Raw genomic sequence first — 72089 nt, forward strand, 5'->3', positions numbered from 1 at the left:
TATAAAAGACCAAACTTGGAGCCAAGAAGATTATAGGTTTAAGCCCTAATTCTGACACATTCGAGCTGTGAGGACTTAGACAAGTAATCTAACTTCCCAGTGCCCCCTGTGCAATTCCTTTTGATGATGAGTTACAGGAGAATTCATGACCCCCATCAATAACGAGAGTTTCATGGATTATGACTAAGAAAAAAAAAGAAAGTAGAATAGCATAGTTCATTACTCTCTAGAAATGCATTGGAGTGTTAGACTTGGCATAGAAAGCTTGTTTCTGCATTGGATGATCCTTGTATTACTTACTGCATATGTGACCTTGGGTGAGCTAATTCACCACTCTGGTTTTTTAGTTTCCATCTATAAAATGAGGAACTTGAATTAGATGATCTCCTAAGTCCCTTGTGGAACTAGATCAGTATCCTACTATCACTGTCCTGATGGTTCTTACTACAGTTGGTCCTTACCATAAGTTGGTCTTATATAGCCTACTGCTGGAATTAAGAAATCTGACCCATTCTACTCTAAATTTGGGGTGCTAGGGAAGCTATATCATGGTTAGTCTATATGAGTGGGAGAAGATTCAGTCAGTGAATCAATTAACAAACATTTTAAGGGTCTACCGTGTACCAGCAGCTGTTCCTTCAGTCACATATTTCTCAGGAGTAATACTTATTTGTCATACCTGGTGGAGAGTCAGGTTGGGCATTGAGAGGGAAAGTGGGCCTGGGAAGATGTTCAATCCCCAAACCTCTCTATCTCTGGTTTATTAGTACTATCTTGTTAGGAATTTAATACGATTTTAGGAAGGATATTGTTGTTAGTCCATTCAAAGGCAGAAGACCCAGAGGGTAAAGGTACATAAAACCATATCATACATTTGAAGGAACTAGGAGTGTTTATCCTAGATGAATGGCAACATTTAACAACAGGCCAAGAGTAAAGAAGTTGTGCAGTCATTTTAGTCATGTCTGACTCTTCATGACCCCAGTTAGGGTTTTCTTGGCAAAGATACTGGAGTCATTTGCCATTTGCTTCTCCAGCTCATTTTACAGATGAGGAAACAAGCAGAGTTAAATGACTTGCCCAGGGTCACACAGGTAGTGAGTGTCTGAGGATGGATTTGAACTGAGGAAGGTGAGTATTTCTGATTCCAAGCCCAGTGCTCAATCTACTACAGCACCTAGCTGTCCTGGAGTCAGGAAGATGAGGTCAAATATGGCTTCAGATACTCATATGCTGAGTGATCTTGGACAAGTCATTTAACTTCTGTCAGTCTCCTCAGTTTCCTTATCTGCAAAATGGGGGTAATAATAGCACCTAACTCCCAGGTTTTTGTGAGGATCAAATGAGATGATAATCGTAAAGCAATTAGAACAATGTCTGGGAGATAGTAAGTGCTAGAGAAATGTTAGTTGTTTATCATCACATCATCATTTTCATCATTGTTAAGGAGAAGAAGCATTAGATATGCTCTACCTTGTCCAAATAAATGGGTAGAAGGTAGGCAGAAAGAAAGCAGATTCTAAGTCAAGATAAAGCAAAACCTCATAAACAATTAGAATTACGCAGACATGGGATGAACTGCTTCTAGGGGAAGTGAATATGCTTTTGTTAGAGGTTTTCAAGTAGAGTCTGAATAATCACTTAGAGATATTGTAGAAAGGGAATGTTGTAGGTATATGCTTTAGGCAGAAGATGTGTTAAATGATTTTGCAGGGCCCTTTAATAACTAGCATTCTATGATTTTATTATTATTTATCCTCTACCCTCCAACAACATTATAAAGGAGTTGGTATTAGAGACCCCAATTATATGAGATAATGATTTAAAAGGTAGCTGGAACCTAGATTTTGATGGGCTTCAAGTGCCCTATAGGCAATAGGAAGCTACTGGAGATTTGGAAGCAGTAATCATGTGGTCAGTTTTGTGCTTTGCAAAGATTATTCTGGTAGCTGATGGTATATATGAGACTTTAAGCAAGTTGTTTTGTGTATCTGGTACTTAGTTCCATGTGTGTAAAATGAGGAACACTCATCATTTGATGCACTCCAAGTTCCCTTGGGGCATTTAGGTCAATGATGCTATAGCAATGTGCCCTACTCTAATCGCCCAGTAGGAACAAGAAAAGTTTGGAACCCAGGAGACCAATTAGAAGGGAATTATAATAGTCCAGGAGAGATGTGATGGAGAGATGGCCATGTAAGTGGAAAGATACATGTGATAAAGTCTCAAAGCACCTAATAAATGAAATTGGAATAATAGAAATAATGATGAAGTATGATAGGTACTATAGGCAGAATTTTACAGTGTAAATAACATTGAAGTTAGAGTCACAAGACCTTAGGTTGAATCATGGCTCTGCCTGTGTGTAGCCCTCAGCAAGCCATTTAACCTCCCTGGGTCTCAGTCCTAAAATAAAACATTCAGACTACGTGAACTATAATGTCCCTTCTAGCTCAAAATCTGTGATCTTGTGTGGTAGAAGCTGCAATACTTAATTAAATAGATATGGAAGATGAGGAAATAGCAAAAGTCAAGTTGAGACTGAAGATGTGAAGCTGGGCATATAGAGAAGTTAAAGTTGAGTAGGGGATAATGAGAAGCAAAACAACCTCAGTTTTAGAGAGTGGAAGAAGAGTTAAAAGGAAAGAAAGAAAGGGCAAGAAATGACAATCATGGTCTGAGAGGAAGAAAGGTGGGGTGGTAGAGTAGAAACAGACCTTTGCAATTATATAATTATATGTCACCAGCATTGATTATATTCCTCTTACCACCAGAGAGAGAGAGAGAGAGAGAGAGAGAGAGAGAGAGAGAGAGAGAGAGAGAGAGATAGATTGCTGAGGAGTAAAGAGTAAAAAGTATGAAAAGGAATATTAAAAGGAAATGCACGGGGGCAGCTAGGTGGCATAGTGGATAAAACACTGGCCCCGAATTCAGGAGGATCTGAGTTCAAATCAAACCTCAGACACTTGACACTAGCTGTGTGACCTTGGGCAAGTCACTTAACCCTCATTACCCCACAAACAAAAAAACAAAACAAACAGAAAAAAGGAAATGCACAATTAACAATTATAAATGAAAATATGAATGAGATGAACTCACCCATAAAAAAGAAAAGTATATCCATGTGGTTTAGAAAGCAGAATCCAACAGTATGTTGTTTACAAGAAAAAGCACTTGAAACATAAATATTCACACAGAGTTATTATGGGAGTCTAGGGAAGAGTTTATTAATGCTTCATTTGAATTCAAAAAGGGGGAGACAGTAATCATGATCTCAGATAAGTAACAGTAAAATGAGATTAAAAGAGTAGAGATAGAAAGCAAATCACACTATGCTAAAAGGTACAATAGACAATGAAAAAATTAATATTTTTGACATAGCATCTAAATATTTAAATGAAAAAATTAATCAAATTGCACGGAGAAATCAATGGCAAAATTAAAATATTTTGGACTCTCAATGTACCCTATTCAGACCTAAATAAACCTTTAAAGATTTATATAAGAAATTAAGGATCTAAATAGAATTTTAGAAAATTAAATATGATTAGTGCTAATTACTAAAAAGGAATTCAAATAATTTTATATAATAACTATAAAAATTGACAGTTTGATAGGGTATAAAAATGTCATATACAAATACAGAAAACCAGAAATAATAAAACAAATCCTTCACTTAACACAACAGAATAAAAATTAAAATAAATAAAGCACATTTGAAGAAAGGATTCAAATTTAAGTGGAGACTAAATAATCTAATCCTAAATATTTGGTGGCTCAAAGAACAAATAATATTTTAACAAAATTAAATGTTAAAAAATGAATTGATAAAATGAGGAACTGCTTAAAAACTGTTTAATAAACAGTTTGATAAACTGTTAGGGGATCTGATTTTTAATAAAAGAAAAAACAACAAAATGCCAATATCAAAATTAAAAAATACAATGAATGAAAAGGAAATTAATGAATGAATAAGTTAACAAAGAAGTGGAAAACATTTATTAAGTATTTCCTAGGTGTCAGACATTGCTTAGAGCTAGGTATATAAATACAAAAACAAAAACATAAACAAAAAAAACCCCTTTTTTTAAGGAGCTTAAATTATAATAAGGAAAGACAACACATAAAGAATGGCAACCAGAGAAAAGTATCTTGGACTGGAAAGTCACAGCACTTTATGGACAGAACAGGACAACTGACAAATATGTCCTTTATAAGAATGACAGTCTAAGAATGGAGTGTACTACTTCCAAAAAGGAGCAAGGAACCTAGTGAGACTGAGTCAAGTTTATAATGGAGAACTCTCAACAACTAGGATCTAGTAGGTAAGATCTGGAGAGTTGGGTCATAAGTGGCATAGGAAAAGTTTCATATGGATAACATATGAAACAAGAAATAGAGAAATTAAATAAATCAAACTCCAGAAAAATGTTTAAACTAACACCAAAAGGAAAAAAAAAACCTAGGATGAGATATATTTATAAGTGATTTGTACAAAACATTCACGGTTACAATTGATTTCAATATTGTATAAACTGATTGCAAAAATTAAGAACGGAGAAGATTCTACTAAATCCATTCTATGACACAAACACAATTTATATACCTAAACTGGGATGAAACAAAACAATGAAAACCACAGGCCAATAACCCTAATTAATATTGAAGCAAAAATATAGAATAAAATATTACTAAATGGGCTACTACAACATAATTAAAAGATTATATACAATGATCGAGATTAATTAATACCAGAGATAATACTAATGGTAAGATTATCATGTAGTCAAGTCTTTCCCCTGGTTTTAGTTTCTAATTTCTTCCATGTGAACAATTCAGAAAGTTTAAGACCTCCAAGAAGAAATATCCAGAGCTCCCATCCAATGTACACCTGGAACCTTGGGAACTCCAAACACTTTTGTGTTTTTAACACTGGTTTCCTATATATTTTTTTTAGAAAATGGACATGTTAAGTACCAGGAAAAGAAAAAAAAAATCTTCCCCAAAAGGTTTTGGTAAAATCATTAAATTTGCATTAAAAAAAGAGACAAAAGCAACATATAGTTTTATTGCTTTTTTCTATGATATAAGAGAAGGTTTCATATCAGAAAAGCTAATGATTTCAGGTCTAATTTATTCATTGGCATTGTCGTTAGTTGTCTGTTTATGGTCTTAAGGATGTTCAACTATATACCCATGACCCAGCGAAGTCTTAAAGTAGGAAAATCACTTGGTAACCTCATCAGCTCACATGAGTTTAATTAACCTCTATTCAAGATGTTTCCAGCTCCATATGACCAGTCTCTCTCCTGAGCTCCAGTTTACCAAATGTTTATTGGACTCTCAGCTGGATATCCTATAGACATCAATTCAATACATATAAAACTAAGCCTCATTGTCCACCCCAAATTTACTCTTCTTCTGAATTTCCCTGTTTCTTTTGAGGGTATTACCATCCTTCATTTGCCTATGTTCTCATAGTCAAACAACTGTTAATTAAACTGTTAACTAAAAATACACTAAACAAAATTCCTTTATTTTAAACTATTGACCATGTAAGCTTTATTGATATACTTTTAAGTCAAAGTGTCACTGTTTTAAGGAATCTGGATTTTTTTTTCTTTTGAAAATTTTATGAAAGCAGGGGAAAATATGAAAAGATATGACCACCTTTATAGTAAAACAGAGGTAATTATGTTGAATGTGTTTTTGTGCTCTCCATAGTTGGTCATGTGCACAGCATGCAAGATGGGCGCATTCCTAAAGACCTGCTCTATGTCGAGTTAGCCTCAGGCCAAAGACCTGCAGAACGCCCCCAGCTTCGCTACAGAGATGTATGCAAGCAAGATTTGAGGGTTCTGGGAATAGACATCAGCAGCTGGGAGGAGATGGCCAAGGACCATGCCTGACGGAGTTCAGTACTCAGGGAGCAGCTTGCACACACCTTAGATGGGCCTTCAAGCTCGGGAGGACGAAAAACGAATGAGACGCAAGAACTGATGGGCAACAGAGAGTGCAGTTTTCAGATGTCCTCATTGCAGCAGGAGCTTCAGCTCCTGTATTGGACTACACAGCCACACTGTGGCCTGTGGCTCTTCAAGGTGCTGATCCATAGTCATCTGTGACTACATAGTTACATGTACAATATCAAACACTTAATTCTCCCTTCATTCTCCATCTTTATCCCCTCACCTCCATCCCCATGATATAAGTAGCAAAAGAAAACCACAAACAAGATAACTCCTCATAATTCACTAATTACTCATGCTTCATTGAACTTTGTCACGAGTTTCTTTTTTTTTTTACATCTTTAGCAATTCCTTAATCCTTGTGAATGCTAATTTATATATCTGTGTATTTGATTCTATTTCCTCTGTCTTCCTCCAGTCCCTTGTTCCAACAATATTTTCTTTCATACAACTTTAATCTCTCCCTTTTCATTGTTCATAAACATATCTGAAATTCAATATTGCCTCCTCTTCTGCCAAAACTCTTTCCTTCACTCTCGTGCCCGATGAATCTACTTTCTCTCTCTCCTCCCCTTCGTAGTAAACTTCTATGAAAAGTTATTTATATTTGATGCCACAACTTCCTTGCAATTTAACTTCTGTCCTCACATTACAAAACTCTTCTGTCAATGAAGAATGATGATAACAATGACGATGGTGGCGGTGGTGATGATGATGATGCAGCAAGGGAATGAATGATGGGAAACAGTATGTTGCATCATGCTGTCTTTTAAAACCCATCATAAACCTGTCCCTTCCTACTTTTCCAGGCTTTTTAAAGCTTATTGTCCTCCATCCTGTTTCTAGGACAAGACACTGCATTCCTAGGTCTCACAAGTCTCAGCTAAAACCTGACCTTTTACAAGCTTTTTGCATTTCCTTTCAACGTTAGTGCCTTTTTTTGGATATTATTATATCCAAATGAGGTCATATATATGTTGTCTGTAAATAGTTGTTTGCATGTAGTAGCTTCACATTAGATGGATCCTTGAAGACAGGGAATATTTTTTTAAATTTTGCCTTTCTTTGAATCACTAATCCTTAGCATGGTGCCTGGCTTTTTGACTTGACTCAAATTCAAGGCAATTAAAATGTAGTATCTGGGCAGCTAGGTGGCACAGTGGATAAAGCACTCACCTTGGATTCAGGAGGACCTGAATTCAAATCCGGCCTCTGACACTTGACATTTACTAGCTGTGTGACCCTGGGCAAGTCACTTAACCCTCACTGCCCCACCAAAAAAAAAAAAAAAAAAACCAAAAAGGAAAAAAATGTAGTATCTATTGAATACATAGGAAGATATGATCTGATGGCTAGGATTATATATCAGAAGCTTATTATCTGTCATGGACTGAAAAACAACAAATCACCAAGATACAACTGTCGACTTCAAAATATTTATCTTGAGGAACTCAATCAACTGTGCAGAAATTGGACCATTAGCACAGATGGACCTGTTGCCCCAAATCATACAGACATAACATTAAGTAATAAAATCTTAATAAAATATTTAATAGATGTTGCTATATCAAATATTCATAATATCCAAGCTATGTGGAATGAAAAATATTCGAAATAGAGTGCCCTAGAAGAGAACTTTTTCTGTGGGAACAGGATTCCTTCTACTAATGGAGTTATGCAGAAGATGCTTTCAGTGAGTCTACAGAGGTTGTGCTTATCTCCAAATATTTTTATTTAATTTTTAAAGTGTTTATTTTAGCCACTTGTGTAGTATCCCATAGCATATTAAATATAAAATAGATAACAGAAGGTTAGTGATTTGTCCGAGGACTCTTTCTGTCTGAACCCTATGAAAAACTGAAAATGAGATAATTATAAAATAATAACTACTAGCACTTTTTAGCATTTGCAAAACATTTCAGAAATATTATCTTTTTTGATCCTCACAACAATCTTATGAGGTAAGCACTTAGAAGTATTATCATCCTGTTTTACAGATGAGGAAACTGAGTCTCAGAGAGGTTAAGTAATTTACTCATGGTCATGTAGCTGTCAATGCTGGACTAGGATTCAAACCTTAGCTCTCTTGACTCCAAATTCAGCACCTCACTACATCATGCTGCCTTAATGTAACAGAACAGTTGTGTGAACCATCCTGTAATTTCCCATTTCACCTAGTCCTCTGGGTTAAGGAAACAAGTTTCAGATAGTCAGACTTTTGGCAGATGGTGCTGCCTAGGGCCGGTGTTTTAAAAGAATTAACAGTGCTAGAGAGAAGAACCTTCTTGGTGAAAAATCCATCGCCCACGTCTGATTTTAGAATTTTTTATGGTTGAAGGGTACCTGAAGGGTCATTTAATTGAGCCCCTCTCATTTTATCAATAATGAAACCAAGGCAAAAAAATTGATATTTTTGTCTTTGTATTTCTGAAACAAAGTACCTTACACATGAGGCATTTAATAAATGTTTGTGCAAAGGTAAAGTGATTTGCCTAAGATCAAACAGTCTGTAAATACGAGGATTAGCATTTGAACACAGGCCTTCTGACTCCAAGTTTATTGCTCTTACCAATATATCAAATGGTTCAGAGAAGTAAGCCATTAAGTCAGACTGAGTGAAGACAGCATTTGGAAAATCAAATCTAGAGGGTAAGGTAGAAAATTGAGTTCTTAAAAGAAATTTCAAAATCACGGAGTCAGTATGAAGACTGACATAAGTTCCTCTTTGTAGAGCAACCTTCAACAAGAGTGTTGTCCCATGGACCTCCCTAGCTCAATCAGAATTCTTCTTAGGCTCCTGGAAAAAATTGTGAAAATGCACAGAATTAAGAAACAGAGTGTCCTGGGAGAGGAAAAACAAGGAGGTCAGTGTCCTTGGACACTGGACACTAAAGAGAAATAAAAGACAAAACGAATAGAAAAGTTGGAAGGGGCTAGGTCAAAAGAAAAAGCATTTTGTATTTGATTCTGGAGGCAATAGGGAGCCACAGAAATTTATTGCATATGGAAAAGACGTCAAATTTGTGAGCTTCAGAAAGTTCAAATTGACAGCTGAGCAGAAGATAGACTGAAGTGAAGATTATTAATAGCTTGATGTCAGTTTGAAAGGAGATATTTAATATAGTGACGCAAAGTTCTATCCTTCGACTTATGCTTTTAAAAGGTCTTTATCAATGACTTGGAATAAGATAAGGAGAGAATAACAAACACATTAGATGAGAGAATCTGATTGGTTAAGGTTCTGGCTTGTGAGTTGGGGAGATGGTCTCTAAGAATCAATTCTTACTAAACTCAAAATCAGTATAAAATTTCAACCTCTTTGAGGTCAGAGCTTGAAGAGAGCTTTCTTATTTGCTTAACCCTTTAAGTCTTGCCTCAAATGCCTTCTCCTCCAGGAAGCCTTTCCTAAAGCTAGGTGGGAAGTCTGAGTGAGCTGATTGCCATAAGATAAATTTCCTGTATTAAAAAACACATCAAGTTTAGAAGTATGTGATTTCATTCCAGAGGACAAATAATAAAGATAGATAGTACCCACTTCAAGATTGGTTGGTTTTTATCCTTCATTATCAAAGAGGACCAAAATGACATCACTATGTTGGGGTCAAGGTACAGTGTATCTAAATGTGGCTAATCAAACCAATATGAGGTTGGAAGGCTCTACCACAGGTTGGGTACAGATAGCCCATATTAACAATTGGAGGGGATATATCTCCACGTTTTCACATCTCACATTTTTTTTTTGGCAGGGCAATGAGGGTTTAGTGACTTGCCCAGGGTCACAAAGCTAGTAAGTGCCAAGTGTCTGAGGTCAGATTTGAACTCAGTTCCTCCTGCATCTAGGGCTTGTGCTTTATCCACTGTGCCACCTAGCTGCCCCTCACATTTCTTTTGAACTAATGCAATTTGCTATGCTCATGAAGTACAGCACCTTCTTTGACGTGGGCATGCCATGCTGGGCAGTCCTGTGCCAATGTCTCCCCTCTCTCATAATTGACTCCAAAGTTCTTCAGAGAAACCTTGAAAGTGTCCTTGTATTGCTTCTTCTAACCTCCATGTGAGTGCTTGCCTTATGTGAATTTTCCATATAATAATCTTTTAGGCAAACATATGTTTCTGATTTGAACAATATGACCAAACCATCAGAGTTGCACTCTCTGCAGCGGAGTTTGAATGCTTGGGACTTCAGCTTGAGAAAAGACCTCAGTGTCAGGTACTTTATCTTGTCAAAGATGAATTTCAGAATCTTCCTAAAACAATTCAAATGGAATCAATTCAGTTTCCTGGCCTGGTTCTGATATACTGTCCAAGGTCCACAGGCCTACAAAAAGGTCAGCACAATGGCTTCTGTAGACCTTAAGTTTGGTAGGTTGGTAGGTTATCTCCCACACTTTCCTTTGGAACCTCCTAAACATTGAGCTAACTGACAATGCACAAGTCAACTTCATCATTTTTGTGTTCATATCTGTATAGTATACTACCAACGTAAGTGAACTTATCCACAGCATTCAAAATTTCCCCACTTGCTGTAACCGATGGTTCCATGTATGAATGGTGTGGTGGTGGCTGGTGAATAACCTCTGTCTTCTTGGTGGTATTAGTTACACCAAAATTAGCACAAGCAGCAGAGCTGCATTGATCAATTCAAGGTACAGAATTATTTATATACACATGTACACATATATGTATGTATATATATGAATATATATGTATATACATAGACATTTATGTATATGTGTGAATTTCCACATTAGACATGCATATATATACATATATATGGACATGTCCAATGTGAAAATACATTGTATTTTATTATATATGTTTTTACAAGGGTTTTGTATTTCTTTTTTCAGTAGGGAAGGAGTTAAGAAGGGGAGTCAATAAAAGGTTTTCCCCTTCCCTGAAAAAGAAGATAAAATAAAGAGGATCATTTAAAATGGGATATGTTCGGGGAAGCATGACTATACAACAATTTGTTTTGGGAAAAAAATCTCAGGGGTTTAATGAAAACACCTCATGGGTCAGTGGTATCACATAGCACACACACATACACATACAAACACACACATACACACATACAGCAAAAGCAGCCTTAGGCTATAATAAGAGATACAGAGTATCCATGGAGGTCATGGTCCTGTTGAACTCTGCCTTAATCACACTACATTTGGAGCACTATGTTCAATACATCTTAGGAAAGCCTGTAAATTATAACCAGGATGATAAGAAACTGGAGCCACAACAGTCGTCAATATTGGAAACACTGTCAGGTGGTGAGGGACTAGACTTAATCTGCTTGGCCATAGACAGCAGGAACAATGGATGGTCTGATGTATCATAGAACTTCCACAATTAGTTGTCGAAAAGTAGCAGGGTAGAGCAGTGAATGGAATTCAAATCCAGCCTCAAACACTTACTCACTGTGTGACCCTGGGCAAGTCACTTAACCCTGTTTGCCTCAGTTTTCTCACCTATAAAATGAACTTGAGAAGGAAATGGCAAACTAGTATCTTGGCCAAGAAAATCCCAAATGGGGTTACAAAGAGTTGGACATGACTGAACCAATAAATAACAACAACAAAATATTTCACCACCTCATGAGGGACTGGGTTTCCCACTCACTGATTTTCTTCAAGCAGAGGTTGGACCAGGGATCTTGCTATGGAGACTTCTTAGTCAGAAATAGGTTTGACTGGGGGCAACTAGGTGGCACAGTGGATAAAGCACTGGCCCTGGATTCAGGAGTACCTGAGTTCAAATCCGGCCTCAGACACTTGAAACTTACTAGCTGTGTGACCCTGGGCAAGTCACTTAACCCCCATTGCCCACCCCCCCACTCCCAAATATAAAAAAGAATAGGTTTGACTGGTTGGTGTTTGAGGTTTTCTTTATGAATAACCTCTCAGAGAACTCCGATGCTTCTAAAATCCCAAAGATAATAGTTCCTCATAAATTAGAAAATGACATCTCTCCCACAAGTTCCCTCATTTTTTTAACTCCTTGAGCTCATACTAGCACATTAGCAAAAGGCATGCTCTTAGTAGGACTACCTGAATGGTCCATAAGGAAGCATTGGGTGCATTCTTTCACTATCTATCAAGAGAAAATATTTTCTGCTGAGGACATTAGTAGTTTTGTTCTGAATATCTGAAAAATGGTCCTCTTGGAGGCTTCTTTTTTCAGCCTGTATCCTTCTTGGTTGCATGGGCAACTGATCCGAAATAGAAAACTTTCCCTCTCCTTTCTCAATTAAAGCAAATGGCAACCATCCACAGTCCACCTCCCCAGTCAGGTTAAGGGCAGTCTTACGCACAACACAAGGTCCCTTCCTTCCCATCCTCTTCTTCCATTTGCATGTTACAAACTACCCCTGGGCATTAAGACAACATGACATAAGAATATATTTTCTAAATTTGCATAAAATGAGAACTTCACAGATGGGCAACACATGCTTCCCATAAGTCCAGTGTGAAAATGGCTCTATATCACTTGTCGCTATACACATTCTTTCCACATTTCTGGCACATGTACATCTTAAACAAACAGGAATTGCGACAAGCAAAACAGATGGGCAACCAAAAAAAAAAGTTTCCAAGGCACGCATCCCAAAATTCTTCCTTGAACATGGTACTACACCACTTGTCACAATAAAATCTGAAAGAACTTTGGGTATTAAACAGAAAGTCTCTGCTGGAGAGCAGAGCACAAGATATGCATTTCCATAACTCAGCAAGACATGTGGAAACACCTTTGCCTCCCCCAATGGTTGGGTGACAGGCTCCAATCCTTCCTCTGGCATCTCAGCTGCTCTGCTGAGTTCGTGGGGAGGTTGACTGAAATAGTAAAGTAAAGAGATCTGAGTTTTCAAGGTGGAAAGAATAAGAGAGATCATTCTGAGCACTGTTTCTTTCTACTCTTGCACATATACAGAGAAATGTCATAACTAGCAAGTAGCAGTGGTCGAAAACATATTTTATCCTCCACACATTGTCAAGCCTAGTTGTTGATTTTATTCTCAAACCCTACTTCTGTGGGTTATATCCACCAGATAAGGCATCCTCCTATTGATCTGCATTCTGTAGTGATCCTAGCAAAGGTCTCAGTGGCTGAGTCTTCGAAGAAGAATATGAATTATGAGTTTCATCCTGAAGCACAAGGGGATCCACAAGAGATATAATCAGGTATATGAAATAGAAGGGCAGAGTTGTCAGTCAAGAAACATTTATTAAGCACTTAGTATGTGCCAGTCACTGTGCTAAATGCTGGGGTTGTAAATAAGGACCAAAAAGTCCCTGCTTTCAAGAAGTTCATATTCTAATACGGGAGATAGCATGTAAGTATCAGTACGATGGAAGGTGATCTCAAAGCAAAGAGACTAGCAGCTGTGCAGAGGGAAAAAGGCTTCTTATAAAAGGTAGGATTTGCACTGTCTTGAAGAAAGCTGGGAACACTAAAATGCAATAGAAGTATCAATGAAATGAGGATTGGGCAAAAAGGGGATTAAGAAATCTGAGTTTTAGTCTAGATGACTAATTGTTAAATCAAGACCACTTCTCAGGGCTAATAAGATAATCACTGAGCTTTCTTTTGAACTGCAACTTGCTATGATTCAACACATATACTTGTGGGTGATTTATGTGGCCCCACACCACTCATGCAATGTTGTCCCGGTAAAATAAAACCATTATTACCTTTATCTTGACTCTTCCCTTTGGGCCTTCTCTCCCACTGTTCTCATGCATCCTTCTCTCCAGAATTCTACAAAGGAGGGTGGGTGGAGGGAAGGATATAGAAAAATTTTCAATTAAATTTGGTTTAGGAAACATTTATAAAGCATGAAGCTAATATGTGCAAAAGACTTACTAGCTGTGGGATGCTGGAAAAATCATTTAACCACTATGTGCCACAGGCAGTTCTCCAATACTTACCTACAAAGTCATAGATGGGTTGCAATCTGTATTGATGAAGAGTTCCCCATGCTGAGAAAACATGGTCCTATATACTCAAGATCATAGATTCAGAGTTGGACAGGATCTTAGAAGACATCTGGTCTAAATAACTCTCTTCCCCCATTTTGCAGATGAGGAACCTGAGACCAGACAGGTGGCCTGAGTTACCCAATGTCACACAGATACTAAGTAGGAGAGTTGGTATTTGAATCCTAGTTCCCTGACTCCAAATCTAACATGCTTTCCACTGTACCTCTAAGGAATTGTTCTAGGCAGTGAGGATCCCACTGTATGAAATGAAACATATCCTTTATAGGATAATGAAAGTTCTTCAAGTACAGGTAATGTTTCATATGTAATTGTCTATCCCAACTGCATAGTGACTTATGTATAGTAGGCATTTAAATGCTTCCCAAGTTGAATTGCTGCTCTTAACAGATAAGCAAATACCACTCATTATGATGTCAAGAAAGCGTCACTGGAGAAATGAGGGAAGGATTCATTGGGGAGCTAGGAAGAATTTGGAAAGAAGAATAGTTGGAAATATATTTCATGCATGGGGGATGATGGTAGATGCAAACAGAAGTAAGAGAAGAGATGGCAAGTATTAAAAATAGCTTCTGGGCCTTCCTTCTCTCTTTTGCTTCGGCCAGGATGGCAGCAGCATGGGTAAGTGCCGTGGTCTTCATACAGCTAGAAAGCTTCGCAGCCACAGAAGAGACCAAAAGTGGCATGACAAACAATACAAGAAAGGTCATTTGGGCACAGCCTTGAAGGCCAACCCATTTGGAGGAGCATCTCACACAAAAGGGATTGTCTTGGAGAAAGTTGGTGTTAAAGCCAAGCAGCCCAATTCTGCCATCAGGAAGTGTGTGAGAGTCCAGCTGATTAAGAATGGAAAAAAATCACCGCCTTTGTTCCCAGTGATGGTTGCTTGAACTTTATTGAGGAAAATTATGAAGTTTTGGTTGCTGGATTTGGTCGAAAAGGTCATGCTGTTGGTGATATTCCTGGAGTCCGCTTCAAGGTTGTGAAAGTTGCAAATGTTTCTCTTCTGGCCTTGTACAAAGGCAAGAAGGAAAGACCAAGATCATAAAAATTATATGATGTCTTTGTCAGAGTAAACAGTTTTCATGTAAAAAAAATAGCTTCTGGTTTAGTTTGGTTATAACATAATATTTGTGAAGGGTCAGAAAATGTGACATGAGGCTGGAAAAGTGAGTGGGAGTCAAATTCTGAACAAAGCCTTGAAAATCGTGCAGAGGATTTTGCAGTTTGTCTTGAAGGCAACAGGGAGCCACTGAACATTTTTTGAAGAGACAAATGACCACCGATAACTTTGATTCTATGGTATAAAGAAATATATCCATCTGTTAAGGGTACAGAGGCCAGGTATAAAGTATGGAGCTTGAGGAGAGAGGTTTAAAAGAGTTACTGTGAAGTAGGTTAAAAAAAAACAGGAAAAATAATTGTTGTGTAGCAGTGAGGGCACAGGTGATAAGAGTATCAGAGTGTTAGTCAGAAAGGAGATAGAAAGGATGTCAGAAGTCATTTAGTACCACTCCCTGATTTTACAGATTTACTGATTTACAGATTTTACTGAGATCTATGGAGGTTATTTAGTTTGCCAAAAGTCATAGAGTAAGGGGCAGAGCTGGAATCTGAAACCGGGTCATCTGCCTTCAGAACTAAGTAACATGAATTTGTAAAAGACTCTTTTGACATGATTTTGTCCAGTAATAATTCACAGCATTGAGGAAGGAGCAGAAAAGTTCAGTAGAATGGGGGTGGCCCAGGGTGGAGGATTGGTGGTTGTTTGTCCTTCATTCTCAGAGGTCTAATGACATCAGAAGGATGATGTCTTGAATTTCAAGTGAATTGGATTTCAGTAAGGCAGAGCTGTGCAAAGTCATCAGCCTCATTCTTTTCCCCAGAGTCATCCTAGTCCAGTGGCGAGACAAAGGTCAGGATGACTTGTGATGGCCCCCAGATTCATTGGAGACCCTGGCCTTTTTAAACTAAGATTGTGATTGGTTATAGAGACAATTGATTTGAAATTGTAAGATATTAACTACAGAGCCAAGGAAAGAAAGCAGGATCAAAAAAATCTTAATAGGCTATAAATATATTGAGGGATGGAGGGAGCAGAGGTTATGTTGAGAATAAAAATAATTTTAGGAGACAGAGGCAGATATGAAAATACAGGAGATTTGTGATAACGTGGAATAAGGATTTACAGAATATGCTATGTCATGCCACATTATGTCAGGTTATATTGTATTAGGTAACAGCAATAGCAATTGGATGTAAGAGGAACACAGAATATTCTGGAATGTTTTATAAGATAGTTTATAGGCTGAGAGAATCATAGATTCAGAAATCAAAGAAACCTAAGAAAACATTTTGTACAATCCCATCGTTTTACAAATAAGGAAACTGAGTTCCAGAGAAGTTTAATTACTTTCCCAAGATCATTCAAGTAGTAAGTAAGAGAACCTGTACTCAAACCCAGGACCTCTGACTTCACACACCCCACCTTTTTTCCTGTATCAGGAGGAGTGCTAATCAACAAACATTTATTAAATGTCTTGCTATACTTTAGGGTACTGTGCTGAGCACAAAAACACAGAATATAATCCCAGTCCTCACAAAGTGTATATGCTAATTAGGGAGAAAACATGTAAATAAATAAACACATATGAAAAACACAAAGAGCAAAGGCTCATCAAGTGGAGAAATAGGGAAACCTGCTACTTGTCATCTTCTGTGGATCCAAGTTACTTTGTATAGATGGAACCATGATTAGATTGGAAATTATGGATAAGAAGTAAGTAGTCAGGGGCAGCTAGGTGGTGCAGTGGATAAAACACTGGCCCTGGATTCGGGAGGACCTGAGTTCATATCTGACCTCAGACACTTGACACTTACTAGCGGTGTGACTCTGGGCAAGTCACTTAAACCTCATTGCCCTGGCAAAAAAAAAAAAAGTAGTCCAAGCCTAATCAAAATCACTGGAATGTATCTAATATTTACAAGGATTTGACAGAGAGATTTTAGCAAACATCTAGCGCACACCTTTTATTTGGCATAAGAAGGCACATGCAGCCAGAATAGAAATGTAATCTACTCAAGGTCAGTAAAGCCAAGATTAAGTACTCAGGTCTTCTTCTTTACAGGGCCATGTCTTCTCTCTGTCTCTGGGATTAAACACAGGAAAATGCTGACCCAGTTTGATATATGAAGACTTCCTAATATATTTCATACCAGCCATGATGGAATTAACTTCAGGGCTGATATTTGGGGTAGGGGGAGTTGATAGACAGGGTGGGACAATGGCTAGAGTGGCAGACCCAGAGTCAGGAAGACCTGAGTTCAAATCTGGCCTCAGACACTTACTTGCTGTGTAATCCTGGACAAGTCACTTAATCCTGTTTGCCTCAGTTTCCTCAATCATAAAATCAGCTGGAGAAGAAAATGGCAAACCACTCCAGCATCTTTGCCAAGAAAACCCTACCTAGGGTCATGAAGAGTTGTACATGATTGAAAAATTAGGCAGACACCTCTTTAATCATATTTCAGGGTCATACAGAGCCTGTTCTTTTACCGTTGCTTCAAATTCCCTCAATAGAAAATAATATTTTTGCGGAATAACTTCCCCAGGGTGACACAACTTTTTATATAAGGCTATACACACACACACACACACACACACACACACACACACACACACACCCCTACATACATACACACATATTTCCCATGAAGGAGGTAGATAACAGTAATTTAATCACATCTGCATTAATAAAAGAGTGCAAGAGATCGGTATGAGAGTCTTTCTTGAAAGCTGGTTTTGATAGGAAGAAGAATACTTAAACACAAGATGGGGGTAGGAGAGGGGAAACTAATAAAGGTGAAATGGGCACCAAAAGGGGAGGAAGGGGTGCCAAAGACAACAGTTGCCCACATTACCTATCTACTTTCTGTATAAGACCAGCTACCCAAAAAGCTATCATGAACTCAGTAACTTCTGTAATATAGTATCTAACAAAATAAGAATCACCAAAGATTTCCTGGACAAGTGAATGCTACGTGATTTTGTCTCCTTTCATACAAGGGGAAGAAGCAAAGGCAGAAAGCAAGGGATATATCCCATTTGGAAATTAGGGGTGGGGTATGGAAGAAGCTAACTATTTCTATGGGGAGAGCCTTGTGCTGAATTGCATGCTAATGAAGCAGGAAATAAATGGTCAGGAGAGATTAATAATAGTATCATTCAGAGCAAGGGAACTCTGAAATTCAAGTGTATGAGGCGAGGCTAGAAAATATTTTGTGAGCCTTAGACTAAGAAGCTTGGGTGAATAGGCAAGATCTCAGGAGGACTGGGATGAAGATAGTGTGTCTGCTTTAACATTTCCCCAAAATGCTATCTTTATGACAACAGTTTGTGTTCTTCATCTCTACCTTAACTTAACGTGCTGGTGTGATCATAAGTTGGGACCACACAGCTGTGTACCAGCATGTTTAAACAGAAAAATAAAATAACATTTTATGGGGGCAGCTAGGTGGTGCAGTGGATAAAGCATTGGCCCTGGATTCAGGAGGACCTGAGTTCAAATCAGGCCTCAGACACGACACTTACTAGCTATGTGACCCTGGGCAAGTCACTTAACCCCCATAGCCCTGCCCAAGATAAATAAATAAATAAATAAAATTTTACTATATAGGTCAAGAATGTTTATCCACACTCTTAAAGAAATCACATCAATGGTCATTTTTATAATAGAGAAAAAAATCCTTATAGTGTCACGTGAAGAAAGCTTTTAGTCTTATTGTCCTCCTCATGTGCAAAGAAAATTCTAAAGGCCCATCAGGCACCATTTCAATGGCTACAGCAGTGCCCCACTTTAAGTAGTCAAAAGACAAAGAAATATGCTGTCAAGATGAGCAGGCAGAAAAAGGTGCAGACCATAGAAAGTTTCTTTGGTGACAATGAAGCTCAGAATACACCCGCAGAAGAGGATAGCAATGTTAGGGCTCCTATATCCAAAGCTTCCAAGAAAAAATAGGAATTGGTCTCAGGCCATAGAAGTGCTCAAAAAGAAGAGAAAGTAAGAGAGGTAGAGGAAAAAAATGGAAAGAGAAATGAGAGTGATGTAGGAAAGTCATGAAAAAAGTCAATAGCTTGAAAAGCCAAATGGAAAAACTCTCTGAAGAAAATAATTGCCTAAGAATTAGGATTGAACGAATGAAAGCTAGTGACTTTATGAGGAAACAAGACACAATAAAGCAAATACAAATGAATAAAAGAATAAAGGGCAATGTGAAATATTTTCTTCAAAAAACAGCTGACCTGGAAAATAGATCTAGGAGAGTTAAATTGAAAATTATTGGACTACCTGAAAACCATGATCAAAAAAAAAGAGCTTAAACATCATTTTCTCAGAGATTGTCAGGGAAAATTGCCCTGATACTCTAGAAATAGAGGGTAAAACAGAAATTGAAAGAATCCACAGATCACTTCCTGAAAGAGATCCCCAAATGAAAACTTCCAGGAAGTTTATAGTAAAATTCCAGAGCTCCCAAGTCAAGGAGAAAATATTGCAAGCAGCCAGAAAGGAAGAATTCAGGTACAGTGGAGCCACAGATCTGATAGCAAAAAACCTAGCAGCTTCTACTTTAAAGGATCAAAGGGAATGGAATAAGATAATCAAGAGGGCAAAGGAATTGGGATTGCAACCAAGAAACACCTACCCAGTAAAGCTTTGTATAATCTTTCAGGGGGAAAAAAAGGACTTCAATGAAAAAGAGAAGTTTCAGGCATTCATGAATAAAAGATCTTAACTGAATGAATAGAAAATTTGACTTTCAAATACAAGACCCTAGAGAAGCATAAAAAGGTTAACAGGAAAAAGAAATCATGAGGTGTGTTAAAAGGTTAAATTGTTTACATTCCTACATGGAAAGGTCTAACTCATAAGAACTTTCTTAGTATTAGGGCAAATGATAGGAATAAATTTAGACAGGGGGAACATGTGGGAATTGATTATGAAGGGAAGATACCTGTAAAGCATTTATTTTTTGTTTATTGTTTTTTTTGTGGGGCAGTCAGGCTTGGGTGGCATACCCGGCATTGCACAGTGGGTGAGTGTCTTGTGTCTGAGGCCAGATTTGGGTTTAGGTCATCCAGGACAGGTACAGTGTTCACTGTGTCACCTAGCTGCCCCATGTTGACATCTTTAGGGTAAAATTGAGGGGGAGAGGATTGCACTGGAGGAGGGGGAAGAGGACAGGTAGAACGGGGTGAAATTTCACTTGAAAGAAGCAGGAAAGGGCTTATGGAGTGGGGGGAGAGAGAGGGAGGAATGGGGCAGTGAATGAGCCCTACACTCATCAGAATTGACTCAAAGACCTTAATCTCATCAGAGTTGACTCAAGGAGGGAATAACATACACACTCAATTGGGTGGAGTAATCTATCTATCTCTGCAGGAAAGTAGAAGGGGAAAGGGATAAGAAGGGAGGGCTGAAAGAAGGGAGGGCAGAGTGGAGGAGGGGAAATCAGAAGCAAAACAATTTTGAGGAGGGATAAAATAAAAGAAGATCGAAAATAGAGTAAATATCATGAGGAGGGAATATGATGGAGGGAAACAGTTAATGGTTACTGAAAAAAAAATTGAAGCAGAGGCAAGAGTAATATAAGATGATCATGATGATGATGATGATTGATTGATGGATTGATTATTGGATGGAGATGAGGATTAATTGAGGATGAAAACTGATTGATGATGATGATGACAAAACATATGCTATTTACTTTGCTGGGCTATTGTGAAGAAAATTATTTGTCAGGTATAACATACTATATAAATGTTATCATTACTGTTTTGGCTATAATCAAACTCATGGGTTTATTGTAAGGAAATTTCTCTTTAAAGTGCCATATAAATGTAGTTTACTATAAAAAATGATGAGCAGGATGCTATCAGAAAATCCTGGAAGTACCTGCATGAGCTGATACAAAGTGAAATGTACTATATACAAAATAACAGCAATATTGTGAGATGTTCTCCTGTGAATGACTTGGTTATTTTCAGCAATGCAATGATTCAAGACAACTCCAAAGGTCTTATGAAAAATGCAATTCATCTACAAAGAGAGAACTGATGCTTTCTGTATACAGATTGAAGAATGATATTTTTTTGTTAGTTCCTTTATCTGAAGTTTTGTTTTTGTCTGTTTTCTTTCAAAACCTGGCTAATGTGGAATTGTTTTGTGTGACTGCTCAGGTACACCCTATATTGATTTGCTTGAGTTCTTGGTGAGGGGGGAAGGAGGAAGAGAATTTGGAATACAAAGTTTTTTTAAAAAATTGATGTCAAAATTTGTATTTTATGGGGCAGCTAGATGGCACAGTGCATAGAGCACTGGCCCTGGAGTCAGGAGTACCTGAGTTCAAATCCAGCCTCAGACACTTAACACTTACTAGCTGTGTGACCCTGGGCAAGTCACTTAACCCCAATTGCCTCACTAAAAAAAATTGTATTTTACATGTAATTTGGGAAAATAAAATTCTAAATAAAAACAGAGAGAGAGAGAGAGAGAGAGAGAGAGAGAGAGAGAGAGAGAGAGAGAGAGAAAGTAGAAGCTCTGAGGGACAGAATCATGTCCAGCTCCAAGGGATCAGGGACCCTGAGAAACAGTGTTGTTTCCAGTCCCAAGGGAATACGACCCCTGAGGAAAGTATTGATTGTAAACAAAATGGATCAGGTGCCCTTCCTTGGTAAGATACTGAGTGCAGACCAGGAAAACAGTAGACACACCTCTCTAGAGATCAAAACTTGGAAGCACCAAAAACTTCCAAACTCTCAGAATCAGTTCTGAAAACAGCAGTATGAAAAAGCCTAATGCTTGAGAGAGTTCACATACATATCCACACATATATACACACTGGTGACATGGGGATTGGGACTATTAAAGTTTAAACTGGCCAACTAGATATAAGGATGGACACACCTAAGAAGAAAGGGAGTTAAGCTGCCTGATCCACACCAGAGAACAGAGATAACTCCAGAAGTCAGGACCACCACTCCTCATTCATGCCTTTCCCATTCCACACCTCATTGAAGCTTTCTGCACCCACAAAGGGAACTTTCCATAGTCAGGTGGTTACCCCTTCCATTCTCCCACCATCCATCCACTATAAAGACTTTGGCTTCCCTTCATGTCCAGGAAGGTGTCTCAGAGAATGAAGCCATCTCCTCCCCTCTAGGCAAAGTCTTTGACTTCCCTCTTAGTCACTTTCTCTTGCACCCAAATAAAAGACCATTTTATTATAATTGGATTTTGTTTGATAGTTATAATTCTTTTTTCCCTTGTTTCTTCTTTTTGGGGGGTTGTGTGCAATGAGGGTTAAGTGACTTGCCCAGGGTCGCACAGCTAGTAAGTGTCAAGGTGGTGCAGTGGATAAAGCACTGGTCCCAGATTCAGGAGGACCTGAGTTCAAATCTGGCCTTAGACACTTGACACTGCAACAAACCGAGAAATAAGTTGGAAAAATAAGGGGAAAACTCCTCAAACCCTGACCATAAAAAGCTACTATGGTGACAGGGGAGGTCAAGACACAAATTCAAAAGAAGACAATGAAATGAAAACAGCACAAGCAATGCCTCAAGGGGAAAAAATGAGCCCAACTAGAATTCCTGGAAGAGCTAAAAATGATTTTCAAAATCAAATAAGGATGCTAGAGGAAAAGTTAGGTGAAGAAATTAAAGGAAAGAAAAGAAAATTATAAAAAGACAATTAACAGCTTGGTAAAAGAGACACAAAAGTACTGAAGAAAATGCCAACTTAAAAACAGAAATAACCAATGAAAAAGAGGTACAAAAATTCAGTGATGAAAATAACTCCTTAAAAAGCAAAAGTAGTCAAGTGGGAAAAGAGGTATAAAATCTCACTGAAGGAAATATTTCTTGGGAGAAGGGGGAAGAGAAAAGAACAATGGGGGAAATTACCTCATATAAAAGAGACACTCAAGGGAGAGTTTTTGCAGTGAAGAGAAAAATGCAGGTGGGGAATTAGGCAGTGTTTGAACTTCATTCACATCTAAATTGGTTCAAACACCCACACACACACACACACACACATATATATATATATATATATATATATGTATGTACGTATGTATGTGTATCTATATATATATACACATAGATACTTAATTATAATAGTGGTTATTTTTACCCAACAAGGAAGTAGGAGGGTAAGGGGGAAAGAGAAAAAAGTTGTGATAAAAGGGAGGGAAGATAAAAGAAGGCTGGCGATTAAAAGCAAAAGTGACTGTAGAGGAAGAACAAGATAAAAAGAAATAGAAGGATAAACAGAAGAAAACAGGATTGAGAGAAAGGCACAACTAGTAATCATAAGTGTGAATGTGAATAGGATGGACTCACCCATAAAATGGAAATGGGTAGCAGAATGGATTAGAAAGCAGAATTATACAATATCTAGTTTACAAGAAACACACTTGAAACAGAGAAACACACACAGAATTAAGGTAAAGGGCTAAGGAGAATGTATAATGCATGAGGTGAAGTAAAAAAGGCAGGGGTAGCAATCATATCAGACAAAAGAAAAGCAAAAAAGAGACCTAATTTAAATGGATAAGCAAGGAAACTAAATTTTGCTAAAAGGAACCAAATGGCAGAGCATCTGAAACCATAGCCAGTATAAAATTATTCTATTGGGAGACTCAAACTTCCCCTTTCAGAGTTGACAATATGACCATAAAAAAGAAAGAAGTAAAGGAGATGAACTGAATATTAGAAAAAGTCAAATATGATAGACATCTGGAGAAAACTGAGTGGTAACAGAAGGGAATACCTTTTTCTGAGTTGTACATGGCACCTTCACCAAAACTGACCTTGTATTAGGTAAATTTTACAACTTTACAGCCAAATGAAGAAAAGCAGACATATTGAATGTACCTTTTTCAGACTACAATGCAATAAAAACTACATTTAATAAAGGGCCATGGAAGCAAAGATTAAAATTTATTTGGAAATTAAGCAATTTAATTCTAAAGAACTACTGGGTTAAAGAGCAAATCACAGAAATAATCAATAATTTCATTAAAGAGAATGGCAACAATAAAACAACATTCCAAAATTTGTGGGATGCAGTCAAAGCAGTACTTAGGAGAATACTTATATCCCCAAATGCAGTTAAAGAGAGAGAAAGCAGGGGATTTTTTATTTCTTCTTTTTCTATTTTTTTAGTTGTATGTCCAATTATAGAGCTAGAAAAAAATAATAACAAAATTCACCTGTAAAAACAAAAGGTCAAGAATATCAAGGGAGTTAGTGAAAAATAATGTAAATTAAGGTGACCTACCAGTTCCATATTTCAAACTATATTTCAAAACGGTAATCTGATTCTAGCTAAGAAATAGAGTGGTGGATTTATGAAATAAGGTACACAATACATAGTAGCAAATCTATTGTTTGATAAACCTAAATATCCATGAATTGGGGTTAAGAATTCAACAACTGACAAAATTGCAGGGAAAACTGGAAAGCAGTTTGGCAGACATTATGTATCAACCAACGTATCACACCATATCCCAAGATAAGTTCAAAATTAATAAATTATTTTAGACACAAAGTGTGATATCATAAATTAGGAGAGCATGGGGAAATATACCTGTCAGATCTGTGGATAAGGAAAGAGTCTATGACCAAAAAAGAGATAGAGAGCATCATAGAATGTAAAATAGATGATTTTGGCTACAGTAAACTAAAAAGCTTTTACACAAATAAAGGTAATGTAGGAAAAATTAGAAAAAAAAAAGAAAATTGGGGGAAATATTTTATAGAATGTTTCTCTGAAAATGGTCTAATTTCTCATATATACATATATATACACATATATACATATATACACATATATACATATATATACACATATATACATATATATACACATATATACATATATACACATATATACATATATATACACATATATACATATATATACACATATATATATATATGTGTGGAACTAAGCCAAATTTATAAAAATAAGAGCCATCCCCAATTGATAAATGGTCAAAAAATATGGACAGAGTTTTCAAAAGAAGAAATTAAAGTGATCAATAGCTCTACAAAAATGTAAGTTAAAACAACTCTGAGATACTACCTTACACCTGTCAGATTGGCTAGTATGACAGAAAAAGAAAATGTCAGGGGCAGCTAGGTGGTGCAGTGGATAGAGCACCAGCCCTGAATTTAGAAGGACCTGAGTTCAAATCCAGTCCCAAACACTTAACACTTACTAGCTGTGTGACCCTGAGAAAGTCACATAACCCCAATTGCCCCACAAAAGAAAAAGAAAAGAAAAGAAAGTGGCAAATGATAGAGGGGATGTGGGAGAATTGGGACATTAATTCATTGTTCATAGAGTTGTGAACTAGTACAATTCTAAAAAACAATTTGGAATGATGCCCAAAGGGCTATAAAACTGTTCATAACTTTTACCCAGCAATACCACTACTAGGTCTGTATTCCATAGAGATAAAATAAAAGGGGAAAGGACCTATTTATACAAAATATATACAGCAAGCTCTTTTTTTGGTAGCAAAAAAAATGGAAATCAAGGGGATGCCCATCAATTGGAGAAATGGAGCAACAAGTTGTGATATGTGATTGTGATGGAATACTATTGTGCAATAAGAAATAACAAGCAAGATTATTTCAGAAAAAAACTGGAAAGACTTATATGAATTCATGCTAATTGAAGTGAGCAGAACCAGAACACTGTACACAGTAACAACAATATTTTAAGGATGATCAACTGTGAAAGACTTAGCTGCTCTGATCAAGACATTGATCCAAAACAACTCCAAAGGACCCATGATGAAAAATGCTATCTACTTCCAGAGAGAGAACTCTATTTTCATTGTTTTATTTTGTTTGTGTTTTCTTTTGTAACATGGATAATATGGAAATAAGTTTTACATTACTTCACATGTATAATTGATATTCAATACCTTGCCTTCTCAAAGTAGAGGGAGGAAGAGGAGTAAGGAATAAAATTTGAAACTTGAAATTTTTTAATTGCTAAATTTTAAATCGGTAATTGGAAAATACTTAACAAAATATCAAAAATTTAAAAAGAAAGAAAGAAAAAAGAAAGGCAGATTATCCAGGAAACAAAGAGGCGATTGTCTCACTGCATCCTAACCTGGTCAGATCACATATTGTGTTAAGTTACAGATACCCCAGTTTTGAAAGGATAGTGATAAGTTGTAGAGCAACCAGAGAAAGGCAAGCACAATGCAGTAGTGTCTTTAGATCATGTAATCAAAAGATTAGGGGGAAATGTAGATGTTTATCATAGAAAAGGAAAGACTTGAGAAGGCATAAAAGTTGTATTAAAGTACTTAAAGTGATATTTAATGAAAAAACAGGGGCCAGCTAGGTGGTGCAGTGGATAGAGCACTGGCCCTGGAGTCAGGAGTACCTGAGTTCAAATCCAGCCTCAGATAATTGACACTTACTAGCTGCGTGACCCTAGGCAATTTGCTTAACCCCAATTGTCTCACTAAAAAAAAAAAAGAAAGAAAGAAAAAACAAAGATACTATTCTTAGTCTCAGAGGTCAGAACTAGGAATAAGAGGCTGAAGTTTCTTTTTTCTTAATATTGTATTCTTTTCCTCAATTACATGTAAAAATAATTTTTAACATTCATTTTTTTAAAATTGAGTTCCAAATTCTCTTGCTCTGTCCCCTCCCCATTCCTGAGATAGTAAGCAATTTGATATAGGTTGTGAATGAGCAATCATGTAAAATATGTTTACATATTAATCATGTTGTAAAAGAAAACACAGATCAACAAAAAAAAAAATTGTGAAAAAAAAATGAAAAAGAGTATGCTTAAATCTGCATTCAGATTCCATTAGTTCTTTCTTTGAATGTCAATAGCATTTTTCATCCTGAGTCCATTGGAATTGTCTTGGATTATTGTATTGCTGAGAATAGCTCAGTCATTCACAGTTGATCATCATACAATATTGCTGTTACTTTGTACAATGCTTTCTCTCACTTTACTTTGTACCAATTCATGTAATTTTTCCAGGATTTTTCTGAAATCAACCTACTCATCCTTTCTTATAGCCCAATAGTATTCCGTTACAATCACATACCACCACTTGTTCAGTCACTACCCAATTGATGAATATCTCCTTAATTTCCAATTCTTTGCCATAACGTAAAAAGCTGATATAAATATTTTTGTACAAATAGGTCATTTTCCTTTTTTAAAAATATCTTTGGGATACAGACTTAGTAGTGACATTGCTGGGTTAAGGGGTATACTGTTTTATAGCCCTTTGGGCACAGTTCCAAATTGCTCTCCAGAATGAATGGATCCATTCATAGTTCCATCAACAGTGCATTAGTGTCCCAATTTTCTCACCTCCTCTGTAACATTTATCATTTTCCTTTTCTTTAATCTGTTAGATGTGAGGTGGTTCTTCTAAATTGTTTGAATTTTCATTTTGCTAAGCAATCGTAATTTTAAGCATTTTTAAATGACTATGGATAGCTTTTCTTTCTTCACCTAAAAACTTTCTGTTCATTTGCTCTCACCAATTATCAATTGGATAATGACTTGTATACTTGTACATTTGACTCATTTCTCTATAAATTTGAGAAATGAGGCCTTTAAAGAGGCACTTACTGTAAAATTTTTCCCAGCTTTCTGCTTTCCTTCTAATCTTGGTTGCAATGGTTTTGTTTGTGCAAAACCTTTTACATTTATTATAAACAAAATTAACTTTTGTATATCTCATAATGCTCTCTATATATTGTTGAGTAATAAATTCTTCCTTGATCCACTGAGTGATAGGTAAAATATTCCTTGCTTTACTAATTTGTTTATAATGTCACCTCTTATGTAAAAATCACGTACCCATTTTAGTCATATTTTGGTATACACTTTAAGATATTGGTCTATACATAGCTTCTGCTATCCTAGTTTCCAATTTTCCTAGCAGGTTTTTTTAGCCAAATAGTGAATTCTTATGCAAATAACTTGAGTCTTTGGGTTCATCAAAGACTAGATTATTATGGTCAGTTACTAAGGTTTCTTTTGGACCTAATCTATCCCGCTGATCTACCACTCTATTTTTTATCCAGTACAACATTGTTTTGATGATTGCTATTTTATAATACAGTTGGAGATCTGGTATGGCTACGCCACCTTCCTTCACATTGTTTTAATTGATTACCTTCATTTTCTTGACCTTTTGTTCTTCCAGATGAAATTTGTTATTATTTTTCTAGCTCTATGATATAAGGGTTTTTTTGGTAATATGATTGGCATGCCACTAAATAAGTAAATTGTCAGGTAAAATTGTAATTTTATTATATTGGCTTGGCTTGCCCATGAAAAATTAATATTTCTCCAGTTATTTAGATCTGACTTTATTCATGTGGAAAGTGTCTTGTAATTGTGTTCATGTAGTTCCTGAGTTTATCTTGGCAGATAGACTCCCAAGTATTTTATACTGTCTGTCATTATTTTAAATGGACTTTCTCTTTCTATCTCTTGCTACTTGTCTTTGTTGATAATGTAAAGAAATGCTAATGATTTATATGGGCTTAGTTTTATCCTGCAACTGGTAAAGTTGTTAATTATTTCAAATAGTTTTTAGATGATTATCCAGGATTCTCAAACTATACTGTTATATTATCTGCAAAGAGTGATCATTTTAATTCCTCCTCACATATTTTAATTCCTTGAATTTCTTTTTTTCCTCTTCTGATTGCTATAGCTATCATTTCTAGTACAATATTGAATAACAGTGATGATAATGAACATTCTTTCTTCACTCCTGATCTTAGTTGGAAGACTTCTAGCTTATGCTCATTATAGATAATTCTTGTTGATGGTTTTAGATAGATACTATTTATTGTTTTAAGGAAAGCTCAATTTGTTTCTATGCTCTCTAGAGGTTTTTTTGTTTGTTTTGTTTTGTTTTGTTTGCTTGGTTGGTTTTTTGTGGGGCAATGAGGGTGAAGTGACTGGCCCAGGGTCACTCAGCTAGTAAGTGTTAAGTGTCTGAGGCTGGATTTGAACTCCTGAATCCAGGGCTGGTGCTTTATCCACTGAACCACCTAGCTGACCCCTCTCTAGTGGTCTCAATAGAAATGGGAGTTATATTTTGTCAAACATTTCTTTTCTACATTTATAGAGAAAAGCATATGGTTTCTGTTGGTTTTGTTTTAAAAATCATCAATTATACTAATAGTTTTCCTAATATTGAACCAGCCCTTAAACCCTGGTATAAATCCCACCTGGTCATAATGCATGATCCTTATGATATGTTGCTGTAATGTCTTTGCTAATATTTTATTTCAAGTTTTCATCAATATTCATTAGGGAAAGTGCTCTGTAATTTTTCTCTGTTTTTGCTCTTCCTGATTTAGGCATTAGCACCATTTTTGTGTCATAAAAGGAATATGGTAGGACTATACTTATTTTCCCAAGGAGTTTACATAGTATTAGAAATAATGGTTCTTTCAATATTTGAAAGAATTCACTTGTTAATCCATCTGACCCTAGCACTTTATTTTTGGCAGCTCATTGATGGTATATTCAATTTCTTTTTTCTAAATTGGGGTTAAGTCTTTTATTTCATCTTCTGTTAATCTCAACAATTTATATTTTTGTAATTATTCATTTTTCATGTGAATTGTAAGATTTATTGGCATATGAATAGGCAAAATAGCTCCTAATTATTGTTTTAATTTCCTCTTCATTGGTGATAAATTCACCCTGATCATTTTTTATGTGATTTGGTTTTCTTCTTTTTTAAAATAAAATAAAATTAAATAATGGTTTATCTATTTAACTTTTTTTCATAAAAACAATTTCTAGGATTTTTTTTTATTAGTTCAATGGTTTTCTTATGTTTTATTTTATTAATCTTAACTCTGTATTTCATGATTTCCAATTTGGTATTTAACTGGGATTTTTAATTGATTTTTTTCCAGTTTTTTTCTTTTAGTTGTTCACTCAATCCATGGATATATTCTCTATTTTATTGATGTAAATGTTAAGAGATAAAAATTTTCCCCTAATTACTATTTTGGCTGCCTCCTATAAATTTTGGCATATTGTCTCATTATTATCATTCTCTTTAATGTAATTATTGATTGTTTTTATGATTTGTTCTTCAAGCCATTTATTCTTTCAGATTGGATTATTTAGTTTCCAATTAATTTTTATCAATCTTTCTATGGCCCTTTCTTGAATTTAATTTTTATTGCATTATGATCTAAAAAGTATTTAATATTACTGCTTTTTAACATTTGATTGTGAGCTTTTTATGCCCTAATACATGGTCAGTTTTTGTGTAAGTGCCATGCAGAACTGAGGAAAAGTTATATTCCTTTCTATCCCCATTCAATTTTCTCCAGATGTCTATTTCATCTAACTTTTCTAAAATTCAATTCACCTCCTTAACTTCTTTCTTGTATATTTTGTGGTTTATTTTATCTAATTCTGAGAGGGAAAAGTTGAGGTCCTCAACTAATATAGTTTTACTATACTAGTCATTTCTCCTTCAAAATATCTGATTGCTGTCTTTACCTTCTCTAAAGATGGTGGACAAAAAAAGGCAAAAAACAAAAGGAACCAAAAGAAAAAAGGGTCAAAAAGGAAAAAAGGAAAAGAAGGCCAAAAAGGAATATGTGGACCAAAAAGTGTTGAAAAAGCCTCAAAAGTATTACAGCCACAACTTGGTCCTAACCAGAGGGATCTGCAGATACTCAAAATCTGCCATGTATTCCCAGCGAGCCATGTACAAGCACAAGTACACTGCACCCAAAACCTGGATTGAAAGGAAAAAGAAAGAGAAGGTGCCCGCTACCATGTCAAAGCCATTTGGTAATGATAAGGCTGGAGAAACCCAAATTTTCATGAAGATTCACAAAATGCCTAGGTATTACCCTACTAAGGATGTGCCTAGAAAGCTGCTAAATCATGGCAAAAAGCCATTCAGCCAACATGTGAGGAGACTATAACCTAGCACTACCCCAGGCATGGTTCTCATTATGCTCACTGGCATTATACTCACAGGGGCAAGTGAGTGGTTTTCCTGAAGCAGCTGGCTAGTTTCTTGTTACTGGTGACTGGACCTCTGAGCATCAACTGTGTTCCTCTCTGAAGAACCCATCAGAAATTTGTCATTGCCACCTCTACCAAGGTTAACCTTTCAGGTGTGAAAATTCCAAATCATCTTACTGATGCTTATTTCAAGAAGAAAAAGTTCTAGGGGGCAGTTAGGTGGAGCAGTGGATAAAGCACTGGCCCTGGATTAAGGAGGACCTGAGTTCAAATCTGATCTCAGACACTTGACACTTAGTAACTGTGTGACCCTGGGCAAGTCACTTAACCCTCATTGCCCCATGCAGAAGAAGATGACGAAGGAGGAGGAGGAGGAGGAGGAGGAGGAGGAGGAGGAGGAGGAGGAGAAGGTTCAAGAAAAGGTTCCATAAACCTAGACACCAGAGAGGATTTTGACATAGAAAAAGAGAAATACAAGTTTACAGAGCAGCACGAGGCTGACCAGAAAACAGTGGACTCTCATATCCTGCCCCAAATCAAGAGGATTCCTCAGCTTCATGACTACCTCTGTTCTGTATTCTCCCTCTCTCCAATGGAGTCTATCCTCACAAACTGGTGTTTCAAATGTCTGGCAAAGATCTCTTATAAAAATATTTGGAATAACAACAAAAAATCTGAATGCTATACCTTCTGATGCATTTATGTTTACTACTGATATTGCTTCATTGTCTATAGTATCTTTTAGCAAGGTATAGTTTCCTTATCTCTTTTAATTACTTATAATTTTGTTTTCACTTTGACTAAGATCATGATCGCTACACCTGCTTTTTCACCGCTTCAGCTGAAGCATAATAGAATCTGTTCCAGCCCCTTACCAATACTCTATGTGTGTATTTCTCTGATTTAAATGTGTTTCTAATAAACAATATATTGTAGGAGTCTTGTTTTTAATACATTCTGCTATTCACTTCCATTTTATGGGTAAATTAATTCCATTCACATTTAATTATGATTACTAACTGTATATTTGCTTCCATCCTATTCCCCCCTTTCTTTCTCTTTTTGTCTGTCCTTCCTTCTGACTACCACTTCCCCCAAAACAATCTATGATCCCTTCTATCAGTCCCTGTTTTTCTCTTATCCCCCTCCCCTCCTACTTCCCTATAGGATAAGATAATTTTTTTGATGAAGAATGTTTATTTTTTTCAAATCATGATGTACAATTACACAGACAACCTATAAGGCTTATCTATCTTCCTATATATATTCATGCATACGTACACATATCTCCTTACATAAGATAGATTTCTATACCCAAATGAATGTGTATGGTATACCCTCTTTTAGCTAATTCCAACGAGAGTAAGGTTCAAGCATTTCCCACCTACACCCATCTTTCTCTCCACTGTAATAGGTCTTCCATGTCTTTTCATGTGAGATAATTTATCCCATCCTACCTCTCCCTGCCCTCTCATTCCAGTGAAATTTTATTTCTCACCCATATTAGTTTATTGTTGTTGTTGGTTTTATATCATCTTATTATAGTCAACTTATATCCACATCCTATTACTCCTAACTGCCCTAATAGTGAAAAAGTTCCTAAGAATTACAAGTATTATCTTCCCATGTAGGAATGTAAACAATTTTTGAATCACTTGTTTTCTCTTTCCCTTTTTCCCTTTTTATGCTTCTGTTAAGTCTTATATTTGAAAATCAAAATTTCTGTTCAGCTCTGGTCTTTTCATCAGGATTCCTTGAAAGTCTCGGGGTAGGTAATCCTTAACTATAATCCTAGATCCTTTGCTTTCTAGAAAATACTATCACAAGTTCTCTAGTTCTTTAATGTAGAAGTGGCTAAATCCTGTGTAGTCCTGATTGTGGCTCCATCATATTTGAATTGTTTCTTTCTGGCTGCTTGCAGTATTTTCTCCTTGACCTGGGAGTTCTCAAATTAGGCTGTAATATTCCTGGGAGTTTTCATTTGAAGATCTCTTTGAGGAGGTGATCAGTGAATCCTTTCCCTTTTTTATGTTAACCTCTGATTCTATAATATATTGGCTGTTTTGTTGATAATTTCTTTTTTGTGTGTGTGAGCCAATTGGGGTTAAGTGACTTGCCCAGGGCCACACAGCTAGTAAGTATCAAGGGTCTGAGGCCACATTTGAACTCAGGTCCTCCTGAATCCAGGGCTGGTGCTCTATCCACTGTACCACCTAGCTGCCCCTATTGATAATTGCTTGAAAAATGATGCCCAGGCTCTTTTGTTTGGATCATGGCTTTCAGATATTTCAAAAACTCTTAATTTCATCTGGATCTCTTCCCCAGGTCACTTTTTTGTGGGGAAATGAGGGTTAAGTGACTTGCCCAAGGTCACGCAGTTAGTGTCAAGTGTCTGAGACCATATTTGAACTCAGGTCCTCCTGAATCCAGGGCTAGTGCTTTATACAATGTGCCAACTAGTTGCCCCCTCACTTGTTTTTTTTAACGTGATATTTCACATTTTCTTCTACTTCTTTTCTTCTTTTATTTTGTTTTATTGTTTCTTAACATCTTATGGAGTCATTAGTTTCCACTTGCCCAATTCTAATTTTTTAAGGAATTATTTTCTTCAGTGAGGTTTTGTATCTCTTCTATTTGGCCAATTCTACTTTTTAAGGAAAAGTTTTCTTCTGTAACTTTTTGTACATCTTTTTCCATTTTCTGTGCTTCCTTTACCAAGCTGCTGATACTTTTCATTATTCTCTTGCATCACTCTAATTTATTTTCCCAATTTTGTAGCTCTCTTATTTGATTTTTAAAAACCTTTTTTATGTCCTCCACTTCTTATTTGACCTGATACTAATTCACATTTTTCTTGAGGATTCATATGTAGGCAGTCACATAGTTTTTCTTTTCTCAGTTTGTGTTATGATCTTTTCTATCACTATTGTAACTTTATATGATCAAGTTATTTTTATTTGTTTGTTTTTGCTTATATTTCCAGTCTATTTTTGTAACTTTATTGATAAAGTTGGGTTCTGATCCTCTGTTGGAATGGGCACTACCCAAATCTTCTTGCATGGGGTTGTAGGACCATGCCACAGGGCGTTGCTGGGCTAAGGGTGATTAGGGGCTACTTGGTCTTACCACTGCACTATGCCAGGAGTCTTAGGACCTCATCATTGATCTGTGCTGGGGTCTTCTGGGCTCTCTGCAAGGCTGTTCTGGGGCTCAGGGCCTGGCTGCTGGCTTGCCCATATGCTGCCTATGCTGGAACTTACTCCCCTTTTTGTCCAATGAGAGATACCTATTCCACTGATCTTCTAAGTCGTCTTTGGCTGTAAAAATTGTTTCTCCTCTTGTTCATTCTGCCACTGCAGAATTTATTTTGAGGTGTTATTTTATAGTGTTTTGAAGGTTAATTTGGGAAAATTCAGGTAAGTTCTCTCCTTACTCCACGATCTTAGCTCTACCTCCTTTTTAAGAGGCTGGAGTTTCAAAGGAAGCAAATTTGAGCTTGGCATAAGGAAGAAATTCTAACAAATATAAACTGTATCGAAGGAGACAGGGCCTTAATCTGAGGTAGTAAACTCCCCTTCCCTGAAGACTCAAATAAGAGGATTGAAAGAAAACTTGTCAGGTAAATTGTCAAGGGAAATTCTCGTTGAGATTTAGACTAAACTAGGAGGCATCTCAATTTCCTTTCAGCTCTGTGATCGTGTGATGCTGTGAAAATTAGATAGAGAGGTGGCAGTGAGAAAACACCAGTAGATGGTGCCAGCAAACCAGCTTAGCTAAGTATACAAAAACTGAAACATTATCCCGAAACAAGAGTCCTCTGGGAAGCAAAAATGATTCTGATCTCTGAGACTAGACCCATGACAGAAAACCATTTGCTGTTGTTCAGTCATTTTTCAGTCATGTCTGACTCTTCATGACCCCATTTGAGATTTTCTTGGCAGAGATACTGGAGTGATTTGCTATTTCCTTCTCCAGCTCATTTTACAGATAAGAAAATTGAGGCAAGTGGGATTAAGTGGCTTTCCCAGGGTCACACAGCCAGAAAGTGTCTGAGGAGAGATTTGAATTCACAAAGAGGAGTCTTCCTGACTCAAGGTCTAGTGCTCTATCCAGTGGTCCACCTAGCTGCCAAAACAAAGATACATATTCTTATTGTTATTTAGTCATTTTCAGTTATGCTTGACTCTTTGGGATCTTTTGGGGGATTTTCTTGACAAAGAGACTGGAGTAGTTAGCTATTTTCTTCTCCATTTCATTTTACAGATGAAGAAACTGAAATACACAGGGTTAATTGACTTGCCCAGGATCACAGAACTAGTCAGTGTCTGAGACCAGATTGAACTGATCAAGATAAGTCTTCCTGACTCCAGGCCCAACACTTAAGCCACTGCAACCACCTGGTCTCCCCACCACACCATACTTTTGCCTACTTTTAGCATTTGGGGTGAGGTAAAGGGAAGATGAAAGGGGAATGGAGAGCAAAGTAGTTTATTAAGAAAACAAATTGATATCAGGCCTTTATTTTTTAAAAATCAACAATGACAACAACAAAAATTTACCAGAAAATATGCTGGGCTCCATGGATATTCTATGGTCAATATATGTCATATAGTCAACAAAGATAATAAATTCTCTACATGTACGGTCATGACATTCTACAATGAGAACTAATATTGAAAAGAATGGCCCTGCGTCCCTGTCAGATTCTCAATCACAAAAGAAAATATTTGTCAGATATAGTCCATTTACTAAGTTAGAATGGAGACTAATGCTTTTCGGGAAAAAAAAATCCTACAATCAAGAATGAAACAGAAAGTCTTTTTTTTTTAAACTAACCTTTAATCAGAAAATCCTCTTAACTAGAACCTCTGTATCCTAAACATGCAAAATCTGAGCCTTGTATAAGGTTATGATAACCTCAACCATGAGGTTTACTTTACTGGACTTAAATATAAAATGGTTGGGTTTTGTTTTTGTTTTTGTTTTTTGTTTTTTGTGGGGCAATGGGGATTAAGTGACTTGCCCAGGGTCACACAGCTAATAAGTGTTAAGTGTCTGAGGCCGGATTTGAACTCAGGTATTCCTGAATCCAGGGCCGGTGCTTTATCCACTGCGCTACCTAGCTGCCCCTTCAAATGTATTATTTTTGAAGCTTTTTAAAATTTTTATTCATGTTTGGCTTATGGATCCATCACAGGAAAACCAATTTAATACTCAAAGGGACCTTATGGGCCACTTAGTCAAACTCTCTCCTTTTACAGTTGAGCAAACTCACTTGCCTAAGATCACATAGGTAGTGATAGATAGAAGTGGGCTCTTAACCTAAGTCATCCAAATCCCCATTCAGTGCCCTTTTCCAATGTACCACGCTGCCTCAGTTATTAAAATCAGCTTTCATATCTTAAGAACACACCAACTGATAGAAGAAGAAGGAATGTGTATTGAGAAATAAGAGTGAGTCAACTTTCAGAACAGGCATCATGGTGTAGTGGCCTCAGATTCAGTAACATCTGGGTTCAAGTCCCACCTGGGACAAATACATACTGGATAAACCTGGGCAAATCAACTAACTTCTTAGGGCCCCAAGCAACCAGGAAACTGCAAGTTGCAGCAAAGGTCCCATTCTGCATTGTAGATGGAACATCCAAATTGGGGGTTCACTATATACTAATGAAATTATAGGCGAAATAAAGAGATAGGCAGGGAAACAGTAACACACAGAGACAGAGAAAGACACAGAGAGACAGAAATGAGAAAGACAGAGAAAAGCATAGAAAGAAACAGAGACAGAGATAAATAGACAGATACAGAAAGACAGAAAGACAAAGAGAGATAAGGACATAGAGACAAGGAAACAGAGATAGAGGGGTAGAAATGGAGATGGACAGACAAAGAGAAAGAGACAGAGAATAGAAAAGCAGAGACACAAAGACACAGAAAGACAGACACAGAATCAGAGACAGACACATATAGTGGTTATAGAATTAGCCTCCTAGTCAAGAAGACCTGTGTTCAAACCCTGTCTTTAACACATAGTGCTGTATGACTTGGAGCAAATGACTTAACTACTTGATGTCTCAGGCAATTCTTGAAGGCTCTGATTTGTAGAACAGGTGCATATCTTCATTTCTCGAGAAATTGCCTCAGCCACAAATCTCTGTTACCAATGAAATTTAAAGTCTAGTTTCACTGTGTGTGTGTGTGTGTGTGTGTGTTTTAATATTTAAGTCAGGTCTGGATTAAAAAGAATAATTTCCACTGGTGAATTATAATGGATTTAGCACATGCCAAATCATGTTGGCAATCTCAGAAGAGCCTTTTTAGGGTGGTCAATTGGTCAGTCAGCATCTACTAAATGTTGGCTGCCACTGTGTATAGCACTGCTTAGGGATGGTTCAGAGTTGTCTTTAAAAAGAAAGCAAAAATTTAATAATCTTAGAATAATTTAGAAAAATTAACTCTCCCTAATCAAGAGGTACTTAAATATGGTAATACTGGGAATTTATAGATTCATACTGTTAGAACTTGAAGGAAAATTAAAGATCAATTAGTCAAACTCTCTTATTTTACAGAGAAGGAAACATAGGCCCAGGAAAGTGAAATGGTTTGTTTAGGATTACAAGGTTTGTAGGTAGCTCGGCCAAAACTCTAGTTGGACTAGGCAACTTCAGAGGTCCTCTTCAATACTATCTCTGAGCCAATGATGTCAGTTCTCCTGGTCCCTGGGAATAGTGTATTTTCAATAATAGCACGCTACATTAAGGTAAATGTTTTTGAAAATGTCTTTTAGTATCCTGATATCTAGGGAAGTTGTTTTTTTAAGTAATAAATATTTTTATTTATAGGGAAGTTGTATTTAGTTCCTTGATTCATCCGTTTGGCACATCTTTCAAATACAAATATGCTTTTAAAAAATCATGCATTCTCCTCCATCTCATTGATGGAAAACTCAAGAATAGGTTATTCCAAGGTCATAAGGTATAGAGCTAGAAGTTACCTTTTGAGATTATCTAGATCAACCCCCCCCACACACACACACTTTACAGCTAAGGAATCTGAGGGCTAAACAGGTAAAGTAACATGCACACAGGTCACAGAGATAGCAAATAGCAGAACTGGAATTTGACAGCAGGGCATAAGATCATAGAATTAGATCTGGAAGGGGTTCTAGGGACCATCTAGTACAATTGTTTTCTATTACGGATGAGAAAACTGAGGCCAAGAGAATGTAAAGGACTACTCCAAAGTCAAGTAGGTGGTATAAGGCAGATATGAGTTCTCTGACACCAAATGCATTGTTCTCTTCCTATGCCGTGCTGCCTCAATCTTTTAACTACAAGTCCATGACACTTTTCACTACACAACTTCATCTTTATTTTAAACATTGGGAAACGAGGAAACCTAAGAGCAAGACTGCTAAGCTTGTTCTGTGTTCACCACCAGGATTTTCGAGGAAGCACACATCCAGGTGTATGAAACCGGTAGGCAGGCCATGTGTTCATTTGCATAGATTTGCATCCACTTTGCTAGTTCCTCCCAAGTTTAGGTACTATGCAGACTACTCTCAGGCATTCTTGCCAAGAGAAATGTATGAAGTTACCATCTATTTTTGATGTCATTTTCTCTTCTCTTCCTTCCCACCCACTCTGTTGCTATTGATGATTCCTGACAGTAGGAATGTGTTACAAAGAAGAATAAGAGAAAAACCAGGTTTTGAAAAAGAATGGGGGGTAGGAAAGGGTGGCAAGGACCAATAAAAATCTCTACCAGACCAATTCTGGGCTCAAGCTAGTTTACAGAATGATAGCTTAATATGTTATTGGCATTAATTAGAAGCCAAACAATAATACCATTACAATAATACAATAATGCCTTTAGATATTTCTTCACTTCAGCTTGGGGAAAGCTTCTTGAACTGACTGATCTTAGTTTTGCTGATATGCAAATATACATATGATCTTTTAGCCTGGTTTGCAAGCCTGACCTAGAAGGAAACTGGAAAGGAATTCTTTGGCAAGCCCCTTGTGAGTCCATCAAAAGAGCTAAGAAGCCACAGTTTGAAGCATTTCTGAACTAAAGCAGACCAAAACGAGAGGAACATTTCTTGCCAAGAGCAGCTGTGGAGATGGAATTATAACTTTGCAATGCTGAAAAACAACCCCCACCCCATTCGCACAGACATACACATGGTACGCTGGGAAGAAGAGTTCATGTGGTCCTTTAAAATAGGAAGATGGGTCCCATTGAATTGCAATTTGGTAATAAACCAATATTTGTCAAACACGTGAGAAGTGAACAAGTTGCAGCCACAACTTCTATACATGTGAATCCCTCAGCTAAAACACATTTGAAGGGTGGTTGGGTGTAAGTGTGTGTGTATGTGTGTGTGTGTGTGTGTGTGTGTGTGTGTGTGTGTTGTTAACTACTTTACAGTTTAAAAAAATAGTACTTGACATTTGGAAGTGAAATGATATGTGTAAAGCATTAGTCAGATGGTGTCTCTTGATTTATTGAATGAGCTCTGTGGAGCTTGAATAATTTCATTCTGGAAGTCAGTGTCATTACAGTTTCAGGCAGGAGGACCACAAATAATTTCACTCCTAGAACACCTGAAATTTCTAGATTCTTTTTAAGGATAGAATTGGTGAAACTGATGAGAAAAGCAATGTAAGCCCTTTTGTTAAATGTGAGAGTTTAGAGAAGAGAATGCAATTAACAACCAAAAAAAAAAAAACCCTTCTCAATTCAGAGTATATAATATTGAGGGTTTATATTATACCTTTGTTCCACAAGTTTCCAGGGTTTTTAGATCTCCATGACTTTGTAGGTTGTCATATACCAGAAAGAATGCTAGTCTAGAAGTTAAGAGATGTGGATTTGAATCCTAGGTGTGTCATTTACAAGCTATATGATTTTTTTCAGGAGGGGGGCTGTGTATGGGTTATTCAGGGAGGACAAGCACCTCTGGTGTGAAGGCTTACTGAGCCCTTTTTAGGGCTGCTCATCCACCTTTGGTGTCCACCTGTTGTCCAACTCTCACCAGTGACTTCAAGAAGCTATAGTATAGGGCAGGTAGGTGGCAGAGTAAATAAAGCACTAGCTCTGGATTCAGGAAGACCTGAGTTCAAATGAGGCCTCAGACACTTGACACTAGCTGTGTGACCCTGGGCAAGTCACTTAACCCTCATTGCCCTGCAAAATTTTTTTTTTTAATTTTAAAAAAAGAAGCTATAATATGTGCAGCAGCCACACTGTGGTAAAATTATCATGGCAGACAGGTTAAACCATGTTGAGGGTAACTGACAGGCCTCAGACCCATCAGTGAGTTAAGGAGATATCTACCCCAGCCATATGAAGACTTACTGGTAGAATGGGAGGATGAGAACAATTTCTTTAGCAGAAAGGTGGCTGAATGCTCCATAGAACACATAAAGCTTGGTCAGACATTGAAGATGCAAAGGTCATTCCCTGAATACAGAGTCATTGATAGTCATCCTGACTTTTGTCTTACCACTGGACTGGAAAATGTCTCTGGAAGAGAAAGTGAGGCTGACAATTTTATGCAACTCTGCCTTAGTTTAATCCACTTCACAAGCAAGTCAAGAGATCACCCTGTGATGTGACTGGTCCTCTTCAAAAATGAAAACAAATGATAAAGAACCATCTAACTTTGGGCAAGTTACTATGCAGATGCTTAGTTTCCTTGTCAAATGAAGGACACAAATTAAATGAAATGTAACAACTAAAGGATTGAAAGGAAGTGTGGCACTAGTCTTGGTGTCAGAAAAAGGAGTTCAAATTCTGCCTGGGTTACCAACTAGCTGTGGGTCCCTGAGCAATATATTTTTTAAAAATAAATGTGGAATTGAACCCTCGGTCTGTCATTTACAAGCTATATGATTTTTTTCGGAGGGGGGTGTATGGGTTATTCAGGGAAGACAAGTCTCAATTTTACAGAGTCTCAATTTTCTCATCTGTAAAATGGAGATTATAATATTTGTACTATCTACCTACAAAGTTTTCTATAATCCTTCAAGCAGTTTGGAAATATAAGCTCTCCTTATTTAAAGTCCCTTCTTCCTCTAAGAATTTGTGGTTTTCTGCTGGATAGGAAGGAAGTGTGTCATAGTATTCAGTTCTATGGTATATTCAAATTAGTGAAGCACTACACTACTACTATATTAAATTAAAACTACTACTATATTAAATCTCTGCTCATAATCACACAATTTAGGAGATAAATGGACCTGTGGGCTATATTTAATCACTGATATCAACATTTTGAGAACTTACAGAACATGTTAAATAACATAATAATAGGTAACTTTTTATGCATTTTAGAAGCTATTTATTGTGACAAATTCACTACAAGTCTCCCAACTGAAATCTGGCAATGAGTCAGAAATAATTTTTCTGTAAATGAATCCATTGCTGTCAAAAACTTAGATGAAGGAGTATGGACGGCTTAGAAAAGAACAATCACTGCTAATGAAAAAAACATCTCCAAGGATATATCCTGCTTTGTGGGTCAGGGTCTTTATCTTTGTCACAGAAGAAAAGCCTGCAATTTATTTATTGATCAGTTATAAAAAAGAAGACATACTTTCTATGTAATATATACATAATATATAATATGTGGCTTATGATACAACATATATCATATGATATGTGTAACATATAACATGTAATTTTTGCCAACTCTGATGACCATTATAAATGGGGAAAATGTTTTAAAATATAGAACCTTTTTATTATTATGTAAGTATATCTGGAAATAGTTATACAGGACTGCTTAAATGCAAAGACAATCTCAATTTCCTTATTAAAAGTCATGTTATTTAAAAATAATTATATTGAATTACTGGACAATCCAAGCTTCTTGACAATAGAGAGTGTTACATTATTCCCCTATTCAAATGTAAACTTCCTGTGAGCAGGAACCATTTTGTTTTCTTGTTTTGTATTCACAATGCCTGGCACATAATAAGTTCCCAACAAATGCTTTATCTGTCTAGTATTTTACAATTTAATTTAGTCTAATTTTTGTTACAATTTAAGTTCCAAATTATATCTCTCCCTTCCCAGCTGTCACCAGAGAAGGTCACAATTTCACATACACACATGTATATGTAAAACCATACCATGTATACTTCTATTTATACATTCTTTTTTTTTTCTGGAAATAGCATCTTCCTTAATAAGTCCTTTCTAGTTGATTTGAGTATTTATAATATATAGAATAAGTTAGCTGTTAACATTTGTTCTTTGAACAATATTATTGTTACTATAAAGTGTTCCCTGGGTTCTGCTCATTTCACTCTTCAGAATATTATGCTAATCTTTCTATGTTTTTCTAAACTCAACCGGTTTATCATTTACAGCACTGTAGCATTCCACCACAACCACAAACCACAACTTGTTTAGCCATTCCCCAATTGATTGGCAGCTCCTCAATTTCCAGTTCTTCGCCACCACAAAAAGAGTTGCAATAAATATTTTAGAATATATGAGTTTTTTTTTTCCTTTTCCCCTGATCAAGTTAGGAAACAGACCTAATTAGCAGTTTTGCAGGGTCAAAGAGCATGCAGTGTTGTAACTCTTTGGGCATGGTCCTAGATTGTTTTAAAAAATTGTTCCATCCATTCGCAGTTCCACCAGCAGTGAATTAGTATCCCAATTTTTCTACATCCCTTCCAACATTTGTCACTTTCCCTTTCTATCATTTTAGCCAATCTGATAGGTGTGAGATATCTCAAAGTTGTTTTAATTTGCATTTTCCAATCAATAACAATTTAAGGCATTTTTCATATGACTGTATATAATTTTAATTTCTTCATCAGAAAACTGCCTGTTAATATCCTTTGACCATTTATCAATGAATCATGTTCTTATAAATTTAACAGTTTCCTTACATTTGAAATATGAGAACTTTATCTAAAAAACCACAAAATTTCCCCAATTTTCTGTTTTCCTTTTAATCTTGGCTACATTGGTTTTATTGGTACAAAACCCTTTTAATTTAATTTAATTGAAATTATCCATTTTACATTTCACAATACTCTCTATCTCTTATTTATTCATAATTTTTTCTTACCCATAAGTCAAATAGATAAAATGTCCCATATTCTTCTACTTTTCTTATGATGTCTCACTTTATTTCTAGGTCATGTATCCATTTTGACATCCTCTTAGTAAATGCTATAAGGTGTTGGTGTATAACCAATACACAGTAGTAAATGTTTATAGTATCTATCTAGTATTTATTCTCCTCTCCTATCTCTTCCAGCATTTTACAACCTCAATCATCTCCTCACTTTCTCAAATCTTTTACTTTCCACTGTCTCTTGCTTCTTTCCCTACCTTCAAGTATCACAATTCTTCTCCCCCTCAAAAACAACTTTTCACTAAACTCTACCACCCCTTCAAGTTATCTTATATTTCTCTTCCCTTTCTAGGTCAAACACATGGAAAAAGCTAACTAGACTTCACTGGTTCAATTTCTTCACCTTCATTTCTTTAACTCTCTGAAATCTGACTTTGACATCATGACTCCACTGAAATTGTTCTTTCCAGGGTTATAAATGATGTCATAATTGTCATAACCATCATTAGTACTTCCCGTCAGACTTCTATGGAGATGGTCCAGGACCCAGAAGCTTGGGAAAAATAGTTTACCCAAGGCTACTGGCCTTGCTTCTAGCTCAGTCTTCATAACCAACACTGAGAAAATGAATCACAATGGAGAAGGGGTTAGTTTATTTGTCATCATGAATACCAACTTAACTCCCACGTTTGGGCAAAGAGCTCTGATAGTGGCAGCATCCTCAGACCGATAATTCTTTTGTCAGCTATCATACTGGAAAGAACCTCACTGGAGATACAACCTAGCAACTGCTTCTATGGATACTAGAACTTCTATGTAGTAAACAGTCACTGCTACTGAAGACCCATAAAATAAAATTCTTAACACCAAAATCTAAATAGTCTAACATCAGAAATGGAGAAGTTATCAGGAGAGATGACATTAAAGAATATTCATTACCATATATTTTGACACTGTATTTATTGTAAAGACTATGGGACGATTCTATCCACGTGTCTTGCAATTAAAAAACTTCTAGGGGGCATCTAGGTGTCGCAGTGGTTAAAGCACTGGCCCTGGATTTAGGAGGGCCTGAGTTCAAATCCAGCTGCAGACACTTGACATTTACTAGCTATGTGACTCTTGGCAAGTCATTTAAGCCTCATTGCCCTGCAAAAAACAAAACAAAACAAAACAAAACAAAAACCTTCTATATGTATTGTTTCCACTATTTGAATGTGAACACTTTTGAGGCAGGTCTGTTTTGTTTTTCTTTGTTTATCCAGCACTTAGCACAGTGTCTGGTACATAGTTAATGCTTCATAAAAGTTTATTAACTGCCTTCTACAGGGTTAGTGGCTTAATAAATATTTAATTAACATTTATTTATTTAATACATTCATTTATGGTATTTCCTAATCTTTCTTGACCTAGTTGATGCATACAATCATCTTCCTTCCTCCTAACTGTATGTATTACTGGAGACTGTATACTGTTACCTTTTCTCCCTTTAAGCTCTCTTTCTTGGTAGTTTTATTTGATTTATATGGATTTAAATATCATCTTTATGCACATGATTCACAGATCTATATATTCAGACCATCTCTGGTCTATTGGACATTTCAAAGTCGATATCCAAGAGACATGTCAAAATCAAAATATATCAAACTGAATTAACTTTTTTCCCCAAAATCCATTCCTTTCCCAAACTGCTCAACTTCTATCAATTGCACTACTGGGAAAGTAACTCTTACAGAGGGCAGTCTAGCCATTTCCACCAGCTATTTACCAACTGCAACCACAGGGCAGGCAAGCCAGCCTTGATAAAATAGTAAGGCATCCTGGAGGATAGACAGGAGGTATCATGTTCCAGAAAAGTCAAAATTCCATAATCACCTTAACCACCATCTTCCTTCAGTTCCCAGTGGAAGCAACTCAGGAACCAGAATCTAAGGGCCTGGGAAATAGCTATACTTCTAGCACAATACCTGGAGCCATTATCCTGGGAAGCCACCCCTGTGAAGATACATCTGTGGATGCGACAGCCAGAGCTACTGAAGATGCAGAAAAGAAGTTCTTTCCACCAAAGTCCTTGACACTATTAAATAATTTAACATCAGAAAATTATATATTTTTGTTGGTAGAGATGACAGTAAAGGAGAGGCATTACCATCTACTTTGCCACTATACTGTAAGGACCATGGAACCTTTCTATCTGCCTTTCAGCTGAAACCTTCTATATGCATTATCTCCTCTATTAGAATATAAGATCCTTGAGATCAGAGATTAACTTACTTTTCTTTTCTTTTCTTTTTTTTTTTTTTTTGGTGAGGCAATTGGGGTTAAGTGACTTGCCCAGGGTCACACAGCTAGTAAGTGTTAAGTGTCTGAGGTCAGATTTGAACTCAGGTCCCCCTGACTCCAGGGCCAGTGCTCTATCCACTGTGCCACCTAGCTGCCCCTTAGCTTACTTTTCAAATTGTGTTTCCAGCATTGAGCACTCCTTTGTATACAGTGTGTACTTAACAAATGCTGTTTCACTAATTCATTCATTCATTCATTCATCCAGTTTCCCAAGTTTGTTACCTCAGCATTAATCTTCACTTTCCCTTATCCCTCCATAACAAATATGTTGACAAATCTTGCAATTTATATCTCTATATAAAATATTTTATATCCCCACTTTTCTCTACTCATACAAGCACTACTTTGTTTCAGGTTTTCATCACCTCTCACCTAGATAAGAATCTCCTAATTGGTCTCCTTCCCTGCCTCAAGATTCTTTCCACTCCATCCAACCAACACACTGCTGCCAATCTGAGTTTCACTAAATACAGATATAACTGTCACTACCCTAATAAATAATATTTGAATTGTTCTCTATTGCACCTAGAATAAAATATAAATTTCGCTGTGGTTTTTCAAGCCCTATACAACCTGGTCCTAACTTATATTTCCATTCTCTTTGGACATTACATCCCATTCTACACTCTGCTCTCTGGAGAAAATGACCTTCTCTGTGTTTATCTCACAAAGCCCTCCATCTCCCTTTTCCACAACTTTGCATCAGCCATTCTCCCATCACTGAAATGTACTTTTTTCTTACCTCCATCTCATATGATTTCTCTCTGCCTTCAAGACACAACTCAATGACTAACCTGTCAGATTCTAAAGCTTTTCATAACCTGTCCCTTTCCTACCTCTCTAGTCTTATTACACTTAATTCCTCTCTATATACTCTATGAGTCAGTCACACTGGCTTCCTTGCTCTTCCTTGAATGAGATACCCCATCTCCTAACCCCATGTAATTTCATTCATTGTCCATGCCTGGAATGATCTCCCTCTTCATGCATCTCTTGTCTTTCTTGCTTTCCGTCAAGTATCAGCTAAAATCTCACCTTTTTTTTTTTTAAAAATCCCTTTTTGGTCCCTCCCTTTAATTTAATTAGAATTAATGAATGATAACGCCTTCCTTCTGAGATTACCTGTAATTTATCCTGTATGTAGCTTGTTTCTACATAGTCATTTGAATGTTGTTTCCCCCATTAAAATGTAAGCTCCTTGAGGTCTGGGACTGTTTTTGCCTTAATTTTAATTTTTTTAAATTTTTGGTGGGGCAATGAGGGTTAAATGACTTGCCCAGGGTCACACAGCTAGTAAGTGTCAAGTGGCTGAGGCCAGATTTGAACTCAGGTCCTCCTGAATCTAGGGCTGGTGCTTTATCCACCACACCACCTAGCTACCCTTGTTTTTGCCTTTCTTTGTATCCCTAATGCTGAGCATAATGTGGGGCACATGATAAGCGCTTACTAAATGCCAGCTGACTTGACCTATATGAAGCTTTTCTTGTTCTCCCCAAATGCTAGTGCCTTCCATGCAAAACTTTGTATCTAATTATTCTATTTGTTATATATGTATATGGGTGTATACTTACATATGTATTTATTATCTTTCCCATTAGAATATAAGTTCCTCAAAAGTAGAAATTATTTCATTCTTGATTCTTGCATCTCTAGTGCTTAGCAAAGAGAAGCCCATGATAAATGCTTATTGATTGATTAATTAGAGTATCCAATTTCCTGATATATTGCTGTAGCTCTAGGTTCTCAGAGCTATCATTCCATTCCCCTTCAGCTTTGATGCCATCATTTACAGTCAATTCTACATCATCCATACCTGGATTACCCATTACCTTACCTAGCAAATTTTTAATCTCATACAACCTTCCACAGCTATAAAGAAGCCAAACAGCTATAAATTACTTTTCTCTAACATCAGCAAGTATACACTTAGGAAAACAAGCATATTTTAATATTATTCTGGAAAAGCAGATTGAGGGAGCTAAATCTGTTGTAGCAAATATTCCAATAATGGACTTCTAAAATTTAAAAGAAATGATTTGTTAGATTCCTTGTCAGATTTGGCTTTTCTTTACCATTGGCTGACCATCTCCATTACTTTATACAGTAAACAATCTAGACTGTATTTCAATGGACTCTTTAGCTCTTAAAGTCAGTGGGCATTATTCAAATTATCTGAGCACTTACAGGTATTTTGCTAAGATCAATTCACCATAATAATATAAAATCTCTCTTATCTGAAGGATACAATATATTTAGGTGTTTAGGAGTAGAAAATACACAGAACAAGCAGAGGAAAATCTATTAGAATTCCTCTCATCTTAAAAAGAGTATATTTCATGACAGTGTTCATTGGCTTTTCACAATGAACCTTGCATTTTTAAAAAATTGAGCTCATGTGCTTTGTAAGTCACCTGGGCTAGTCTCTTTTCACTACAGTCTGACAGAGAGTGCCAGTGTGTGGTGAGCTGCAGTTGCTGATGCTGGCCCTGCTCAAATCAGGTTTGACTTTGGTTTTTTTGTTTTTGTTTTTAGTTCCAATTTATTTGGCATATTCTTGGTTTCATTTCCACATAACCACTGTCTCTGGGAATACATTATTTATAAGTGGAAATACTATAGCACTGTCTCTCTATTTAAAAGATTAGTAAATGTACATCACGGTTGAGGAAGGCAGAAGTAATAGGGGACCTTGTGTATAAAGTGGAACAAAATAAATAAATAAGACTGAGATGGAATGGGGCTACAGATATTTCTTCTTTTCTTGGGATCTAGAGATTTGGGTCAGAAAGTTCACTGTGTGCTCATTTAATGCACTCTCTGTGAATAACCACCCAATAAAAAATAGGTTGAAAGCTGAGAGCCTGAAAACAAAACCTTTGCAGATAGACTATTCTGTGGCTGACACTTAGTGGTAACTGAGCAGTACTACAGTTTTTGACCTATGTTCCAGGATTCCTCTGGAACATGGCTTGACAGGTCAGTTTCTAGCCTGGGTTTGAAGTAAACAATGACTCCTCCGTATTGAGGAGCATCTTTTTTGGTAAATGCTACCAGGTTCTCAAGTGCTAACCCTAGGAAAATGAAAAACAGAACTTGGTTTCATTTCTTCCCAAGTTTAAATGTGACTAATTAATTCCTCTGAGATAGTGTCATGGTGAAACCCCAAAGTATGGGGAGAAGCAGGTACATATAGGTTTTATTTCTCAATACAGAGAGAATTCTCTCACCTAATTAAATTGAAGATGATTAATATGAATGGAGACCTTTGTGCTGAGGGGAAAATTTAGGCAAGAAAGGATTTTAAAATCTACCTGAACTTTAAAGCTAATTTAAGAGAAACCAGAAGATCACAAGGTCCCCCAGGGACAGTGCAGGTAGAAAAGATAAGAGAAACTAGTGAATAAAATAGAGGTCTACAATTTTGTAAGGGTTTTGAGCTCAAGTTCAAAGAAAGCAGTTACTATTAAGAAGTATTCAGGGAACACAATTAAAATTTGTGGAGAACTAAGAATTTGTTTTAACTACAAGTTCTAGTTTCCTCTGCCACTCAATTTTTGTTTGTTTTTGTTGTTTCTATATAAGCTACTAATCTGTTATGAGTTTTAGCTCCATTGGAATCCTAGGTCTGGAATGGGCCGAGGTCAATCTTGCCCAATCTAATTATTTTACATATAAGGAAACTTGAGCCCAATGGGATCACAAAAAGTCGGACATGACTGAATGACTGAATAAGAAAAACCAACAACAAAATTGGCATAGCCAGAATTTGAACTCAAGGTCTGTTATTTCAAGTCTAGCCCTCTTTCCACTGTCCCTTTTGCTACAGAAGGCAAAAAGACTGACAGCAAAAGGGTGAACCCAGGGGACTGAATGGTTAAATCCTAGGCTTGTAGGATTCAGAACTCAAAGGAACTTTAGAGATTATCTATACAACTCCCTGAGCTTATAAATGAGGAAAACAAGGCCCAAAAAGATTAAGTGACTCAACCAAGGTCATACAGGCAGTAAGTAGCAAGTAGCAGAACTGGGATTGTAACCCAGATCCTCTCTCTCTAAATCCGATCTTTCTACCAAACTCATGGAAAAACAGAACATCAACTGTGAATTTCATTCAGCAAGCATTAGACTTCTCCCTGTGAACCTTGGCCCAAAGACTTGAGCATCTAATATCAAAGCTGCTCCAAATTCAGTCTTAATTATGACCACACAATTATAACAAAAAAATAAACTTTTGATTTGAAAACACGTAAAATCTGCAATACTCTTCTTATTACAAGCCTTCTAGAATCCTTGCTCAGGTGTTCTGTCATGTCTGACTCTTTGTGAGCCCATTTGTTGTTTTCTTGGCAAAGACACTGAAGTGGTTTGTATTTCCTTCTCCAGCTCATTTTACAGATAAACTGAGTCAAAGAAGCTAAAGTGAATTCCCCAGGGTTACACAGCTATCAAGTGCCCAAAGTCAGATTTGAACGCAGGTCCTCTTGACTCCAGGCTTGATATTGTATCCACTGTGCCACCTTGCTGCCCCTTTAATATCCTTGGCAGAAGTCCAATGGGGCAGGGCAAATCAAAATTGTATTGAAAACAGATTTTATAATTGAGCAGAAATACCCACTACCTTCACTGTCCAGTGCTAGAGTATTTTAGCATCCTCTTCTCCAGTCATAGTCCAGCACAATGACCTTTTCCTTACAGGGAAATTTAGATTTAGAAATTTAGGATTTAAAACTGGAAAGGACCTTGGAAATCATAAAAACAAAGTGCCTGGCACATGGCAAGCACTATGTAAATGCTTGTTGTTAGTATTCTTTAATCCAACCCTTTCATTTTACATTATGAGGAAACTGAGGCCAAGAGGTTAAGTGACTTGCTTTAGGGTAAATAGGTAGTATGTATCAGAGTTGGGATTTGAACTCACATCTTTGGACTCACAAGTTGCATGCTTTCCATCTTCTGCCTTTTTCATCCCTTTACCCAACCCAAGTGAGCAACAAACTAATGCCTATCTGGGCCTTTCAGAGACTAATCTTTACGTAAATATATCAAGGCTTGTCTCCTCCTTTACCCTCAATATCCCAACCCCCATATGAAGAAATTATGTTCAGAAGGCTCTGTTTCCAGGCCCTTTTCATAGAGTAGATAATGCATGCTAGCATGAATAAACAAAATAGATGAGAGTTTTCATGGAGGTTTCTCAGTCAAGTAAAACTTTCAGATTAGTTCATTAATGTCGTGGTTTATTATTTGGAAGTATTCAGTTTGTTTCACTGAAATATGTTTTTTCATTATTAAATATTTCTTAGTCCTCATCATTTTTGACCTTCTGAAGCAGTCAACACTTTTGATTCTCTCTTGCTCTTGGATATACAATCTCACCTTGGCTTCAGTGCTATTGGTTTCTTCCCGTTTACCTAACTTTTTTTTCTTGGTCTCCTTTGAAAAGTCATTACCCTCCTCCTCTTAAGAATGGCTATGCTTGGGGGCAGCTAGGTGGCACAGTGGATAAAGCACTGGCCCTGGATTCAGGAGGACCTGAGTTCAAATCGGGTTTCAGACACTTGCTAGCCGTGTGACCCTGAGCAAGTCACTTAACCCTCATTGCCCACAAAAATAAATAAATAAAATGTGGCGTTTTTTTTTTTTTTTTTAATTGCTATGCTCAAAGGTTCTCTCTTAAGTCTCCTCTGTATATACTATCTTCTTTGGTGATCTCATTAGGCCTATTCTTCCAATGATTACTTCTTGGAGGAAAATTCTCAAATCTATGTGTTCATCCTTAATGTCTCCCATGATTTCAAATCCACCATCCCTAACTCCCTAATGGATATTTCTCTTTTGATGTCCCATCAACATCTGAAATCTGGTCTAACTTAACTTATAATTTTCCTTCCTATACCTAACCCCTAGCACTAAATTCCTTATTTCTCTTGAAAGCTTTGGATGTAGGAGCCCTAACATTGCTATCCTCTTCTGACAGTGCACCTCGACCTTCCTTGTCACTAAAGAAACTTTCTATGGTCCTCATCTTTCTCTTTCTGCTTATCTTGCCTGTCTTTTACTTGACTTTTAACTCCTTCTTAAAGCAGAGCACTGTTTCCAGGCTACACTATCCAAAGCTTCAGAGGGTCCTAGGTGGTACGATGTATGGAGGGGCAGGTTCTTCATTCTCCCAGCCTGTTTCATGGTCTGTAGATAACCCCAGGCCAACTTGATAATTACCCAGGCAGCAAAACTTTGTGTGCTGTGGTTGTTAGCTCTGAGGAGCCTGAACCCCTCCGCTACCTTGGCTACTGCGTTATTTCTAAGAAAAGAACAACCCCCTGGTCTTCAGGCTCAAAAGTGAGGAATAATCTTTGACTGTCCTATTTCCCTCATTTTTCCCTTTCTAGCCAAACAGTTGTCAAATCTCATGGACTCTGCCTCTACAAAGTCATCTATATCTTTTCCCTTCCCTCTCCACACATAGAGCAATTAACCAATTCATTCCTTCAACATGTCACTTCTGGACTATTGCAATAGCCATTTACTTTGTTACCCTTTTACCAAACTCAAACTCTTCCCTTCTCTCTCTCTCTCTCTCTCTCTCTCTCTCTCTCTCTCTCTCTCTCTCACACACACACACACACACACACACACACACACACACACACACACACACACACACACATACACACACACACACACACACCACAAACTAATCTAGAATCACAGATGGCTGGCTAGTAGAGATCTATCCACTTTAACACCTAGAGGAATCAGGGGCTTCTTATCCTATCTCCAGCCCCACTGAGACCTCTGGTGGCTAAAGGAATATTCTTCAACAAAGCTCATTCAGATGTGTAACTTTTGTACATGGAGTCTGTTTCTTTTTTTCTGTGTATGTGGTGAGTTTATCACAGTCATTCAATTGCTACTACATGCAGGAAAGGAGATGGAATAGAGTTATCTGATAAATTCCTTTTTAAAATAATTTCCTATAGAACTCCCAAACAATCCTAATTTTTATTTGATAAAAGAAATAAAGGCTAAATTAAACAAAAGTACAGATTTACACTTAAAGTGTTTTAAAAGGGCACCTTGGTGGCACAGTGGACAGAGCACCAGACCTGGATTCAGGAGGACTTGAGTTCAAATCTGGCCTCAGACACTTGATACTTACTATCTGTGTGACCCTGGGTAAGTCATGTAACCCTCATTACCCCACAAAAAAAGAAAGGAAAAAGTATTTTTAAAGTTTGCAAAGCATTAGACACAAATCTAATTTTAGCTTCATAACAACTCTGTGCAGTAGGTATTCTGATGCTACCTGGACAATAGCTATTAATTCAACCTGATGGTTAAATACAAATGAAACTGGGACTCAGAGACTTGATATAAACCCTATATTCACTGACTCCAAGTCCAGCATTCTATGCATTATGCCATATGTTAAACATATAGGGTTTCCTAGTTTCTTACTATACTATTTTTTCTATCATTTAGGTCTGCAGCTTAAAAATTCATGGCTATTAATCCACTGATTTTTTGGAAGAAGATGAGCTTCTTTTTGTTATTGTTGTTCAGTCATTTCAGTCATGTCTTACTATTCATGACCCTATTTGGAGTTTTTATTTTTGTTTTGGTTTTGGTTTGTTTTGGGGGTTTTTTGCAGATACTGATGTGGTTTTCCATTTTCTTCTCCAGCTCATTTGACAGATAAAGAAACTGAGGCAAATTGAGTTAAGTAACTTGCCCAGGGTCACACAGCTAGAAATTGTCAGAAGACAGATTTGAACTCAGGAAGATGAGTTTTCCTGAGTACAAGGTGCAGTGCTCTATGAAATGTGCCACCTACCTGCCCTGTTAACCAGTATCCAGTGGGAATTAAATGTCAACTGGTGTCTATTAAAATCACAGTGTTTCTGATAGAACTTTTTTAACTCTGCCAGAAGGCTCTCCTTATGCAGAGTATTATTCCCTATGTTTGGTCTTTGTTTCATGCCAGAATCACTCTTGGCTTTTTCCTCTTCACCACAAACCTTTCAGATAGGGATCTTTATTAGTCTCTTTTCTTTAGGGGATTCTTCCATTCACATGTGTTCTCCTATTAATTATACATGATGATTAAAAAATAATTCTTTTCCTAAAACATTTACCTTCAGGAGGCTTTAGTTGTCTTGCTCCTATCTCCAATCATTATATCCAAATCTGTGGTATTTCTTTTTCCCTGAGTCATCTGTCTCCACACTCCACTTGGTTGTTCCCATACCACCCTAACTTATTTCTAGTCCCCCCAAAACGAGTTTATCTTTCATCTTTCTCCCCAACCACTCTCAACAGCAACCTAAGTCACTTGCTGAATTCATCTGCTACTGCCTCAGGAAAAATAATTCATATCTTCCATTACTACCTTCTATGACTCCATCAATACATCCCCAATCCAATAATGACAACACTTCTTCCTTGCTTACCTCTGATTCTCCAGTTTTCTGCCATCTCAAAACCTCCTTATTTTTTACTATGGTTAGAATCACTTTCTACACAGTTTATTCTGACCAGTGTCCATGCCCATTTGGAAGCTTCCAGTTAACTTCTCCTTCAAAAGCAAGGTTCGGGGGCAGTTAGGTGGCACAGTGGATAGAGCACCAGCCCTGGAGTCAGGAGTACCTGAGTTCAAATCCGGCCTCAGACATTTAACACTTACTAGCTGTGTGACCCCGGGCAAGTCACTTAACCCCAATTGCCTCACTAAAAATTAAAAAAAAAAAAAGCTAAGTTCAAATCCATCTTTTGATATATTTCAAACAAATGTCTTTAGCAGGTAGTAGAGCATTTCTTGCTTTATTCTAGCACTTATATTTTAGCCATGATTATCCTAAGCACCTTAATCTGGATAGAGTATGGGCTGGGTATGCCAGCTCCCCTTGGGGGAGTATTTCCATTGGTCCTTTCCCTTCTCTTCTCTGTAAATTCACTTACCTGAGGGAGAAAGGCACTTAAGCAGAAACATCCCCCAACCCTTCTTCTTGGGGAAATGGACAGGAAGAGAGAGAGGAGTAGGTTTTCTGGCTGCTTGCTATCAGTGAATTCGTACAGAGAAGAGAAAAATCTTTCCAGCTTACCTTGAATTTGATCTTTACCTTATTTGTTGGAAAGGTTGATTGATGCCTTCTCAGAACACCAGATATATTCAAATTCACAGAAATAGACATTCATTCATTCAAAAACATTTATTTAGTTCTTAGTCCATGTAAGAGTACCATGCTAAGTTGTGGGTGTCTTCAGCTGAGACACAAAATAGAGTCTGTTTCCATACAAGGAGTCATTTAAGGTCTTAAATAGAGTGGTTTCCATACTGAGGCAGTGGCACAACAGCAAAGAATGATCAGGGCCCCTTACTACTTTCCAATGCCTACAAAGGTTCTGTAACTCCCAGTAGAGGCAATTCTCAGGGAGATAGAAATTTGTTCTTATGTGTCTGAGGAGCCTGCATATGGGCAGTCAGGCCAACTCCTGATTTCTCTAAGAGGCCTGTAACATCAAATGGCCATCCATCTAAAGGCCCATGCTTACATCCACAATCAGGGAGTGGGAGCAGTTTGTTATTAGTTGCTACAAGCTGTATTAGATTTAAGTTAATTCCAGGGGCAGCTAGGTGGAACAGTGGATAAAGCACTGGCCTTGGATTCGGGAGGACCTGAGTTCAAATCCAACCTTGAACACTTGACACTTACTAGCTGTGTGACCCTGGGCAAGTCACTTAACCCGCATTGCCCTGCCAAAAAAAAAAAAGATTTTAAGTTAATCCCAAATATGCTACCATAAGGGATATACAAAGTTTAGATAAATAATAGATGAGTGCCTCCCAAAGCCAAGTATGACTGATACCAAGATTAGCTATTTTAAATTCTTTCTATCATTCCTTACTTTCTCAAGCACAGAGGATTCAGATTATGAACAAAGCATCATATAACTGAGAGAGACCTTCCAGGTCATCTGGTCCAACCTCCTCATTTCATAGATACAAAATTGAAGGACAAAAGAGATTGAATGATTTGTTAAAGGTCATACAGGTTGTGGTAGAGTGAAGATTCAAATTCAGATCCTTTCACTCCAATTCCATAATTCTTTTCATTTCACCATGTTTTCTCCTTAACTATAGTTAACACTCACTAAATATCAGCATGCTAGGCAGCTTAACACATAGAAATTAACTATTCATGATAATAATTAAGATTCTGGAGCCACTTTGATGACTTTCTGTCATTACAAAGTAAACCAAAAACAAAACAAAACAAAAATGGGGCAGCTAGTGCTCTTTTTGTCTTGGCAAGGAATTGGAAATTGAGGGGATGCCCATCAGTTGGGGAATGGCTGAACAAGTTGTGGTATATGAATGTAATGGAATACTATTGTACTATAAAAAATGATGAGCAGGAGGAGTTCAGAGAAACCTGGAAGGACTTGTATGAACTGAGGATGAGTGAGATGAGCAGAACCAGAAGAACATTGTACACAGTATCATCAACATTATGTGTTGATCAACTGTGATAGACTAGATTCTTCTCACCAATCCAACAGTACAAGAAAGTTCCAAAGGACTCATGATGGAAAAGGCTCTCCAAATCCAGAAAAAAATGGAACTGTGGAATATGGACGATGATTGGACCATACTATTTCTTTTGTTTTTGGTGCTGTTTTTTTTTCCTTTTTTGAGGTTTTTCCTTTTTGCTCTGATTCTTCTCATATAACATGACTAAGGCAGAAATATGTTTAATGTTATTATATATTTAAATAACCAATATCAGATTACCTGCTTCTAGGGGAGGGGGGGAGGGAGGGGAGGGAGGGAGAAAAATTTGAAATTGGAAATCTTATCTAAACAAATGTTGAAAACTAAAATAAATAATATTTTTTAAATAGGGCAGCTAGGTGGTGTAGTGGAAAAAGTACTGGCCCTGGATTCAGGAGGACCTGAGTTCAAATTTGACCTCAGATACTAGACACTTATTAGCTGTGTGATGCTAGGCAAGTCATTTAGCCCTCATTGCCCCACCAACAACAAAAAAAAAAACATTGCCCCCCCCAAAAAATAAACCTACACTAGAATCCTTCAACCAGGAGATCATGACATATTAATAGATCTAGAAGATAGCTGCACCCCACAAAACTATTTCTACATTACCTTTCTAGTATGTTCCCCCTTCCATGTTTTCTAATGACTCCAGTGGGTGAAATGACGATGATAATGATGATAGCAGCATTTATATAGCAGTTTAAAATTTGCACTGTTTTATAAATATCTCATTTTATCCTCACAACAACCCTGGGAGAAAAAAATGCTAGTATCCCCATTTTATATATAAGGAAACTGAGGCAGATAGAGGTTAAGTAACTTGCCCAAGATCCCACAACTAGTAAGTTTCTGATGCTGGATTTGAAATAAGGTCTTACTTACTCAAGACCAGCATTCTATATATTGTGCCACATAACTGCCAGGAGGGTGGAGCCAACTAGCCATAGTTTTATGGCTCCTCGGAAAACTTATATTTGTATAATGCTTTAAAGTTTGTCAAAGACTTTACACACACAAGCTTCTTGGATCCTCACAACAGCCCCGTGATCAAAGCAGTATAAATATATTAGTATCCCTCATTTTACAGATAAAGAAACTATGGCTCAGACAAGTAAAGTGACTTGCCCAAGGTCACACATTTGGAACGTATTAGGCCTGGGATCAGAAGTAAAGTCTTCTGGTTGTAAGTCCAGTTTTATTTGCAATATGCCACATTGCCTCTCAAGTAATTTACTGTTCCCATTTATTCTCATATGCCCTTTCCCATGATCTTATTTATTTATTTATTTATTTTTGTGGGGACCATGGGGGTTAAGTGACTTGCCCAGGGTCACACAGCTAATGTCAAGTGTCTGAGGCCGGATTTGAACTCAGGTCCTCCTGAATCCAGGGCCGGTGCTTTATGCACTGCGCCACCTAGCTGCCCCGCTTTCCCATGATCTTAAGACTGCAGTGTAATGAGTGCTTGATGAGTCTGTCAAAGTGGTTTGCTATTAAAATTGTGTTGTCATCATATAAATTGTTCTCTTGGTTCTTCCTTCTTTATTCTGCGTCTATTTTTACATGTCCCCCCAGCTTTCTCTGACATCATCTTTTTGTCATTACTTTTGGCACATTATTATTCCATTATAGTCACTAGTACACTCACAACCATAACTAGATTAACCATTCCCCAATTGATGAGCATCACCTTAGTCCCCAGTTCTTTAACACCAGAAAAAGAGTGACTATGAGCATTTCTGTAAAAAAGAAGTTTATCCTAACAAAAAGGTAGAGGACCCATGATGCTATCTTACTGCAATTCTTCAACCTATGAACAGATTGACTATAGCATGAGAATGCAGTTTTAAGCTATACATGGTCATGGATTGGATAAATTTTGTGAGCTGATGAGAATATTTTCAGGCTAATTTTTAACTTGTCTTCAAGAAAGCTTGCAGTATAGTTATCATGCCTGCATAATAATTATGCACTATAATAAGTATCCTTTCATCCCAAAGGGAAATTTCAATTAAAGAGATTATTCTCCTAGGCCCATCTCCACCACTTAGCACTTTATCTCTTTGGGATCTCATTTAGTACAGTAGAGCCTCTAGATGTGATTGGGCATGTCATTGCCAAGTCCGTTCTTTGAGTCCCTTTGCAGCTTAATTACTAGTCTATTTTATTTGTTCATTCAGGCTTCTTTAGTCCATCCTCCTTATTCATATGGGCAATGTAACATATGGTTGCTATTTTAGTTGCACAAGAATATTTTAAAAATTAAATAGCTGAAATATATCTGAATAATACGCTTGAAAAGTTGCACATATATAAAATAGGTGATCATATTCTATAGGTCAAAAGAAAGTATCCTCATGACTTGTACTTTCTCATCATTCTATTTTAATTTAAAATTTTTTTTCATTTGGCAAAAATCAGCCTCATCTCCCTTCCTAACCCAACCCTCCTTCCAACTGATAAGTAAAGAAAAACAAAATCTCTATTATAAACATGTATAGCCAAGCAAAAGTAAATCTGCTTTGACTACATCCTCCCCTCTTCATCCTTCATCTCTATTAGGACGTGGGTAGCATGTTTTATTGTTAGCCCTTGGGAATTGGGGTTGGGCATTATGCTGATCAGAGTCCCTAACTCTTACAAAGTTGCTTATATTTATGATATTGCTGTCATTGTACACGTGGTTCTTTTCACTTCACTCTGCATCAGTTAATCTAAGGATTCCCAGTTTTTTTTTTAAACTATCCCTTTCATCATTTCTTATAATATAATAGTATCGACAAAGGTTCAAGTGTAAGCTGCTCCCGATAACATATGGTGTGCACAAAAAAAACCCAATTTAATATTATTGATAACTAGTGTGATGGAAATATTAATTCGATTCACACTTAGTCCTAGCAATCACATTTTATTAATCAAATGCATGCAAACATTACTTTATATTACGTATGGACAATACAAACATTAACCTTCTAGGAACAAATCATCAACCTGATTTCCTAGGGCTTCCTGGTAAATATGGGTCATACTATTGTTCAATGACAAGGTTCCATCTCTGCCCAGACAGAGGTCATATTTCTCCATCTTAGGTGGTTGTCTGGAAACTCAGTAAATTTCCATCAGTCAATCAGCTTGTGGACACAGGAATGCTTGAGTCTCAAGGGAAGGGTGTAGGGGTGAGAATGCAAGAGATACTCTCATTCATATCCCAAGATCAGGCTGAAGACTGGGGGGCTGTGTTAGGTTTTTTAATAGCTCTATCTGTGGGTATTTCCCTAGTCCTGATTAAAAATTGATTGCCTATATTTATTTCTTTTTCTTTCTTTCTTTTTCTTTTTTTTTGCAGGGCAATGGAGGTTAAGTGACTTGCCCAGGGTCACACAGCTAGTAAGTGTCATGGGACTGAGGCCGGATTTGAACTCAGGTACTCCTGAATCCAGGGCCTGTGCTTTATCCACTGCACCATCTAGCCGCCCTGATTACATTTATCTATCTATCTATCTATCTATTTATTTATTTATTTAATTTTTTTTATGAGGCAGTTGGGGTTAAGTGACTTGCCCAGGGTCACACAGCTAGTAAGTGTTAAGTGTCTGAGGCCAGATTTGAACTCAGGTACTCCTGACTCCAGGGCCGGTGCTCTAGCCACTGCACCACCTAGCCGCCCTGATTACCTATATTTATTAAAAAAGGAAATTACCAATAAAAACAAACATCATCAGCAAGTATTTGTCAGTTGTTCACCAGATTCAGGAGATACATCATTAGCCGTCATTTGCCATGTCAGGGGGACATACATATCATTAATAATTTACCAAATTTGGAGGACACACATCATTAATAGTCATTAACCAAATTTGGGGAAAACACACATGTTAGCAAAACTATTCTACTTTACTTCTTGTATTATAGAAAAACAACTTATATAAAATTTAGTAAGTCTCAGAATGGAAGCTAAAAATATAATGGAGTAGATTATATCAAGGCGATAACCTTTTTTTGGCAGGGATACTAAAGTGGTTTGCCATTTTCTTCTCCAGCTCATTTTACAGATAAGGAAATTGAGGCAAACAGGTTAAATAACTTGTACCCTTCCATCGCCTCATTCTCTTTGTTTGTATAGATGTCTGCTTGTGCACACCGATTATGTGAGACAATTTTACCTGAACCTTTTTCCCTTCTCCCTCTCACCCTCAGTGTATTCGTCTCCTCTTTCCCTTCTCTTAAGATAATTCAGACATAGCAGCATTACTCTCAGATTTTGTCTAACTGGATTCCCTTTTCATGAACTCTGATGAAGAAAGGCTTCAGAGGAGATACATTTCTTACCTCTGTATATTTTTATATAAGCATGTTATCCATGTTTAGTGTCATATAATTATTTATTTGTATTTACCTTTTTATGTTTCTTGACTCCTGCATTTGAACATCAAAGTTTCTACAAAGTTCTGATCTTTTTGTCAAGAATGTTTAGAAGTCTTCTATTTCATTTAAGATCCATGTTTTCTTTTCTAGGATGAGACTGTTTTTCTGGTTAAGTTGGGTTTTGGCAGTAAAACTATATCCTTTCACTCCTGGAATATGGTATTCCAAACTCTCTACTTCTTTATAGTAGTGGCTGCAAAATTGTGTGTGATGCTGACTTTGGCCCATTAGTACTTGAATTCTTTCTTTTTGGTTGATTTTAATATTTTTCCTCTGTACATGGATGTCAACTAGATTTGGGTACTTGTTACATGCATCATTTTGGCTCTATGTATGAAAGTAAATAAAATGGAGCATGGAGAAAATTGTAAGATGGGAAAATAATACTTGTAGTACCAGTTTTATGGGGTTATGGGAGGGATTAAATGGGTTGATGCATGTAATTGTTTTTTAGCAGTAAAGTACTATTTGTTCCAGGAAAAAAAATATTTGACTTGGAAGTGCTGGATTTGGGAAATAATGCTCCTGGAAATTTTCATTTTGGGGTTTCTTTTGAGAGGTACTTTCAAAAAAAATGTTTTTTTCTATTTCTAGTCTTCCCTCTGGCTCAAAGAGATCTCAGAAGTTTTCTCTTAAATTTATTTGAAATATGATGTCTAGGCTCTTTTTTGTCATGGCATTTAGCTAGTTCAATGATGCTTAAATGTTGATACCTTATATTTTAATCTTTTTACTTTGTTTTATTTTTGTTCCCTTATTGAGTCAATGGCTTCTATTTCGTCCACTCTTCTAGCCTACTTTCTGATTTTGGACTTGATGTCAGGGCTGATTTGTGAAGGGAAGGTCTGGACTGGTCATGCCACTTCTTACATGGAGTATTTAGTGTTATATTATTTCATGATCTCAGAAAAGCTCAAACTGAGGAATCAGCAACCTTTCAGTGCTACCAGAGTGATCTGGTCCAGAGCAAAATCTGATTGCTACCTATTTTGTCTGAGTTCTGTGACCTGTGTTAAAGAGTAAGCAACAGTAGACTATAGCTTAATTTCATTTTCACTACAAACTACAGTTTCCCCTTTGGTCTAGGATTCCTGCCCTCATTATTCCTCTGCAAGTATTGGGCTGACGGTTATATAAGAGGTCTTGCTCTGCACCTGAGGTCTGAGCCAAACCACAGTGGTTGCTTCTGAACTTGCTTCTGCAACAATTCTTTATTCCTGAATGCTACCCTTGAACAAAAATCCTCTCCTCAGTCCATACTTGGATCCGTGACTGAGAACTGTATAGTGAGCAACAAAACTGGCAAATGACACACATCCCCGTTGTGGTGGCCCAGTATGGGTCTGGGATCTGCTCTTACTTTTGTGAAAAACCTCTTCTTGGGTGTTGGAATGATTCAAGCAGCTGTTCCTGAATAGACCTCCACCCCAATGTCCACAGACTTCTCTGTCTTCCTTTGCTGACCTCAACTGAAAAAGTAACTCACTTTGACTTTTTCTTGGATTTCCCCATCAGTATTTGTTGTTGTTGTTATTGTTGAGTCATTAAAGTCTTGTTTGACTCTTTGTAACCCCATTTGATCTTTTCTTGGCAGGGATACTAGAGTGGTTTACCATTTTCTTCTCCAGCTCATTTTACAGATGAAGAAACTGAGGCAAACAGGTTACATAACTTGTCCAGATTTACATAACTAGTAAACATCTGAGGCAAGATTTTATCTCAATACTTTCTGATTCCAGGCCTGGCACTCTTTCCACTGTACCACCCAGCTGCCACCATTAGGGGCATCCCATCAGGATTTGGTCTTGTGCATTTTTAGATCTGTTGAGAGGAGGTTTTGTTTATTTGGTTTTGGTTGGAGGTGGGGTTGTGTATGTGTGTGTTTTGGAATAAGGATGGGGAAGGAGGAGGCTCTTTATATTGATTCGTGTTACTCTGTCATCTTGGCTCCACCTCTTCCCACTTATACATCTTTAAAAGCCCAACATAGATGCTGCTTCCTCAATGAAACCATCCCTGATTCCCTGTAAACATAAGTGATCTCTCCCTTCTGTGACTTCTGAGAGCACATGATTTATAGATTTTATATACTTATAATAATTTATTTTGATTACAGTTATTTGTATACATGTCTTATGTCTCTTTACTAGAAAGTACTCAAAGCCTATAATCAGAGGACCAGGATTCGAATTTTGGTTCTACCACTTTATTTTGTGATGTTGGACAAGTCACAACCAATCTAGTCTCAGTGCTCCCCTTTTTAGAATGAGGCAGTTAGTATAAATAAGAAATTCTTAACCTATGTCATAAATACTTTTGGACATCTGCTAAAGTCTATAAAGCCCTTCTCATAATAATGATTTTAAATACATAAAATAGAATGCATAAAATTACAATGGAAAGGAATTGAGATAAAATAAAATTATCAAGATATTTAAAAATTATATATCCCTGAAATCAATATCTCGGTCCGTGGACTTCATCCATGTTAAGAACCCCTAATACAGATGGTCGCTTAGATCTCATTGAGCTTAAAACGTATGTTTTCTCTCATCCTTGATAGCATGGACTGTGTCTTATTTATCTTCGAACTTTAATACCTATCATATTGGCTTGTGCATAATACACTTTATTAACTAAATGAATTAATGGATAAAATGGCATGAATTGATATATGATATTTTGGGGGGAAGCGTGTCCCTTTTTTCTAAGGAATTAGCACAACTATGAGACATAGGTAGAATCAGACTCCCGGTATTTTAAGCACCTAAACAAACCATCTTAGGAAAATAAGTCAGTGACAGAATATATAAGAGGGGACGATGAATCTTCCTTGATCCAGCTCTTCATGTTTCCTTCAGATATTGAGTTGAAAAAAATGTCTTACATCGCCAGGACTCCCAATGATTTCAAAAAAGCTCCTTCTACAAAATGGGGGCTAGATTCTATAATTTCATTGTGTTATTTCTCTCCTTTCCTTCTTGTAAAACTTGAACTCTGGAAAAATTCAAAGATGTTACAGTCGTTTCAATCTTCTCTGGGATGGTAATATTGATGGAGTTTGTGAGGGAAGTTAAATGTACAGAAATAGGAGCTACTCCTCTAACTTCCTGGTATAAAAAAAAGTTAGAGTCCTACATTAGGTATCTCTTTTGTGATACTTATCAGTGACTATTTTTTCATTCTTGATGGAAATCCATCTTCTAGATCTAGGGATGGTGATCCTGCAAATAAGTATTCCTGTCCAACACTTCATACAGATACCTTTTTTCCCTTCCCACCACCCACTTCCCAAGATGGTCCTTTGACTTCACTCCCTCCTTACTCAGGTTTGGAAGGCTCTTGTTCCACATCCTACCTTCTCAGCACTGATCATGATTCTCCTAAGGAGAATGACTAAAGTGCTGATAATGTACATTAATGGCTCAGCTCAACAGAGTATACCTAACCCAACTCCTTCAGTCTCCCTTCACTGGAGGATGGAAGAGCAATGATCTATAAGAGTGTGTGTTTTTTTTTAATCAAGAAAAGCCCCATTAATTTATTCTTTTAAAGAAATATCATTGTAACAGGTGTTGAGGAGATACAAGTTTAGGAGGTAAAAAAAGCTTTCAGTATTGTAGGAAAATAAATGACCATGAAAGAGAACTATCCTATACAAATATAGAACAATAAGTGTAATTGAGAATTATGCAGCATATACTCAGTTAATGTGGAGGAAAAGGCCATTACTGATTACATGGAAGAGATGGCCTTTGAGGTGGCTTTTAAAAATGGGTCAGAATTATAAAGGAAGAAAGGAGAGGAAAGAATATATCAAAAGGGAACAGCTTAATCATGGATGTGAGGAAGATGTGTACCAAGTTTGAGGAAAAGGAAGTATATTAGTTTGGAGCTTTGTATGTGGGTCTGGAGCAGGTAGCAAGTACTATAATGTAAAAGAGAACTGGGGGGCAGTGGTGGATAGAGCATTAGCCCTGGATTCAGGAGAACCTAAGTTCAAATCCTACCTCAGACACTTAACAATTACTAGCTGTGTGACCCTGGGCAAGTCACTTAACCCCAATTGCCTCACCAAAAAAAAAAAAAAAGAAAAGAAAAGAAAAAAGAAAGAAAGAAAGAAAAGAAGAGAAAAGAAAAAAGAAAACTGGAAAGGTTAGGTATAACCAGACCTTGATGGAGAGCTCTAATGTCAGAAAAAAAAAAAGAGTTTAAATTCTGTTTGGGTGGCAATAAGGAACAACTGAACAGGTTTTTGTTTTTTTCAGTCAAGTGATATGTCCATAAAGAACATTTGAATAGTGATATAAAGGATGATTTAAGTAGAAAGAGAGTGGGGGGAAATGACATGTTAACAGGGCAAGAGTGATAATAAGAACTTGTAATGAAGGCTCCAGTAATAGGGAGGCAGTGTGATACAATTTAAGTGATGACATCAGAGGACCCGAGTTTGAATCCCAGCTATGTCACTTGTTATCTGACATTAGGTAAGTCACTTAACTTTTTTAGACCTCAATTTCCCCATCTATAAAATGAACAGGTAGTCTAGATTGATGTCCAAGGTACTTCTGGTTTGAAAATCTATGAACAGGGCAATGGGAATGGGTAGGAGAGATATAATAAAGATTGATAAGACAAATATTTACACATGAGCAAAAGAAAAGATTAAATATAGTTCCAAAGTTTAAAAGAGATAATATGAATGGTGATGCCACAGACAGAAATGGTGAAGTCAGAAGCAGATTTAGGGATGAAGATACTTATTTTGGTACATATCACATTGACTGTGAGAAATCAAGGTCCTATATATAGGCAAAGGTCCGGGTTTGGGTCTCATAAAGTACTAGACACCTCCTTTTCTACTCTGATGCTGTCATCACCCTGGTACAGACTTTCATCAGTTCCAGCCCGGATTATTGCAACAGCACCTTGGTTAGTTTCCCTGATTTAAGTCTCTCCCCAAACTAGTCCATCCTGTAGGTCTAACCATGTCATTCCCTTCATTCCCTATTTAATAAACTCCAGTGGGTTCCTATCACTTCCAAAATAAAATTTAAAAGTCCTCTTCTTGGCTTTAAAAACCTTCTCAACAAGATAGACCCTTCCAATCTCCTACCTTTCCAGGCTCTATACATTTTATAACTCCATTTACTCTGTGACTCTGATTTTTCCTGTGCCTTCACCTCCAGGCTCTGGGCATTTTCTATATCTTCTTTCCTGGAATATTCTCCTTTCCCATTTTAACCTTCTGACTTCCCTGACTTCTTTCATTTCTCACCTTCTGCAAAAAGTCTTTCCTAACCCAGACTTTTCTTTGGGATTATCTCTGGTTTAATGTGAATATATATTGTTTGCATATAGTTGCTCACATATTGTTTCTCCCTATGGGCAGTGAGCCTCTTGAGGAAAGGGACTGTTTTTTTGTTTGTTGGTTGGTTTTGTGTGTGTGTGTGTGTGTGTGTGTGTGTGTGTGTGTGTGTGTGAGACAATGGAAAGAATGCTGAATTTACAGTTGGGAGGTCCTGGGGTAATAGTCTAGATCTGCCTCTTACCACTAATATGACCTTGAGAAAGTAACTTAACCTCTCTGGGGCCTCATTTTCCCTTTCTATAAAGTGAAGATGTTAGATGATGATTTCGAAGGTTCCTTTCAACTCTAGATCCATCATCCTATGATTGGACATATAGATATGGAAATGACAGAGCAACCTAAAATCAAGGAACTAAATGAGTCGGACAAAGTAGAAATATGAACAGAGAAGAGAAGGTCAAGAACAGGCCTTGAGGAATGACATCATCAGAGATGGGGAGCTACAAATGATACATGGATACTAAGAAAGAAGCACTAGAGAAGTAGGGGGAGAACTATCAGGCCATGGTTTGCACATAGAAGTTCAGAGGAAAAGGGAATATTTACCAGGAAGAAGTGGGTCAAAAGCTGAAGAGATCAAAGGTAAAGGTTAAAACAAACGGCCATTTGATTTGATGATTAGTTGATAATTCTAGTTAATTAAGAAAACAGTTTTAGTAGGGTGGTGAAATTTCTATTCAAGTGGTTGGTGAGATAGTGAGGAGTGAGGAAGTGTGGAAATCAGATTTTTTTTTTCAAGAAATGTAGTAGTGAAGGAAAAGAAAGAGATGGCATTACCACTAGATAGACTAGAAAACATTTTTAGGATTGGGAAGATCTGAGGGTGGGGTTAAAGATTGATGAAAGAGATTAGACTATTGGATTCAAGTTCTGGAGGAGGTAAGAAGCAGCATGTTGACCCCGATTTTCTCCGTGAAGAAGGAGGCTCAACTACTGTTGAGCAAAGGAAGTAATAGAAAGATTGGAGTTGAAAGAAGAGAGAACGTAAGGTTTGGAACATACACTGAAGAATAAGGAATTTAGTTGCAATGATTTTTGTTTCAAAGTAGAGACTTTCCATAAACAATGGTGTGATACTTTAGTAATGGGAACTACTACTCAGAAAATTATGCCTTCAGGGCCTAATGATTTCTGGCTGTATAGAGAGGCCTTAACCAGGAATCCTTGCTAGAGGCTCTAGCTCTGAGCTGCAAAAGTGATATTCCAAAAGGATAAGTTTGACTTTATCACTCTGTAACTCAGTTTCCAAAGACTCCTTATTATACCTAGAGTCAAATTCACATTTGAAGTCTTTCATAGCCTTATGCCAACATTTTTCTCCAGCCTTATTACTTTTCATGTACTCTGTAGTCCTAAGGCAGGGCTTCTTAAACTTGTTCCACTTGCAAACCCTTTGCACCTGAGAAACTTGCAAACCCTTTGCACCTGAGAAATTTTTATGTGTCCCTGGGTGTATAGCTATATGAAATAGGTATACATAACCTTTTACTGTTGCCAAATTTTTCATGATCCCCACATTCAGTTATATGACCCCAGATGGGGTCGTGACCCATAGTTTAAGAAACTAGCAAATTAATCTTTGTCCTATTCCTCATACAAGTCTTTCTATGTTCTATCTCTTTAACTTTGCACAGGCTAGCTTCCATACATAAAAGGAACTCCCTAGTCAAATATGCCTGTTAGAATCCCTATTTGCAGGGGAGATAGGTGGTGCAGTGGATACAGAACCTGCCCTGGAGTCAGGAAGGCCTGAGTTCAAATCTGGTCTCAGATACTTGACACTTACTAGCTGTGTGACCCTGGGGAAGTCACTTGACCCCAATTGCCTCACACACAAAAAAAGGAATCCCTATTTTCCTTCAAATATTAGGTCAAAGGCTGACTCTTAATAAGATATTTCTCTTGGTCCCCCATTTCCTAATAGTATCTTTGTCCTACAATTCTCATATTAATTTTTCGTGTGTTTTCTCCCCTGATGGAATGTAAGCCCCTGGAGGCCAGAGGCTGTTTTATTTTTCCCTTGGTATCCCTGGAACAAATGATGCCTGGAACATAGTAAATGCTTAATAAATGCTGTTGATTAATTACACACTATGCAAGAAACTATGCTATTTGATGGTGGTTCAAAGACAATCAGTTCCTGCCCTTCAATTTTCTTCCCACCAAGGAGAGACAACCTGTTCACAGAAAAAGACATTGAGCTATTATATAGGTGGAAAAATAGACATATATTCCAGCAGAAAAAAGAAACAAGCCCTTATTAAATGCCAGGCACTTGCCAAGCACTTTAAAGAGATACCTTATTTTATTGAATCCTCCCAAAGACTTTGAGAGGAAAGTGTCATTGTATAGTTGGAGAAACGGAAGCAGCCATCGATTGAATAACTTGCCCAGAGTTATGCCACGAATACATTTCTTAGGTCGGATTTGAATGTGTGTCTTCCTGACTCCAGACACAGTGCTCTATCTTCTCCACCACCTAGCTGCCTCATTAGGTTTTTGGGGTGTTTTTTTGTTTTGTTTTGTTTGTTTTCTTTCTTTGTTTTCATGGGGCAATGAGGGTTAAGTGACTTGCCCAAGGTCACACAACAAGTAAGCGTCAAGTGTCTGAGACTAGATTTGAACTCACATCTACTGTACCACCTAGCTGCCCCCCTGCCTCAGTAGTTTTCAATGTTCTTACATATCAATCTTTTTATATTAATAAAGCATGATTTGCATGTGTGTGCTTTCTGAGCCATTGATATCATCTTCTCTTTAAGATATTTTGTTAATTAACGTCTCACTGCCCTCATAATTGCATTATGAGCAGGATGTCTCTGGCATTCAGCTGGTGGTACAGTGGATACAGCACTAGGCCTAGAGTCAAAAAACATGAGTTCAAATGTGGCCTCAGACATTTATTAGCTGTGTGACCCTGGGCAAGTCATTTAACCTTTTTTGCCTCAGTCTCCTCAAATATAAAATGGGTATAATAATAGCACCTACCTCTCAAGGTTGTTAAAAGGATCAAATGGGATCATATGTGTAAAAATGATAACACTATACATGACACAAAGTAGGCATTACGTAAATACTAATATACTTATTCCCTTCTTTGCCCTTCCATCTACGTACACTTGGTCTAATCTAGCTGCTTTTCCCATTTTTATTCTCTCTAGTGCCATTCCTACCTCCTCTATAAATGCATCTAGGATTTTGACATTAGAGCTCAAATGCAATAGCCCTAATGTCCCTCATAATGAAAACATGGTCATAAAATTTTGCATAGGTATTGTCCATTTTTCTTCTGTTAGTTGTCTTTTCATTTTCATTCTTAAATGGCCCCAAGAATCTGCTTATATAGTCCCTTTGCCAAGGTTTCTTACCCTGTCTTCATCTCCTACCATTCATTGTACCTACATCAAGTTCTTTGTAAGAATTTCCAAATGAGTTTATATTCCTACCCAGCATTCCAAGTGTGTGCAGTATAATGTAATTTCTAGGCCCTGCAGGGTTCCTTGTTATGGCAATGGATTTAATTATTATAATCAGTGTCCATATAATTTTACCATTCATTACCCATTTTTCATTATCAAATCACTTGTTCAGGATTGAGTTGTTTCCATCTTATGTCATATCTTTTTTATCATTACTATTCTTTCTTCTGTCTCCATACTAATTTTTGCCATTGCTCTATCAGTTTCTTGGTTTAACTGTACAATGATAGCTAATTCAGGAATGATTCCTACATCAACAATGAGGTTTTCTGTGTGATAGAATATGATCAATTTAATATTTTATAATTTTATTTGGTGTTTTTCATTTTCAATGTCTACTTTTTTCCCCAAACAAAGTGTTCACTGAATGAAGGTATGGACCTCCTGTATAACCTACAAGTATTTTCCCCTCTCATTTCTTATTCCTGACCAGTGTTTCCTGATCAATTTATCATCTTTGTCTATTTCCACCTTTTCACTGGAGTTACCTAGCATTAACGTGCATGCTAATTTGGAAAGCCTTATCTGGTTCAAAATAGACTTTCTCTACCTCTTCATCCTCTCCAATAAATGTTGGTCCAAAGTCCAACCTACATCCAGCCAAAAATTCTCATGACAACATACCAGAAAAATAGAGAATGATGACTTTCAGTGAAGGGAAACCCACTACCTCCTAGGGAAGAATGCACTTTGAACTAAGTTAAATAATTCTGATTGTTAGAAAGTTTTTAGTGTTTTGTTGTTTGTTTGTTTTTTTCTGAAATACAGCATAAATTGGCTTCATTGTAACTTCGATTCATTTTTCTACTTCTGACCCCATGGTCAAAAAGAGCAAATCTAATCCATTTTCCAAATGACAGTCCTTCAAAAACTTAGAGACAGCTATCACGTCCCCTTGAATCTTCTTTATTTCAGGCTAAATATCCCCCAGCACCTTCAAATGATGCTTATATGGCATGGACCCCAGCACTTTCACATTTTGGTTAATCTCTTCTGGATATCCTCCAACTTGCCTTTCTCCTTCTTGAACTGTGGTACCCAGGACTGAATGTTGATAAGATCGGGCTGAAGTAGATTATAGAAGGACTATCCAACTCCCCCACCCAACCTCATCCCCACCCCCACCACACACAAACAGGTGGACAGACAGCCAGACACACACTCATATCATGTTAGTGTTTTTGGCTTCTCCATCACTGTTAACTCATAATAAGTTTGAGACATGCTTTCTAAAGCCAAATAATAGAATGATAATTCCATAACAAAGCAGGGTCATTGGAAAGGTACTTTCCAAGGATTGGGCAGAATCAACCCTTAAATAAGGAGCTTTTTAAAAATATGTATGAATTTTATCCATTCTTTCAGTGACATTGGCAATTACACATGAACATGCATCATTCCTTATGCCTCAGTCTGAGTGATTTGACAGGCTTGCCATCGAGGGCACATTTTTCAATTTGACAAACTTCTTTCCTGACCCTACAAAGCCCTAAGCTTGTACTGAATGAAATGATCAGGCCATTAGCCAAAGCTGTTTTCAGTAATAGCACCCTAACTAGACAGAGAGAACTCTCATCTTCATCGAATACCTACTTAATCATCTAAATACAGTACAAGCTGTTTACTTGGTCGCTGATTTTCTTGAAACACTGCAAGACTTCATTAGTTGAATTACTGCCTAAATGTCTATCTTAGAAATAGGCACTGCCGAGCATTATTTATGGGTGTCAAGGCCTTAAGTGATTCAGATGCAGCTCCACTCACATCCTCTATAATTATCAACACCAAAGAGAACATATTTTAGAGAACAAGATGTTAAATTAATGTTCTGAAAAATTTATAAAACAAAATCTGTGCAGCTTTGCTCTTCAACAACCCCCGTCCTCAAAACCTCCCGAGAAAGTTTTCAATGGATCTCAGCAGATTCCTAATGGTTTCATCAGGGGACTTTTTTTTTTAGGGAGGGGGGCCTGGAGGGACAAATTAGGTTAGTCATTGGCAGAACATTAGAAAGATGGTTCAGACATACACAGTTCTGTTTCTTGCGGCAATGGGATTAATCTAGATCGGGGTTCTTTACTTGGGGACTCCCAAGGAGTCTGTGAATAGATTTTAGGGGGTCCTTGAATTTGGATGAGAAAAAATTCATGTTTATTTTCAGTAACATCTAATTGAAATTTTTCATGTCCTTCAATTGTGAATTTAGGCAACAAACTATTACTCAGAAAAGGAGCCCAATTGGCTTCACCAGACTACTGGGTCCAAGACACACAAAAGGTTATGAATCTCTGATTTAAATCATCACTAAAATCTCTTCCTGCCTTCAAAGTCTGTGGTTCTAGGACTTAACTGAACTTCATGTTGGCACATTGAGTTATCACATCTATTTTATGTTTTCTGTATGATGTGGTAACCAGCCCCTCCTCAACTGCATGTTTATTACATGGATTATTTTTTATTGTTGGCAGAGGACATAATAAATATGTTTAATGTGAAAAAGAATTTTTGTAACTGTTAACTGGTGAAGAGCAAGAGATTCAATAAGAACATAACAAAAGGTGAAGGACGAATTGAATCAGGCCTGATAGGAAAGGAGAAGTATGATATACTGTTCAAAGAAGTAGGAACAAGTCAGAGAAAGAAAGAGATTAATGGAGTATTCAGCAAGACTTCGGACTGTTCAAAAGTTATAAGCCATCTAAAACTCAAGGAACATTAATTCAAGGAGATTTCTATGGGGGTAAGGGTGTTTCAAAGGCAGCAGCACTG

At 37.1% G+C, this 72089-nt stretch overlaps 2 pseudogenes; both read left to right on the top strand.

Moving 5' to 3' along the window:
* Positions 1 to 14580: 14580 nt before the first annotated feature.
* On the top strand, positions 14581 to 15041 carry LOC122736562 (annotated as a pseudogene).
* A 6535-nt stretch (positions 15042 to 21576) lies between these two features.
* Positions 21577 to 31252, top strand: LOC122748377 (annotated as a pseudogene).
* Positions 31253 to 72089: the final 40837 nt, after the last annotated feature.

This window comes from Dromiciops gliroides, chromosome 1 (genome assembly GCF_019393635.1).
Source record: "Dromiciops gliroides isolate mDroGli1 chromosome 1, mDroGli1.pri, whole genome shotgun sequence".
Taxonomy (NCBI): Eukaryota; Metazoa; Chordata; class Mammalia; order Microbiotheria; family Microbiotheriidae; genus Dromiciops; species Dromiciops gliroides.